General features: G+C 33.8%; 1 protein-coding gene across 1 annotated transcript; it reads left to right on the top strand.

Annotated features, from left to right (window-relative positions):
* The first annotated feature begins 738 nt into the window (after nucleotides 1–738).
* LOC114095811 (disintegrin and metalloproteinase domain-containing protein 18-like) lies at nucleotides 739–32,636 on the top strand. Its single transcript, XM_027939225.2, has 6 exons — nucleotides 739–793; nucleotides 1,334–1,410; nucleotides 28,301–28,356; nucleotides 30,676–30,754; nucleotides 31,394–31,470; nucleotides 32,432–32,636. The coding sequence occupies exons 1-6, from the start codon at nucleotides 739–741 to the stop codon at nucleotides 32,634–32,636; spliced, it is 549 nt and encodes a 182-aa protein (XP_027795026.1).
* Nucleotides 32,637–60,948: the final 28,312 nt, after the last annotated feature.

The following is a 60,948-nucleotide window of genomic DNA, read 5'->3' as shown; positions in this document are numbered from 1 at the left end:
TAATACAGGTGATGCTTCCTTGGCCCCATGTAAACTGTGATCTAGATATATGTAAAAAAAAAAAAATATATATATATATATATATATGTATATATATAATATATGTACATATTATATATAAATAAATAAATAAATATATATATAATATATATATTGTGTTTCTAAAATTATCATTAAGGCGCTTGCATATCTTTTTACTTTATTGTAACACTATTACAAGTAATATTAGCTTGATTTAACTATATATATATAGTTAATATATTACATATATTAACTATATATTATATAATATTATATATATATTTATATATATATCTATTCCTTATTTGTCAAGATAATAAGTTATTAAGTCAACAGCATGTAGAAAATCGCTAGTAATAGTAATTGACATTTCCATCTTGCTCTTCCTCCACAGTAAATAAACCTATCAGAAAAGTGATATGGTGAAAGGAAATGACCAAAAAAAGGAGAATCATGCTTCTTTATCCCTACTGAGGAATTTAAACAATTTAAATTTGTTTACAACAACTGAGTTGCTCACAAATGTGCGTTTTGTTTCCTTTCCCTTCCATATGGAAGCCACAAAACCTCCCACGAACCACAGTCCTCACCCGCAAAGGCCCTGACCGCAAACTGTCCTCCCAAGATGCAGTGAGCCAGGGCCCAGGGCTTGCTCGCGAGGATTGTGTCTGCCCAACGGTCTTCTTCCGCGGCTGTGCTTCCCTGCTCTGACCAGCCATGTTCCTTCTCTTTGCACTCTTTGCTGAGCTTGGAATGCTGCAGGCCAGCCATGGTAAGCCATACCATGCCAGCTGCCCTGTTCCTTCTCCTTTCCTTCAGAGAAATGCCTGGCTCCTCCTGGGGAAAATTTTCCCATAGCTCTGATACCTGTCCACACCACTGTGTAGATTCCCTGCTGGTGCTTTTCTCCATATTACCCCTACCCCACCCCCAACCAGGCCAGGTGAACACAGCACCTTAGCCCTAACTCAGCAGCAGACACCTGCTACTCTTCCAGGGTCAGCTCACCTTGTGATGGAAGATGCAGGTTGAATGTGCACTGCCCTCAGTTTAATCCTCAGAGTCCTGAAGCAAACAACTTTCAACGTGATTCTGAAAAGGAATACGATGATCCTGTATCTAATTGTATCTGAGCCACTTCCAAAGTGTCCTTGAAAATCCGTTGTGAGCTCAGCACAAAAAGCTTGGGCACATAAAATTAGCAGTTTTAGACCTCAGGGTATGCTCTGTTTAAGAACACTTACTTGACTCAGACCATTTCTGATGAAAGGAAAAAAATAAAATACAACAAAAAAGCATGTTCTTACTGCAGATTCTGAAGGAATATTCCTGCACCTCACGGTGCCACAAAAGATAAGCTCAAATGAGAGTGAAGTTTCAGAGAGGAAGGTAAGTGATCAAAAATATTTGTTTTATGTTTAACATTTTAAAGTTAAGTACTCTTTGGTAAAAGAAATTGGAAAAAAAAAAGGTTTCCTTCTATAAAAACAAGCAAACAACAAGAATCAAAATAACAACAACAACAAACAATTAAATTGAAATAGTTAAAATGTTTTATATTACAAACTGGAAGTCACTACAAACACTATAGGAGTTTAGAGTTCCATGTGGTTAGAATTGTGGGGCCAATATACATTAATCCTCTGAAAATGTTTTCAAAGTAAAAAAGTATAGTCCAAAATAAAAGTAAGAAAAATAATTAAAGTTCCATTAACTATTTTGGTAATCAGTATTGGTACTTATTATGATTATCACCTACTAATAAATAATTATAATAAAAATAAGTAAAATATATAAGAAGTTACATTTGAGAAGCACAATAGAATCACTTCTCCTTTAGAGAAGTTATAAAATACTTTCATTTATTAATTTCATTAATGCTCATAATTGCTTCCAGAGTTGAAGATGTAAAAATACATATGTGGAGGTATATATATATATATATATATATATATATATATATATATATTTGTTTTTTAAAAAGAAAACAAGAAAAAGTTGAAGATATCAAAGCTACATGTATCAAGACTTACAGTTCTAATCTTGAATTTCTGCTGAAAAATTTATTACATGTTATTGTCTCCATTTTTTTCTTATTACTCTTGTAAAGAGTCACTGCATTACCACTTTAAACTTCTAATTTCTTCCTATCAAGAAGTATATAACAGCTATGCAGGACATGCAATGATTTTACTAGTACAAGACCTGAAGGTTTCAATACTTGTCCATATTTTTGGTGTATTTTATACAGAACTATTGAAGCCATTTTTACTGTGATAGGGCACATTTTATGTTTGTAAGCTTAATTGAGGTATAATTGATATAAAAATACATATGTCAAAGGTATACATTTCAATGAGTTTGAACAGATACATACATCTGTGATACAATTATAACAATTAATTGTTATTTAAATGTTATTTAATGTTATTTAATTGTTAGCATTTATCACTTCCCAAACTTTCCTTGTGTACCTCTTTGTGTGTGGTAAGAATATGAGCTATACCCTATTAACAAGTGTTTATGTGCAGTGTAGTTTACTATAGACAACTCTTATGTTGTACAGCATCTCTCTAGAACCATTTCATTTTGCATAACTCTAACTTTATAATCATTGAGCAAGAATTCTCTATTTCCCTCTCAAAGTACACCCTGTCAACCATTCGGCTCCCCATTTGTTTGAGTTTGATAATCATAGATAACTCATGTAAGTGGAATCTTGGGTAGTATTTGCAATTCTGTGTCTGCTTATTTCACTTAACATAGTGTCATCCAGGTTTATCTATGTTGTTTAAATATTAGGAAGTTTTCTTTCCTTGATGTGTCTTTGTCTGATTTTGGTATCAGGTTGATACTAGCTTCATAGAATAAATTTGGAAGGGTTCCCTTCTTTTCTATTTCATGGAATAGTTTGAGTAGGATTGGGGTTATTTCTTCTTTGAGAGTTAGGAAGAACTTGGCTGAGAATCCATTGGGTCCTGTGTTTTTCTTTGTTGGTATGCTTTCTATGGTGTCTTTCATTTTATTTGAAATTGATCTGTTTAAATTTTATACTTCCTCCTTGTTCAATTTGGGTAGGAAATATTTCTTTATGAATTTGTCTATGTCTTCAAGATCTTCTATTTTATTGGAGTGCAAATTTTCAAAATAGTTTCTGAGTTTCCTCTGTATTTCAGTAGTGTTCATGGTTATATTCCTTTTTCATCACAAATTTTAGTACTTTAAAGTTTTTTTCCTCTTTAATTTGGTTATTTTAGCTAGGAGTTCATCAATTTTATTTTTTCAAAGAACCAAATTGTTGATTTGTTGTTTTTTGAGTGTTTTTTGTGTGTGTGTGTGTGTATGTGTGTGTGTATGTGTGTATGTTTCAATTTCATTGACTTTGGATCTGAATTTAATTGTTTTCTATTTTATGCTGCTTTTGGTGTTGATTTGTTCTTTCTCTAGGGCCTTAAGATGCAATGTTAGATTATTTGGTGACTTTGTATTTTTTAAATGAATGAGTACAATTCTGTGAACTTTCTTGAGGCACACACCTATAGTCCCTGTGGCTCGGGAAGCTAAGATAGGAGGATCACAAGTTCAAAGCCAGCCTCATCAATGGTGAGGCACTAAGCAACTCAGTGAGGCCCTGTCTCTAAATAAAAAAAGGCCTGGGGATGCGGCCCAGTGGTTGAGTGCTCCTGAGTTCCATCACCAGTCCCCCTCAACTCCCCAAAAAAGAACTGCTTTTTAAAAATTTTTAATTTTAATTTGTTATATATGACAACAGGATGCATTACAATTTGTATTACACAAATAGAACACAATTTTTCATATCTATGGTTGTGCACAAAGTAGAGTCACATCCTTCGTGTCATCATACATGTACTTAGGGTAATGATTACATCACATTCCACCAACTTTCCTACCCCTATGCCTTCTTCCTTCCCCTCTGTCCCTTTTCTTCTTTGCCCTATCTAGAGTTCATTTAATACTCCCATCCCACCACCCCGGCAGCGTATTATGGATCAACATCCTTAGAGAAATCATTTGGCATTTGGTTTTTGGGGATTGGCTAATTTCACAAGCATTATATTCTCCAGCTCCATCCTTTTACCTGCAAATGCCATGACTTATTCTCTTTTAATGATGAATAATATTCTATTGTGTATATAGAACACATTTTCTCTATCCATTCATCTACTAAAGGTCATCTAGGTTGTTCCATAGTTTAGCTATTGTGAACTGTGCTTCAATAAACATTGATGTGGCAGTGTCCCTGTAGTATGCTGTTTTAAAGTCTTTTGGGTATAGACTGAGCAGTGGGATAGCTGGGTCAAATGGTGGGTCCATTTACAGTTTTCCAAGGATTCTCCATATTTCTTTATATATTAACTGCACCAATTTTGAGGGAATCTTATCAGCAACGTATGAATGTGCCTTTTTCTCCATATCCTCGCCAACACTTATTGTTGTTTGTATGCATAATAGCTTCCAATCTGACTGGAGTAAGATGAAATCTTAGAGTATATTTGAGTTGCATTTCTCTAATTGCTAGAGATTTGAACATTGTTTCATGTATTTGTTGATTGATTGTATATCTTCTTCTAAGAAGTATCTGTTCAGTTCCTTGGCCCATTTATTGATTGGGTCATTTGTGTTTTTGGTGTTAAGATTTTTGACTCCTTTATATATTCTAGAGATTAGTGCACTATTAGACATGTGTGGTAAGAATTTGTTCCCAATTATTAGGCCCTCTATTTACCTCACTGATTCTTTTTTTTTATTTCTGAGAAGAAGCTTTATAGTTTGAATCCACTCATTAATTGATTGTTGATATTAATTCTTGTGCTATAGGAGCTAATAAGTTAAAGAAGTTGAGGCCTAATTTGACATGATGGAGATTTTGGCCTACTTTTTATTCTAATAGATGCAGGGTCTCTGGTTTAATTCCTAGGTCCTTGATCCACTTTGAGTTGAGTTTTGTGCATGGTGAGAGATAGGGGTTTAATTTCATTTTGTTACATATGGGTTTCCAATTTTCCCAGCACCATTTGTTGAAGAGGCCATCTTTTCTTCAATGTACATTTTTGATGCCTTTGTCAAATATAAGATAACTGTAATTATGTGGGTTAGTCTCTGTGATGTCTACTCTGTACCATTGGTCTATACCAGTCTATTTTGGTGCAAATACCATGCTGTTTTTGTTACTGTTGCTCTGAGTATAGTTTAAGATCTGGGATAGTGATGCCACCTGCTTCACTCTTCTTGCTAAGGATTTCTTTAGCTATTCTGGGTCTCTTATTTTCCAGATGAATTTCATGACTGCTCTTTCTATTTCTATGAGGAATCATATTAAATATGTATAGTGCTTTTGGTAGTATGGTCATTTTGACAAAATTAATTCTGCCTATCCAAGAGCAAGGTAGATCCTTTCATCTTCTAAGGTCTTCTTTGATTTCTTTCTTTAGGGTTCTATAATTTTTATTATATAGATCTTTCACCTCTTTTGTTAAGTTAATTCCCAAGTATTTTATTTTATTTTATTTTTTGAGGCTATTGAGAATGGGATAGTTTTCCTCATTTCCCTCTCAGAGGATTTTTCACTGATATACAGAAATGCCTTTGATTTACGGGTATTGATTTTATTTTCTGCTACTTTGCTGAATTCATTTACTAGTTTCAGAAGTTTTCTTGTGGAATTTTTTTGGGTCTTCTAGGTATATAATCATATTGTTGACAAATAGTGCTAATTTTAGTTCTTCTTTACCTATCGGCATTTCTTTCAACTGTCTAATTGCTCTCACCAGTATTTAAAGAACTATGTTAAATAGAAGTGGTGAAAGAGGGCATCCCTGTCTTGTTCCAGCTTTTAGAGGGAATGCTTTCAATTTTTCTCCGTTTAGGATGATGTTGGCCTGGGGCTTAGCTTAGATAGCTTTTACAATATTGAGATATGCTCCTGTTATCTCTAGTTTTTCTAGTGTTTTTAACATACAGGGGTGCTGTATTTTGTCAAAAAGTTTTTTTCTGCATCTACTGAAATGATTATATGGTTCTTATCTTTAAAGGCTATTGATGTGATGAATTACATTTATTGATTTCCATATGTTAAAACAACATTGCATCCTTGGGAGAATCCCACTTGATCGTGGTGCACGATCTTTTTTGATCTATTTTTTCCATTGGTTTGGCCAGAATTTTATTGAGAATTTTTTCATCTATATTCATTAGAGATATTGGTCTGCAGTTTTCTTTTTTTGATGTGTCTTTGCCTGGTTTTGGAATCAGAGTGATATTGGCCTCATAATATGAGTTTGGAACTGCTCCCACGTTTTCTATTTTCTGAAATAAATTGAAGAGTATTGGTATTACTTCTTATTCAAAGACCGTGTAGAACTCAGCTGTGTATCCATCCAGTCGTGGGCTTTTCTTGGTTGGTAGGCTTCTGATGGTGTCTTCTATATCATCATTTGAACTTGATCTGTTTAAATTGTGTATATCATCCTGATTCAATTTGGGCAAATCATATGACTCTAGAAATTTGTTGATGCCTCTTATATTTTCTATTTTATTGGAGTATAAGTTTTCAAAATAATTTCTAATTATCTTCTGTATTTCTGTAGTGTCTGTTGTGATATTGACTTTTTCATCACATATGTAAGAAATTTGAGTTTTCTCTCTACTTTTGGTTTGCATGGCTAAGGATCTGTCAATTTTATTTATTTTTTGAAAGAACCAACTTTTTTAAAAAAATTTTTTATTGTTGGTTGTTCAAAAACATTACATAGTTCTTGATATATCATATTTCACACTTTGATTCAAGTGGGTTATGAGCTCCCATTTTTACCCCATATACAGATTGCAGAATCACATCAGTTACACATCCATTGATTTACATATTGCCATACTAGTGTCTGTTGTGTTCTGCTGCCTTTCCTATCCTCTACTATTCCCCCTCCCCTCCCCTCCCCTCCCCTCCCCTCCCCTCCCCTCTTCTCTCTCTCTGCCCCCTCTACTAACATTCATTTGTCCCCCTTGTATTATTTTTCCCTTTCCCCTCACTTCCTCTTGTATGTACTTTTGTATAACTCTGAGGGTCTCCTTCCATTTCCATGCAATTTCCCTTCTCTCTCCCTTTCCCTCCCACCTCTCATCCCTGTTTAATGTTAATCTTCTTCTCATGCTCTTCGACCCTACTCTGTTCTTAGTTACTCTCCTTATATCAAAGAAGACATTTGGCACTTGTTTTTTAGAGATTGGCTAGCTTCACTTAGCATAATCTGCTCTAATGCCATCCATTTCCCTGTAAATTCTATGATTTTGTCATTTTTTGATGCAGAGTAATACTCCATTGTGTATAAATGCCACATTTTTTTTATCCATTCATCTATTGAAGGGCATCTAGGTTGGTTCCACAGTCTTGCTATTGTGAATTGTGCTGCTATGAACATCGATGTAGCAGTGTCCCTGTAGCATGCTCTTTTTAGGTCTTTAGGGAATAGACCGAGAAGGGGAATAGCTGGGTCAAATGGTGGCTCCATTCCCAGCTTTCCAAGAAATCTCCATACTGCTTTCCAAATTGGCTGCACCAATTTGCAGTCCCACCAGCAATGTACAAGTGTACCCTTTTCCCCACATCCTCGCCAGCACTTGTTGTTGTTTGACTTCATAATGGCTGCCAATCTAACTGGAGTGAGATGGTATCTTAGGGTGGTTTTGATTTGCATTTCTCTGACTGCTAGAGATGGTGAGCATTTTTTCATGTACTTGTTGACTGATTGTATGTCCTCCTCTGAGAAGTGTCTGTTCAGGTCCTTGGCCCATTTGTTGATTGGGTTGTTTGAAGAACCAACTTTTTGTTTTGTCAATTTTTTCAATTGTTTCTTTTGTTCAATTTCATTGATTTCAGTTCTGATTTTAATTAGTTCCTGTCTTCTATTGCTTTTGATGTAGATTTGCTCTTCTTTTTCTAGGGCTTTGTGAAGTAATGCTAAGTCATTTATTTGTTGACTTTTTCTTATTTTAAAGAATGAACTCCATGCAATGAACTTGCCTCTTAGCACTGTCTTTATAGTGTCTCAGAGATTTTTATACATTGTATCTGTGTTCTAATTCACCTCTAAAATTTTTTTAATCTACTCCTTGATGTATTCTGCAATCCATTGTTCATTCAGTAGCATATTATTTAGTCTCTAAGTGTTGGAGTATCTTTTATTTCTTATTTTATCAATTATTTCTAATTTCATTCCATTATTATCTGATAGACTTCAGGGTAGTATCTCTACTTTTTAATATTTGCTAAGAGTTGCTTTGTGACATAATATATGGTCTATTTTAGAGAAGAATCCATATGCTCCTGAAAAGAAAGTGTATTCACTTGTTTAAGGATGAAATATTTTTACATATGTCAGTTAAGTCTAAGTTATTGATTGTATTCTTGAATTCTGTAGTTTCTTTGTTCAGCTTTTGTTTGGAAGATCTATCCAGTGGTGAAATAGGTGTGTTAAAGTCACCCAAAAATATTGTGCTGTGATGTTTTTGATTCTTGAACTTGAGAATCATTTGTTTGATGAAGGTAGATGCTGAATTATTTGGTGTATAGTTCTCTTCAGCAGTATGTAGTGTCTGTCATTATCACTTTGATTAACTTTAGCTTGAAGTCTACTTTATTTGATATGAGGATGGAAACCCCTGCTTGCTTCCACAGCCCATGTGAGTGGTATGATTTTTCCCAACTTTTCACCTGCAGTCTGTGGATGTCTTTTCCTATGAGATGAATCTCTGGAAGGCAGCATATTGTTGGATCTTTTTTTTTTTTTATCCAATCTGCTAGCCTATGTCTTTTGATTGGTTAGTTTAGGCCATTAACATTCAGATTTATTATTTAGACATAATTTGTATTCCCAGCTAGTTTTGTTTATTTTTGGTAGTTAATGTGACTTAGTTTCTCCTCTAATTACCTTTTCCTTTTTCATTATAATGTGATTTGGTGTAAATCTGTTGTAATTTTGTACACTTGGTGTCCTTCTTTATGTTTGGGAAGTTTTCTAATATTATTCCTTTGACAAGATTGTGCATTTCTTTGGTTTGAAACTGTGTCTTCATTATCTGATGTTGATGTTGTGTCTTCCAAGTGATCTTTTCTGTTGGTAATGATTCTATTCAGTTGTTTTTTCTTTTTTGGGGGGGGAGGTGTTACTGTTTTCTTCATGTAAAGGATTTCTGTTTTTTTTTTCAGAGTCTATCTCTTTCTTGAAGAAATCTTTTGATACCTGTATTTGCTCTCTTACCTCTTTGTTGGAGTGATCAATTTTTGCCTGTATTTGCTCATTAAGGTCATCCTTTAGTTCACATATCATTTTAATTATTAATCTTCTGAACTCCTTTTCTGATATTTCATCAACTGCACTGTCCATACGTTCTCTTATTATAGTATCCTGGTTTGTTTGGGGCACTTTCCTCTTTTGTTTTTCCATGTTGTCTGTGTGTCTTACTTTCTTGCAGTGTGGATCTGAGATATTACAGTTTCTTCCCTATATTCTTGTAGTACCTGTGCATATTGTCTGTCCCTCACTGTGATGTTGGGCTTCCAGACCCTTCTGGTGTCCCTCAATGTATGCTACTGCAACTAAAAGTGGTGGCGGCAATAGTGGAGTAACTTGAGATAATAGTGGACGTGCCCCAAGATGGATGCCATATTTTACAGAGATGGGGCTAAAAGGGTGGGCCTTATACTCTTTTGGGGATTCCTACTCTGAGAAGCAGCTACTTCTAGCCCCTGTCTGTTGTCAAAAAGGTAGGGGATACTGCGTGGGGAAGGCTACGGCAGTGTCTGCATTGTCCCAAGATAGAAGTGGGTTAAACTTGGGATCCCAGGTGGGGGTGGGAAAACTGAGACCTACCCTGGGCCTGGGTTCCATGTATGTTGGTGTGGGCAGATCTGGGCCAGCCTGAGTTCCCACGGTAGTCTGCTGGTATGAAGAGGCAGTACTGCTGGTGGCAGGATGGACCTGGGCCTACTGTGCAAGAACTGCTTTAATAGTGTTTCAGGGATGTTGGTATGTTGTGTTGTTATTCTCATTTATCTCTAAGAATTTTTTTTATTTCAGTCTGGATTTCTTCTTCTATCCATTTATTATTCAATAGCATATTATTTAGTCTCTAGTGTTTTATCATTGATCCATTCCATTATGATCTGATAGAATGCAAGGTTTTATCTCTTATTTTTTTTGTATTTGCTAAGAGTTGCTTTGTGGCCTAAGATATGGTCTATTTTAGAAAATGATCAGTGTACTGCTGAAAAGAAAGTGTATTCAGTAATTGATGAATAAAATAGTCTGCACATGTCTGTTAAGTTTAAAGTACTAATTGTATTTTTTAGTTCTATAGCTTCTTTAGTTAGTTTTTGTTTAGAAGATCTATCCAGAAATGAGAGAGGCATGTTAAAATCACCCAGTATTATTGTGTTGTGGTCTATTTGATTCTTGAAATTGAGAATTTGTCTGATGTATGTAGATGCTGCATTGTTTCGGGTATAAATATTTATGACTATTATTTATTGTTGTTGTATAATTTCCTTAAGCAATAAAAAAAGCCCTTGTTGGTCCCTTCTGATCATCTTTGTCTTGAAGTCCACTTTATTTGATATCAGGATAGACATGAGTATAGAAACTCCTCCTTGTTTATGAGATCCATGTGAATGATGTGTTTTTCCCCATTCTTTTATCTCCAGTCTGTGGATATCTTTAATTTTGAGGTGACTCTCTTGGAGATAGCATATTTTTGGGTCTTGATTATTAATCCAATCTACTTGTCTATATCTTTGAATTGATGAGTTTAGGCTATTTATACTCAATGTTATTTTTGAGTATGATTTTTATTTCCTGGCATTTTGATTTGTTTCTGGTTTTTAATTTGTATTAGATTATTTTTGATTGACTATTCTAGTATAGTTCCTCTCTTTGATGATTTTAAATTTTATTTTTTTATTTCTTCTCTATGAAATATCTTATTGAGTATATTTTGTAGTGCAGGCTTTATAATTGTGAATTCTTTTAACTTTTGTTTAAAATGGAAAGTTTTTATTTCATCATCAAATCTGAGGGTTAGTTTTGCTGATCATAGTATTCTTGGTTGACATCCATTTTCTATCAGAGCTTAGTATATATTGTTTCAGGACCTCCTAGCTTTTAGGATCTGAGTTGAGAAATCAGCTGAAATACAGAATGGTCTACCTCTAAATGTGACCAGGCATTTTTCACTAGCAGCCTTTAAAATTCTAGCCTTTTTCTCTATGTTAGGCATTTTCATAATAATGTGAATTGGTGTTGGTCTGTTGTAGTTTTATATATTTGGAATCCTATAAACCTCTTGTATTTGATTTTCCATTTTATTCTTAAGGTTTGGGAAATTTTTCTATATTATTTCTTTGAAAAGTTCATGCATTCTTTTGGTTTGTATTTCTGAGCCTTTATGTATCCCAATACTTCTTAAACTTGTTCTTTTCACCTTATCCCATATTTCTTGGAAGTTCTATTCATGGTCCCTCAACATATTTTCTCCATGTTTACCTTTATTTTTAAGATTATATATTTTTTCTTTGTTTCCTGAAGCTCTGTCTGCCAAATTATATAGTATTTGGTGATGCTTTTCATTGAATTTTTAATTTGGTTTATTGATTTCTTCATTTCAAATATTTCTGTTTGATTTTTTTCAGTATCTCTATCTCTTTATTTAAATAATCTTTCACTTCCTGTATTACTTCCTATGTTTTATCTCTGATTTTACTCTTTACATTGTCTTTTACCTTATAGATCAGTTTAACTATTAACTGTACAAATTCCTTCTCTCCCATTTCTTCTACTATGGTGTCTCTGTATTGTTATTGAGGTATTTTGGTTTGTTTGAGATGGTTTGTCCTCTTCTTCTTCTTGTTGTTTGCCTATCCATCTAACAGTATGGATCTGAGGCAGTAGATTTTCTACTCTGTGAACTTTAGTGTCCTTGAAGGTTTCCAGTACATCGTAGTTTAGAGGGAGATAAATAACAACAACCAATATAATGATATATAGCATTAAACCAAATATTCTTGCTATGATATTTACAATGTTAATTGTTACAATAAGCAAACAATGTAATCAGCTATTGTCCATGGTAAAAACAGTAAGTTTGCAAAAAGCATTTGCAATTTCTAAAGGTTAACAGAGAGAGATCAGAAGAGGTGTAGGATGTGATAATTATGGGAAAAGAGGAGAGAAATAGAAGTTACAAAAAAGGCTAAAGGAAGAGCAATAGAACAATAAAGTTTGGCTGTTAGCAGAAGAAAATAGATAAAAAGAATGAAGAGAAATAGCTGAGAAAAAAATATATGAAAGAAAACCGAAATATACTAATTAAACACCTACCTCCTTAAAAGACTGAGCCTTGAAAAATAATTGCCTTCAAAAAATTATAGAAATGAGAAAAAATAGACAAATATGCAAATATGTAAGTGTCCATTAACTAGCTCACAATTAAACAGAAAAAAGTTCTTTTAAAATTAATTTTTATTTGTTTTAATTGGTTATACATGTCAGTAGAATGCACTTGTATACTTTGGTATATCATACATAGATGGAATATAATTTCTCATTTTTCTGAGTATACATATTGTAGAATCATATTGGTCATACAGTCACATATATAAATAAAGTAATTATGTCTGTTTCATTCTACTACCTTTCTTATCCCCACTTCCCCTGCCTTCCCCTCCTTTCACTTCCCTCTACCTAATCTAAGGTATAATGCTATTTTTTTTTCTTTATACATGTATTTTGTTGTTGTTGATGTTGTTGCATTACAATTCTTAATACACATATATACCACAGTTTTTGTATCTCTGATTGTATATAAATTATGTTGACACTCAATTCAGGTCTTCATACATGTACTTTGTATAATGATGTCCATCACATTCCACCATCCTTGATAATCCCCTGACCTCTCCTTTTTCCTCCCACCTCTCTGCCCTATCTAGAATTCATCTATTTCTCCCATGCTCCCCCTCTATACCCCACTATGAGTCAACCTCCTTATTTCAGAGAAGACATTTGGCATTTGTTTTGGGGGGATTGGCTGACTTCACTTAGCATTATCTTCTCCAACTGCATCCATTTACCTGAAAATGCCATGATTTTGTTCTTTTTTAATGCTGAGTAAAATTTCATTGTGTATATATGCCACATTTTTTTCTATCCATTCTTTCACTGAAGGACATCTAGCTTGGCTCCACAGTTTGTCTATAGTGAACTGTGCTGCTATAAACATTGATGTAGCTGTGTCCCTGTAGTATGCTGTTTTTAAGTTCTTTGGGTGTTGTCCGAGGAGAGGAATAGCTGGGTCAAATGGTGGTTCCATTCCCATATTTCCAAGGAATGTCCATACTGCTTTCCAAATTTGCTGCACCAATTTGCAATCTCATCAGCAATGTATGAGTGTACCTTTTTTCCCACATCCTTGCTAACACTTATTGTTGTTTGTCTTCATAATAGCTGCCAATCTGACTGGAGTGAGAGGATATCTTAGAGTGCTTTTGATTTGCATTTCTCTGATTGCTAGAGATGATGAGCATTTTTTCATATATTTGTTGATTGATTGTATATCTTCTTATAAGAAGCATCTGTTCAGGTCCTTAGTCCATTTGTTGATTGGGTTATTTGTTTTTTCAGTGTTTAGCTTTTTGAATTCTTTATATACCCTAGAGATTAGAACTCTATCTGATGTGTGAGGGGTAAAAATTTGCTCCCAGAATGTAGGCTCTCTGTTCACATTACAGATTGTTTCTTTTGCTGAAAAGAAACTTTTTAGTTTGATTTCATCTCATTTATTGATTCTTGGTTTTAATTCTTGCACTACAGGAGTCTTATTAAGGAAGTTGGGGTCTAATCCCACATGATGAAGATTAGGGCCTACTTTTTCTTCTATCAGAAGCAGAGTCTCTTGTTTAATTCCTAGGTCCTTGATCTATTTTGAGTTGAGTTTTGTGCATGGTGAGAGAGAGGGGTATAATTTCATTTTGTTGCATATGGATTTTCAATTTTCCCAGCACCATTTTTTGAAGAGGCTATCTTTTCTCCAGTGCATGTTTTTGGCACCTTTGTCTAATATAAGATAATTGTAATTTTGTGGGTTAGTCTCTGTGTCCTCTCTTCTGTACCATTGGTCTACCAGTCTCTTTTGGTGCCAATACCATGCTGTCTTTGTTACTATTGCTTTGTAGTATAGTTTAAGGTCTATATAGCAATGCCACCTGCTCCACTCTTCTTGCTAAGGATTTCTTTAGCTATTCTGGGTCTCTTATTTTTCTAGATGAAGTTTATGATTGCCTTTTTCTAATTCTATGAGGAATGCCATTGGGATTTTGGTCAGAATTGCATTAAATATGTATAGTACTTTTGAAAGTTTGGTAATTTTGATAATATTAATTCTGCCTATACAAAATCAAAGTAGATCTTTCCATCTTCAAAGGTGTTCTTTGATTTCTTTCTTTAGGGTTCTGTAATTTTCATTATATAGATCTTTCACTAAGTTGATTACCAAAGTGTGTGTGTGTGTGTTTTTTTTGTTTTTTTGGCTCTTGAAAATGGGGTCGTTTTCCTCATTTCCCTTTATAAGGATTTGTCACTGATATACAGACATTCCTTTGCTTTATGGGTATTGATTTTATATCCTGATACTTTGCTGAATTCATTTTCTAGTTCTAGAAGTTTTCTGGTGGAGTTTTTTGGGTCTCCTAGGTATAGAATCATATCGTCAGCAAATAGAGCTAATTTAAATTCTTCTTTTCCTGTACATATCCCTTTAATTTCTTTTATCTGGCTAATTGCTCTGGCCAGTGTTTCAAGAACTATGTTGAATAGAAGTGGTGAGAGAGGGCATCCCTGTCTTGTTCCAAATTTTAGAGGGAATTCCTTCCATATTTCTCTGTTTAGAATGATGTTGGCCTGAGGCTTAGCATAGATAGCCTTTTATGATGTTGAGATATGTTCCTGTTATCCCTAGTTTTTCTAGTGTTTTGAACATAAAGGCGTGCTGTATTTTGTCAAATGCTTTTTCTGTGTCTATCAAGATGGTCATATGATACTTATCTTTAAGTCTATTGATGTGATGAATTACATTTATTGATTTCTGTGTGTTGAACCAACCTTGCATCCTTGGGATGAATCCTACATGATCGTGGTGCACAATCTCTTTGATATGTTTTTGTATTTGATTTGCCAGAATTTTATTGAGAATTTTTGCATCTATGTTTATTAGAGATATTGGTCTGAAGCTTTCTTTCTTTGAAGTATCTTTGTCTGGTTTTGGGATCAGGGTGGTAGTGGCCTCCTTGAATGAGTTTGGAAGTGCTCCCCCTTTTTCTATTTCCTGAAATAAATTGATTAGTTGTTCTTTAAAGTTCTTGTAGAACTCAGCTGTGAATCCATCAGGTCCTGGGCTTTTCTTCGTTGGTAAAATGTTTTGATGGCTTCTTCTATTTCCTCACTTGATATTGGTCTGTTTAAGTTGTGTATATCTTCCTGACTGGGCAGATCATATGACTTAAGAAATTTGTCAATGCTTCAATGTCTTCTATTTTATTGGAGGATAAGTTTTTAGAATAATTTCTAATTATCTTCTGTATTTCTGTAGTGTCTGTTGTGATATTGCCTTTTTCATCATGTGTGTTAGAAGTTTGAGTTTTCTCTCTTCTCTTTGTTAGCATGGCTAAGGGTCTGTCAATTTTATTTATTTTTTCAAAGAACCAACTTTTTGTTTTGTCATTTTTTTCAGTTATTTTCTTTTGTTTCAATTTCATTGATTTCCTCTCTAATTTTAATTATTTCATGCCTTCTGCTGCTTTTGGTGATGATTTGTTCTTCTTTTTCTATGGCTTTGAGATGTACTGTGAGGTTGTTGATTTTTTCTTCTTTTAAGAAATAAACTCCATGCAATGAATTTTCTTCTTAGTTCTGCTTTCATTGTGTCCCAGAGATTTTATTATGTTGTGTCTGTGTTCTCATTTACCTCTACGAATTTTTTAATCTGCTCTTTGATATCTTCTGTAATCCATTGTTAATTCAGTAGCATGTTGTTCAGTCTCCATGTGATTTTTTTTATTTTGTTGTTGCTTTCCAATTTCATTCCATTATGATCTGATACAATCCATGATAGTATCTCTACTTTTTTGTATTTGCTAAGAGTTGCTTTGTGGCATAGTATAAGGTCTATTTTAGAGAAGGATCCATGTGCTGCTGAGACGAAAGTGTATCAGCTTGATGCCAGTTGAAATATTCTATATATATCAGTTAATTCAAAGTTATTAATTGTGTTATTGAGCTCTATAGTTTCTTTATTCAACTTTTGTTTGGAAGATCTATCCAGGGGTGAGAGAAGTGTGTTAAAGTCACCGAAGATTATTGTGTTGTGGTCAATTTGACTCTTGAACTTGAGAAGAGTTTGTTTGATGAACATAGCTGTATCATTGTTTATTGCATATATATTTATGATTGTTATGTCTTTTTGGTGTATGGTTCCCTTGAGCAGTATGTAATGTCCATCTTTATCCCTTTTGTTTAACTTTGGCTTGAAGTCTACTTTATTTGATATGAGTATGGAAACCTCTGCTTCCTTCCGTAGTCCTTGTGAGTGGTATGATTTTTCCTAACTTTTCACCTTCAGTCTGTGTATGTCTTTTCCTAACAGATGAGTCTCCTGTAGGTAACATATTTTTGGATCATTTTTAAAAATCCAGTCTGCTAGCCTATATCTTTTGATTGGTGAGTTTAAGCCATTAACATTTAGGGTTACTATTGAGATGTCATTTGTATTTCCAACCATATTTGTTTATTTTTGTTATTTAACTTGACTTGGTTTCCCTCTTGATTACGTTTTCCTTTAGTGTACTACCTCCTTCTGCTGGTTTTCATTTCCTCTTCATGAAATATTTTGCCAAGGATATTTTTGTAGTGCTGGTTTGGTTTTCTAGCTATAAATTCTTTTAATTTTTGTTTATTGTGGAAGGTTTTTATTTCTCTTCAAATTTGAAGCTTAATTTTGCTGGATACAATATTCTTGGTTGGCACCCATTATCCTGCAGGGCTTGAAATATGTTGTTCCAGGATCTTCTAGCTTTCAGGGTTTGTGTTGAAAAATCTGCCATTATTCTAATTTGTTTACCCCTATATGTAATCTGATTCCTTTCTCTTGTAGCTTTTAAAACTCTCTCCTTATTTTTTATGTTGGGCATTTTCATTATAATGTGTCTTGGTGTGGATCTGTTGTGATTTTACACATTCTGCATCCTGTAGGCTTCTTGAATTTGGATTTCTATTTTATTCTTCATGTCTGAAAATTTTTCTGATATTATTTCATTGCAGTTGCTCATTCCTTTGGTTTGGACCTCTATGCCTTCCTCTATCACAATAACTCTTAAATTTGGTCTTTTTATGCTATCCCATATTTCTTGGATGTTCTGCTTGTGGTTTCTTATCATTTTCACTGTGCTGTCTACGTTATTTTCAAGATGATATACTTTATATTTATTTTCTGATGTCCTATCTTCTAAGTGGTCTACTCTGTTGGTGATGCTCTTGTTTGAGTTTTTAATTTGGTTTGTTATTTCTTTTATTTCAAGGATTTCTGTTTTTTGTTTGTTTGTTTTTTGTATACCTCTATCTCCCTGTTGATATTATCTTTTGCTTCTTGGATTTATTTATATAGCTCATTGTCAAAGTGATGTTTCTCTGCCTGTTTTTGTTCTTTAATGTCTTCTTTGAGTTCCCCAAACATTTTAACCAAGTATATCCTGAAATCTTTCTCTGTCCTTTTTTTTCTGCTGTAGCTGTCAATTCTTCTAATAATGTGTTGTCTTGAATTATTTGTGGTATTTTCTTCCCCTGTCTTTTCATATTGCTCATGTTTCTTTCCTTTCAGCTCTGTGGGGGCTGGTATGTTATTGTTTTTACCCTGTAGATTTTTAGTGCTCTTTATGGTTCCATGATCCCTCCTTTGTGGGGAAGGACAATGTTAACAGATCCTAATATTAACAGTATATCACCTGTGAAAACTATTGTTATTAAGACATTTATAGTTAGTCTCAATGTCCAGAAATGTTGGATTCAATGGTTATTTAAAATATAATCAGTAGTTTCCTAAAAGGTGTACAGTTTCTGGTGGTGGACAGTGAACTTAGGGTCAGGCATAGGATGATACACTAAGGGGAAAATATGTGAGGGTATGGCTTTAATATAACTTAGGAAACTTGAAGGAGAACTCTAATGAAGAGGGTTAGTAGCAGGGGAATAGACAGGTAGTAATTTAGGGTAGACAAGTAAGTGGGAGGACAATAGAGTACATAAAGACAAACACACATATTTATTTAGAAAATTACAAGATGTTAAACTAGTAAAATTTGGAGGGTGAAAGAAGAAGAAAGAGAATCAGGAAAATAAGGAAAGAAAAAGAAAGAAAAGAAAGAAGAAAAAAAGAGAAAGAAAAAAGGGGGGCCTTATGAAATTCTTCTATATTATATTATTCAGGTGACTTAGTTCTCAAAGTTCTGTTTCATGTAAAGTTCTTGGTTTTACATATGTTGGGGTTGTGAGTGCCAGAGGATAGAAGGGTAGAGGAGAAAGAAGAAGGATAAGAAGGAAAAAAAATACTCTTAGAATTCTGTTTTCTTCCTGCCTCTCTTCTCTTCCAGTAGGTGGAGTAGCCTATTTTAAGCTGGAGTCTCTGTCCTCAGGGTGGTGTAGGTAACCAGGGTGAGAAGACTTGAGACCCCCAAGGCTTCCCAATCCTGGTCTCTCTGATTTGCTCCAGGTTTTAGACTCCTCCCCTCTCTTGCTTACCAGCTCCCAAATGCTGGACCTCTTGACCTCAGGCTCTTAAAGATGGGCGGTGCCCTGGTCGCACTGAGCTCTCCTTCAGCTGAGAGCAGTTTTTGTGCTGAGTAATCTCAGCTAGGAAGGTGGGGGGGGGGGGGGGAGGAAATTGGAAACCAGGTACCTGTTCAAACAGAGGTCCAGGTCCGCTCTGATAGCCATGCCCACCAAATATGTTGAGAGAGGTTTTCCAAGACGGAGTGAGTCTGCTTCCAGCGCCAGGGTGTCCAGTGAGGTGGGGGAGCTGGGATGGCTTTGTACTGTGGCTAGATTGCAGCCGAGTGACCTGCATGGGAGTGGAGCACAGCTGATTAGGTGATTCTGCTCCAATGCTTGAGAGCCCTGTGCGCTAGAACTGTGGGCTTTGGGTGCAGAGTTCGGAGTCTTATTGGAACACAGAGGCTCTGATTTCTGCGCAGTGGTTGCAGCTCTGATGGTTTCTGGGAAAATCCGCTGTATAGGGGTCCTGTTGCATTGTATTCCATCAAGATGAGACCTTGTGGAGACGCTGCCTGACTGCTTTTTTGGCTTAATTCCACAAAGCAGCCAGAAACAGTACCTCCTCTATTTCACCTTCTTGGATCCTCCTAAAAAGAAGTTCTTCATGAAAAGTCAAGGAATTTTTTCCTTCAGTGACCAAAATTTCTTAATAGGAATATGTGTTTGTTGTCTCTTCTCAAATGTCTTTCTTTTTATTTCTTCCTGAGGAATGTAGTCAATATGAGAGAATTGGACTACAGGCTGTCAAATCCTTCCTCTTTTTGAGTTGCTTGTCAAATTGTCAGTTTGGAGTTCAAAAATCCTCAGCTCACCTTTTCCACTATGCTAGATAGAGTGAACTGGAGTGTGATGTCTGCTCCTCCCTGAGGGTGGAGTCACTGTCGTGTTCTTTAAGAGGAGTTCTCATAGACAGAGCTCCTGAAGGGGGGATTTAGGTCTATATAGGTTTCCTCGTACTTTCTGGAATGGTGATTGGTCTGAGGTTTTAAAATCAGGAAACTGTCAGGGCCCAGCACCTGCAGCCACCCACTGGGTGACTGCACCCCAGGGATCTCTGCTGGGTTCCACTCATATGGTGGAGGAGCCAGTCCTTTCGCCCCCTCTTTCACCATACCCTCCCCACCTTTCCTGGACTCTTAAGTTCAGTCCCCAAACTGTCACTTCTGCCCCCACCCTTTCCAATTTCTGGCCAGACTCCGACTTTCCAACTGCAGGAATGAAGGGAAAGTGGGGATCTGGGTGGTTTTCCAGAACTGTATTTCCCTGTAAAACCCTCTCCAAGTCTGATTTCCTCCTGGCCTCCTGGGCACTTTCTATGACATGGGTTTGTCAGGCCTGTTTTTCGGACTCAGTTCAGGTTTGCCAGGATTGGGCCCCCACAGCGGCTGCCACTGCAGAGTGGCTGCAAGACAGATTCTTCATCTGTTCTCCACAGGCTGTCCGGAGAGTCTTGGCTTCTTTCCTGCCAAAGAGTATTATGCAGCACACCTTCTGGGTCAATCTGCAGTGTCTTAGATTTCTGATCTTTCCATACCAAGACCCAGCGAAGGCCTCCTAAAAATACTGGTTCCCTTTAAACCACGATTCCTCCACTTTGCCCTTGAAGGTACTGCTCTGGCAAGCATTGGCAATGCTGGCAGCAGAGTGGGGGATTTCTTCCTTATCTATTTATATCCATTCTCTTGAGTCCTCAATATGGTTGAATTTCCAGTATTGGTCCCAGTAAAGTTCCCCACTCTTTTTCCCCCCACCACCTTACTGAGAAGCTGCTTACCTGCTTTCTTGGTTTCACACCACAGAATTAGCCTCCTCTATTCTGCTATCTTGAGTATCCTCCAATTATCATACATTTTGTATATCAACTCTTTAACATACATGTGATTTGCAAGTATAAACTATTTCACAAAACATTACCTTGAATTTTAGTATATTATAGGAATCATATAAATGCTTTAAAGGCTTCTAGTGCTTATCTAAAGTACATATGTGGAAACTATATTCCATTATTTATAATTCTAAGAAGAAACTCCCTACCAGTGAATAGATGGTTTCAGGATAAATTTATTTCCTTCTTCCAGTTCCTTCTTGCCAAAGACCATTGTGAACACATTTGTTGTTGAACAAGATGGTGTATTACTCATTGCACCAAGACACAATACTTACTACAGTAAACCATGGTTCATTTCAGTAAAAAAGATGTTAGATGGGACTAATAAAATTTTGACTTGTGTTAGGGAATTTGGGGGAGCATTTAAGAAGTAGACCTTTGTTGTAATTTAGATGTGGTCAGGAGGTATACATAATCCACTTTTATGATGTATCTAAAGTAATGTAATTCATGGAAACAGAAAGCAGAATGATGGTTTTCAGAGATTCAGAGACATGGTAAAGGAGAGTTCTTGCTTAATGGAAAAAGTTTGTTTTCAAGATGAAGAAATTCTGGAAAGCTTCTGTACCAAATTGTTAAGATTTTTTTTTAAATCAAGAAAGATATTGATCTGAGCTTGGTGACACTTGCCTGTGATCCCAGCTACTTGGCAGTTTGAAGCAGGAGGATTGATTACAAGTTTGAAGCCAATCTCAGCAGCTTTTTGAGACCCTGTCTCAAAATAAAGTTAAAAAAAAAAACAGCGTTAGAGGATATAATTCAGAGGTAAAGTGCCTCTACTACCCACCCCCTGCCCCCCCCAAAAAAAGAGAAAGAGAAAGTTGAAATTTGTCAGGTGCATTTTCTGCATCATTTGAGATTAATCATGTGGTTTTTATCTTTCTCTCTTTAATGTCATGTGTCATGTGGGCTGATTCATGTATGTTAAACTAGCCATCTTTGCCAAGAATAGACCCCACTTGATCATGACGTATAGTATTTTAGTGTGTTACTGAATTTGGCTTGCTAAGATTTAATTGAGGACTTTGACATCAATGTTCATGAGAGATGTTGGCCTGTAGGTTTTTGTTGTCTTGTTTTGCTTTGTTTTTATTGTTATTTTGTATTTTCCCCTTGAGGCATTTTTGTTTGGCCTAGTTATCAAGATAATTTTGTCCTTGTATTACCTCTTGCTCAGTTATTTTGAAGAGTTTAAGAAGAATTGGTAATAATTATTCTTTGAGTGTATGGGAGAATTCAGAATTTTTCTTTTCTGGAAGGTAATTGACTTGTGCTTCATCCTGTCTCCTTCTCTTTCTCTCCTGATTTCCCTTTCTTTTCAAGCTTTTTCTTTCTTTTGATTTAATCTTGAGAAGGTTATTTTTTTCTAGGAATTCATCCGTTTCCTCTAAGTTATGCTATATGTTGGCCTAATGTTGTTCATAATAATCTTTTATGATCATTTTATTTGTAAGATATCTTTGCAATATCTCCACTTTCATTCTTTTATTTTATATTAGAGTCTTCTCCTTTTCTCTTATTCTAGCTAGTGGTTTGTAGATCTCATTTATTTTTTGAAAGGATCAATTTTTGGTTTTATTGATTTGTTCTGTGCTTTTGCCTCTTGTTATGGAAGTTTTGATATAAAGTCTATTTTATCTAATTACAACCACCTTTCCTCTTTTTGGTTATTCTCTGTGTGGAATATCTTTTTCCATCCTCTCATATAGATATGCTCTGCATGTAGTGTAGTCAGGACATAATTGGCTCTTTTTTTTTCACCTACTCAGCCACTCTCTCTTTGGGTTACAGAGTTTAATTCATTTATAATTAAGGTTATTACTGATAGGGACTTAATTTTGCCATTTCGTCAATTGTTTTCTGGTTGTTTTGTACAGTTCTTTTTCTTCTGTTATTTTTAACTAATAAAGACATAAGAATTTTAAATATTAATAGGATACCATATTAGGTTTTAATACCTATATGTGTTGTGTAATATTTAAGCTAGATGCTTCTTGCACCACATTTTTTATTTCTTTAAAAAAAGTTGACTTCAAAGTCCTTTCTTATATCTTTTTTGAAATGCATATCACATTATTGCTAGAAGAAAAAAAAAACACAAATATCTTGCTTTTAAAATGGGCAGTCTAAATTGACTTTCTCAAAACAAAGCATACTAATTGCTCACAGGTATATGAAAAAAATGTTCAAAATCATTGATTAGGGAAACTCAAATTGAAGTCGTAGTGAGATATTACCTCATCCTAGCAAGACTGGCTTTTATCAAAAAGACGAAGGGGCCCAGGGCACTCAATGGGACTCTGGAGTTCACTGGTTAGCAATGTCTCATGTCTTTTTTCCTCACATTCTGGTGCAACACTCTTTTACTGGGAGACTTGTGGATCAAGCTGCTCTCTGGAAGGCACAAATCCTAAGTATTGATGACATTCATATCGGGCTAACTCTGTAGGTTAGCCCGATATGAATGTTGTGGAGGCATGGCATTTTCCACCTAGATTTCAAAAAATGCCTCAGAGAGCCTCAGGGCCCAAAGATTTGACTTTTAGGAATGGTATCTCTTCAGGATCCCCATTAGGGTAATGCAGGTGGAGTCCTGATAGTAGTGCCCCCTCTGAGATTTCAGAACTACAAAGCCATCAGTGTGTGAAATTCCACCCTGGAAGAGCCACTGGCATCTGACTCTCTCCATCTAAAGCTGCTGGGTGTGCTGTGTCCAGCAAAACCACCAGGGCAAACTATTTACGGCGTTGGGTGTCCAGTCTCTACCTTAGCATGTTGCACATGGAGTCAGAGGTTATTTTCAAGCCTTAAGACTTCATGTTTGCCCTTGAGACATGTTACTCCTTTTCCTTGACTCTTTCTCTGTCTTGGAATTAGATTTCTATCTTATAGCTGGCCTGCAATTTTATTTTGGAAGCGTATCACTTGTCTGATTTCATGAGTTCATGATTAGAGGGCAGTTTATCTCAGAATGAAACAAACCTTTGAATCTTACCCACAGCTTACTTAAATGATACATGATTCTCTGAATTTTAGACGTGGAGTTATTTCTAGAACAAGTCACTGGAGCTATTGGGATGGAAACAATGTGATTTTGTGTATGAGGAGAACATGAATTCTGAGGCATCGGGGTAGAATACTACTTTTTTTTTTTCCTTCTGAAATTCATGTTGAAAATGAATTCCCAAAGCAACAGTATTAAGCGTTAGAAGGTATGAACCCTGCTATGTAATTGTGACTGACTTATTTAGATTCTGCCCTCATGAATGGGTTTAAGTGCTCTTATAAAAGGGCTCTCTCAGTCAAGCCCTTCTGTTCCCTTTCATCCCTTCCTCCATATGAGGATACAGCAGGGATTCCCAGAGAATGTAGCAACAAGGTGTCATCCTGGAAGCAGAGATGTCTTGCTATGACAGCAGGAGTGAATGGTGATAGATGATCCTGTAGTTTTTATTCTTCATTCTGTTAGTGTGATGTATGACACTGATTGATTTTCATATGTTGAACTATTCTTACTTTCCAGGAATAAATTCATCTTATTATTCTATAATATTTTTAAAGTGCTCTTGAATTTGATTTGCTAGTATTTTGTTGAGGATTTTTATGTCAATTTTCATTAGAGATAATAGTCTTGTCAATTTCTTTTTGCATTGAATCTCTCTTTGGTTTTGGTGTCACTGCCTCCTAGATTCAGTTGGGAGTGTTTCTTTTTCTTTTGTTGTTTGGAAGAATTTGAAGATGTTTGGTTTAATTCTTTTTACATTTTTGGTGGAAATTTATGATTTAGCCACCTAGTCTTGGGAATTTTTTATTTTTGGGGAGAGATTTTTTTTTAAAATTATGTCTTCAATTCTCTTATTAAATTTGGGGCTGTTCACATTTTTAAAAACTTTCATGAAGTATTCATGATAGTTTCAATGTTTCTATCCAATTTTCCATTTGTCCTTTGTTATTCTATTTTTAAAAATATGATTATTCGTAATATTTTTGTATAATCCTTTTGATTTCTGTGGTATCGGTTGTAGTGTTCCCTTTCTTATTCCTGTCTTCATTTTAATAGTCTGGTTTGTTTTGTAGTTTTCTTTCAAGCAAAGAATTTATCAATTTTATTGATATTTAGAAAATATCTCTTGATTTTTAAAATTTTTTGTTTTGATTTTCTTTTGGATTTTCTTGAGTTGTAAAGTTGGGTTTTTTAATGTAAACATTTCCTGCTATAAAATTCCCTTTTATTACTGCTTTCATTCTGTCTTATACATGTTGGTATGTTGTATTTTTCTTTTCATTTATCTGCAGATATTTTCTAAATTCTTGCTTGTTTTATCTGATCCATTAGTTGTTTAAGAAATAAATTGTTTAAGAGAATGTCACTTTTATGTATAGAAGACAGGAAGTTTAATAGAGTTGAAGAAGGAAAATGATGGAGGGAAGAGAAGAAGAAAGAGCTTGAAATCAAAATCCTTGTATATATGATTTTGTTAAAAGGAATCCAATTACTTTGTATAATTATGATACTCCATTAAAATAAAATTAAAAATAATTTGTTGAATTTTCATAGTTATATATTTTCTTACTTTCTGCTGGATTGATATTAATTTCAATCCATAAGGAAGGGAAAACTGTGTTATATGATTTCAATATTCTTGTAATTTTTTAAAGATAGTTTTCTGGTCTATTTGTTTTTACTCTGTCTTGGATGTTCCATGAGTTCTTTGTGTGTGAGAGAGAGAGTGTGTGTGTGTGTGTGTGTGTGTGTGTGTGTGTGTGTGTGTGTTCGTGCAGGGATTGAACTCAGGGATTGAATTTACCCACTGAGCCACATCTCCAGCCCTATTTATTTATTTATTTATTTTTATTTTGAGACAGGATCTTGGTAAGTTGCTTAGGGCCTTGCTAAGTTGCTGAGGCTGGCTTTGAACTTTCCCTCCTCCTGCCTCAACCTTCTCAGACTCTGGGATTACAAGAGTGCTCCACCAAACCTGGCTCCATGTGTTCTTGAAAAGATAGTATTCTATTTTTATAGGGTGGAGAACTCTGTATGAATCTGTAAGTTAAATTGGTTTATATTGCTCTTCAATATCTCTGTTCCCTTATTGATCTTTCTGGGTGTTTATCCATACCTGAAAGTTAAGTATATCTTTAACTACTGTAGTGTCGTTATTCATCTTTTAGTTGTCAGTTTTCTTCAGATATTAGGAAGCTGTACTGTTTGTCAAACTTATAATTATTATGTCTTCCTGGTAAATTGTTCTTTTTGTGTTATATACTGCCCTTCTTTGTCTCTTGTGACAGTTTTTGATCTAAAGTCAAAGTGTGAACACTCCTGTATCTTTAGAAGTCTTCAAGAACTCCTGTTATCTTTAAGTTCCCATATTTATGGGATATCTTTTTTCAGACTTTCATTTTTAGCCTATGAATGTCACTAGATCTAAAATGAATCTCTTGTAGATAGTATATAGTTTTTTTTTTAAATTTATCTAGTCCACCAATGTCTTTTAATTGGGGAGTAATTCATTTATATTTTACATAACTTTGTATTTAATTTCCAGAAACTTTCTTAGCTTTGATAGTCAGTATCATTAATTTATTCCTAAAATATATCCAGTCTATTATTTAGGATAATATTTTACTTAAAAATTAAAAACACTGTTTTTGTTCTTTTGATCTGTAGTTGGTTCATTTCCATAATTGTCTGTTCTTCACTCAGTAAGACTGTCTGGTATTCTTCATAAGCTAGCAGTGAAATACAGTGGTCAAGCACATGGTCTATCAAGTCCTAATAATCAGATGTGTCATCTTCCGAGAGTTACTTATCTATATCTCTGAGGGTGAAAATTATGGGGGTTTTGAGGATAAAACGTTTTAAAAATATCTATAGTTATTGGGATGATACTATAAATATGACAAGCACTCATTAAATGTTAGAAAGTTTTAGAAATAAAATTGCATTACATCTTATCACTCCTATTCTTTGAATGTAATACTCACTCTTACTTTTTAACTATTCTTTGAATGTAATAATCTTAATTTTTAAAGAATATTAGATAGTATTAGCTATACTTACACCAAGATCATATTTTGCTGTTTTTCAGGAGTTATTTCTTCAATTTGTTAGATTTGCTTTTTTTTTTCTTGGTGTATACATTCTTCAGAGGTTAAACAGTTGTGTGTTTTTCTTTCTTTTTTTTTTAGTGTGTGTGTGTGCGTGTGTGTGTGTGTGTGTGTGTATACTTGCCATTGGCATTGTACTCAATACAGCATCACATTCTGTGTTTTGCATTCAGTTTGGAATTATGCATTAGATCTGCTATGATAGCTTACTGCAAAGGTTAGATTTGTAATAACCCCTAAAGGCCCATGTGTTAAACTGTTGGTTCCCAGCCTTTGACTCTATTAGGAAGTGTTGGAACCTTTAAACCTTTAACTAGGTGGGGCCTAAGTTAGGTCATTAGGTATGTGTCCTTGGAGGGGATATTGGAAAGGGGTATTTCCTGTTTTTCAATTTACTTCCTGGCTGCCTTGGGTGAGCAACATCCTTTACCTCACACATGATGTTCTTCCTTGACACAACCCTAAAAGCAATGAGCCAACCTACCATAAACTGAAATCTCTAAAACTGTGAGTCAAAATAAACCTTTTCTTTCCTTAAACTGATCATCTCAGGTGTTTGTTGCAGTAATTAAAACTTGACAAAGACACTTATATTACTTCTAGGGAAGTGATGGGATAAGATTTGTCTCAGGTATGGGTTATTTATAGCTTAGTTCAAGTGCTCCTACTTCCAAGGTGTTTCCTGTTATAAGCTGCATTGTCCAGTTTTTTTTTTTTTTTACCAAGTTTACAGACTGTTCCAGCTTCACATTGAAGATTTCTTTTGAAAACTGCAGCATTTCTAGGAAAGATGTCTGTCTGCATTTGTGGAAATGGTCCAGTTAGTCAAATTCCATAGTTACTTCTGTTCCTGAATACTAATGCATCCCTTTAGGATGATGAAGATTGCTATTACTCAATTTCTAGTAGTTTAGGACTCTTATCCCTGGAGCTGTGCCATTCTTCACTGGCTTCTTGTTCGCACAGTCTCTCAGGTCTTCTTTCCTCATAGATTTTTGTTTTAAGAGTTGCTAAATGTTTCTGAGTATACATGTCTTACTGGTTCACCGTATTTGATGTGTAATGTAAGCCTGCAGTCCTGTTTCATTTATCTTAACTTAAAATGCATATATTTCTAGATATAAGCAATTTCTATAATATCAATCATGCTAAAATTTTATATTTTTCTGAAATGCAATCCATTTTGTTTTCCAAAAGTCATCTCTACACTTTAATCACAATGTTCCTTAATTTATTGCTACCAAATTCTGACTAGTTAATATAATAAATTCTAAGAAATATGTTAATTTTAAATCTGTTGAATCAGTCATTTTGATTGACTGATAAAAAATACTTTTTTATTTTATGTACTTCTGATTTACTAAATTATCTTTATTGATTTGATTTATTCTAGGTGACTTATATCCTTTCAATTGATGGAAAACCTTACACTCTGCACCTTAGAAAACAGTAAGATCCAGTTTTCCCTTTAAAGGAAAGAGAATTTTGTACTTAGATTTTACTTTCCTAAAATTTTTTGCACATTATTTAAATTCAGAAATACAATATAATATAAACTTATTTGTTGAACTACTCTTAAAATTAGGATTCATTATTAGCTTTTGGATATTAGCTCTATGAGGGCCATGTATTTTATTTTTCCAGTTTTGTATTTTCAAATTAAGAAATAAGCTACATACCTATAAATTTTTAATTAAGTATAAGCCATTGAATCCAAGAATGTTAAGTAAAGTATATTAAGTATATAAGAAATGAAAACAGACATTGTTAACTTGTCCATTGGTTGTTGGAAATTCAAGTAGTAACATCCTTTTTATGATGTGTTAATCCGATATATGTTTATATATATATATAACTTTATTTTATTTATTTATTTTTATGTGGTGCTGAGGATCGAACACAGGGCCTTGCACATGTGAGGCGAGCGCTCTACTGCTGAGCCATAACCCCAGCCCCTATATTTCTTTTTTATCAATCTTATTGAATATATTTTTATAAAATTCTCCAAACAATACAGTAATTCAATACTTTTAAAATTGTTATGCAGTGTTGCAGTCATAAGCTCTATATAAGTTTACGGATATTTCTTTCCCCTTGTAAAACCCCTCATGTCAATTTAGTTAATCTCCAGTCCCACTGATAACTCCATGAAATTATCTACTTTCTGTATCATGATTTATATTTTCTCAATAGCTCATATAAATAGAGTCAAACAGCCACTACTCTGTTTGTACTTTTTAAATATTTATATTTTGTTATAAATATATTTATTATTATTGTCTTATATAAATACTTGATAAGATTATCAGTGTTGTTGATGAGTTTTGATAGTTGTTAGTCTTCATTTTTCTCAACCAGTTGACAGCTTTTGGAATAGCTGGTTAGTGTTTTTTTCATAAAATACTTTCCTTACTCATCTTGCAAATAACCACAAACTTTTGGTACTTGTTTGGCTCCTACTATGATTATTATTCCTTCTATTTGTCTCTATCTATCTCTCTCCTTTGTAGATTCCTCCTCATCTGTTTAATCTTAGAATACTTCAAGGTGAAGTATTCTTTTTTAAAAAATCTATATTTAACCATCTAATTATTTAGTTCAGTCTTGTGACTTTAAATGCCACCTATGTGTTAGATATTCCCAGATTTATATTCTTAACTTATTCTTCTCCTGTGAACACCATAGTCATTTATTTGACTATTTGATAATGAATGTTTATTAGGATTCACATCAGTAATATATTGAAAATGAATTTATTTTCCTCTTCCCAAATTTATATTTCTCATAATCATCTCAGTGAATGGCAACTCATCTCTTTCATTTTCTCAGAAAAAAAGAAAGAAATATGAAGGAAGAATTAAAAAAAAAAAACACCACATTGGAGTCAACCATGGATATCTTTTTTCTTTTATTTTCCCTTGGGTTCAGTGGACTATTTAACCACAGGTGATCTCAAAATATATCCAGCATCGAACCTCCACCACTACTACTGTCCTTGTTCAAGCCACCATCATGTCTGGCCAAGATAGCAGTAGTTGCCTTGAAGCTGGTCTCTCTGCTTCTGTGTATGTGCCATGTAAATTATTCCCAACACAGCACTGTTTCCATTACAATGTTGCTCTGCTACTATCTTCCTCTGCCCAAATCCTCCAAAGCTTTCTCAACTCTGTGATACTACATCATCTTAATATCTCTTCTTTCCACACTCTATTCCAGATGCATTGCCCATATTTGTTCTTTGTTTACATAAGCATATCTGTGCCTCTAGGTCCTTGCGTTTGATCTTAACTCTATCTGGAATAACATTTTTATGAAAATCCACATAGCTTGTTCTTCACATAGGTAACCATCTTTTCAGCAGGCCTTTCCATGCCAATCTTTTAATCCCTACACAACACCAAGGCCGTATTTATTGTCATATAACATGCTAGAAGTATGTGTCTCTGACCGTCATAAAGACCAGAGACTTGGTTGCACAAGAGGGCCTGTCATACAGCAGGTACAGTAATAAATATCTGTTGAATTAAAATATATTCTGACACAAATGAAAATGTCTTAAATAGAGGAGTCACAGTCTACATCACTGTTCAGAAAGCCTGACTTCTCTGATTCACCAGTTCTCTGAATTTCAACTATGGTGCTACACTAAAATTACTCTAATCAAATTTTGTTATTGTTTGAAAAGTGTACACTCAATATTTATGTTTTCTAATGTGTATATTTGTACTGAATTCATGACTTAAACTTTATTTGTTGATTTGCTTTTAGTTCATTCCTGTCCCAGAATATTTTGGTTTATACATATAGTGAAACGGGATCTTTGCAATCTGAGTCTTCATATGTTATGGTAAGAGTCAGATGTCTTAGACTTTTATTATCATATGTTTCTGTTGAAATGAACATATCATTACCTTTAGGATATTCTGTTCTGTGCTGACAGGTTTTTTTCCCCTCCCTGGTGCTAGAACTGAACCCAGGGCCATCCATGGACCTGCTAGAAAGCCACTCTACCCCTGAGCCAGATACCCAGCCCCATATTGACAGTTTGATACAAATGTTTTTTTTTTTATTTTTTTTAGTTGTAGATAGACACAATATCTTTATTTGTATATCTTTATGTGGTGCTGAGGATTGAACCCAGTGCCTCACATGTGCTAGGCAAGCACTCTACCACTGAGCCACAACCCCAGCCCTCAAATGTTTTATTCTGTATAACTCTGACCTGTTATAGGGTTTACAGTTGTACATGGAAATGTCATGTGATAAAGATAAAACCCAGGTACAAAGGAATACTCATGGATATGCATATGGTATGAAGATAGTTGTCAAATGTCTTTTTACCTAAGCATTTACATTAATAATTCTGTATAATTTATGCTCTAATTATTAAAAATGTTTTAATATCTTTAGTCTTCTGAAATGTTTGATAGTACCTTATTTTATTCAGAAAGAATTCATGTATTTAACTGTTTAAATTGTTTTTCAGATGCATTGCCATTACCAAGGATATGTTGCAGAATCTCCACATTCTGTTGTGACACTCAGTGTCTGCTCTGGCCTCAGGTTAGAGCATCTTAGAGAATATTTGTATAGCAAGGAAGTAGGATTCACTTTAAAATGAAACTCAGTGGCTAGTGGACACAAATCAGGAAGAATATGAAACTTTCTTTTAACATGGTCTTTCTTTGATTTGTCTTAATGTTAATATCTAAGTGTTTCAATCAAATGCATTCAGTCCAGGGAGCCCTGAACGGAGACATTTCCAGGACACTGGGCAGAAATGTATACTTTTCAAAAAAGAAAACTTTACAATATCCCTCTAAATATTGTTGTTGTGGTCTCTATCATTATATCAGATTTTAAAAATATCCTTAGTTATTTAAATATAATAGGCACATACAATATGACCTCAGTTTATTAACAGACATAAGTTAACAAGAAGATACTTAATAGGCAAAACGTACAAATAGGTTATTTTCATCACTGATGCTGGAAAACTTACTTATAGATTTATCAGAGGAAGAAAGGTCTAGAGTAGAGAAAAAAAACCTTCTTTTTCATGTTATCCACCTGATTTCCAGTATTTACTCACGTCAGTGTGAAAAACTGGCGCTGTCTGAACATGATTTTCATAGAAATGCATCTCTTTAGATTTCCATTCTGTGTATCTGCTATCCATTACTTTCACCTCTGTAAGAACAAGATTTTTTTTTCTTGAAATTCTCAGTGAATATCTTGATTCCTGGCAGGATTTGACCCTAGTTAATATATCTTGAATGAATGCAGTTGTTATTCAGAAATTATAAAATATTCTTCACTCATTTACTTCTTTAAACTCTGAGAAAAATCAAAGCAGATTTGGTATCTGTTAACTAGTGGTAGATTTCAAAAACCAAAGAGGAAAAGAAAGTCTGTTTAAAACATGTGCTTTACTATGATTTTTTAAAAATTTCTCACAACATCTCAGATATAGCTTTGATGGGATCATTTTTAAAAAAAAAATATAATTATTGCTTTTATTCAGAGGATTTCTGCAGTTTGAAAATATCAGCTATGGAATTGAACCACTGGAATCTTCAGCAAGATTTGAGCATATAATTTACCAAGTGAAAAATGGCAATCCAGATGTACTGACCTTCGCTGATAATTACAGCCATATTAGGCAGAAAGACCAGCTCTACAAATTTCATTTAAGCTCACAGGTAACTGTGGTGGTTCTGATGTTATAAAATACTAGGAAATTACTTCTATAGAATATTTTCAATACTGAAAAGAAACTACTTAGCTGCTGAATAGAAATATTACATTTTATTTATGCTTTCTATACCTAGAAATAAAATATACAGAATTCATATAGAATATTTGGAAAAGTTATATTGTATCATTTCTTGATATATTATGCAAGGTTTCTTTATTTTCTATTTTTTCAAAGAAAATATTTATTATTGAAATAAATTTAGCATTAAGGAAGAACAGAGTCACTATCACTACCAAAAGCCTCATAAAATTACCTTTAGAATTCTGACACATAGCTGTACATGCTACCTAATCAAATATTTCTAAAATAGGCAATCATTATTCAACTCTCTTAATTTTTTTATAGAATTTTTGGTTGACAGTTTCTTTCAACACAATGCATTTGGCCCATCACCTTTTGACCTTAATGATCTCTGATGAAAAATGAGTTATTAATCTTATTGAGGCTTCCTTGTGTAGGATGATACCTCTTCCTGTTTTTTTTCCAAGATTTTTTTTATGACTGTTTGCTTATCATGTGTCTGAGTGTATTTCTTTATGTTTATATTACTTGGAGTTCATAGAGCTTCCTGAATGTGTGAATTCATATTTGTTGGTTTGTTTATCAAATTTGGAAAGTTTAGGGTTATTAATTCTTCAAATATTTTCCTGCCCCTTTAACTCCATTGATTCCTTCTGGTATTCTCATTATGTATTTGTGTAATATACATTGATAGTGTCTCCCAGGTTTCTGAAGCTCTGTTCATTTTTCTTAATTCTTTTTTTTCTTTCTCTTCCTCATATCATCTCAACTGATATGTTTCCAAGTCCACTGATCTTTCTTCTGTCTGCTCAAATCCTTTCTTGTGCCTCTCCAATGAATATTTAATTTCAGTTAGCATATTTTTCAAATCCATAATTTATGTCTTTTTGTCATTTCTATACTTTAATTGATATATTTTCTCTCAGGAGATATCATTACAATACTTTCCATTAGTTATTTATACATGATTTCCTTTTGCTGTTTGAAATTACTTAAAATAGCTAACATATTTTTCTAGTATGTTCAAGATCAACATTTAGCCATCCACATAGATAGGTGCATTGATTATTTTTTTCTTGTGTCTAGGCCACAGTGGTTTGATTCTTTGCATACACCCCATCCAAAATCAGAAACTGGATGGTCAAAATAATAGTAGTTCTGGAAATACAGTTTTCCCTCCTATCCCACTTTTTTTTTTTTTTTGGCTATGTGTTTTAATTATTTGCCTTGGAAATTTTTGAACTTGTTCTCTGTCTTTGTTCTTTATTGTGTGCAGTTTCCTATTCTGTTATCTCAGTAATGGGTCTTAAATCCCACAAAGTTACTGCTTTTATCCAGGTCAATCCATTTCTTGAAGGAAAAAAAAAAACAAAAAGAAAGAAAGCCCACTTTCTAGAATTCTATAAGCAGTGGTTAATTTATACAGTTCTGAAAATTTTGAGTTTAACAATTATTGTCGGTTCTCTTGATTTTATATTAGAATTTATAGTTCCTTACACATTTTAACTGATTTCACCATTTCATGAATTCTATGTGGCATGTAATTATAATGTTTTATTATAATGTGTTTTATAATTCCTCCATTAACCCATAGAACATTTAGAAGTATACGTATTTTGGAATTTTTCTAGATAGACTTTTGATTTTGATTTTCAATTGAAAATTGAAAATCAAATTCATCATGTCTGACAGTGATTTTAGTGGGTGTGTTTTTCTCTGTATTATACAGTTGTATAGTGTAGGGTTCCACAGATGTTTAGTAGTTCTATTTGTTTGTGTTCTCCAAAACTTGTATTCCACATCTTTTGTTCTTACATGGATTTATAGTTTATATCCATTAACACACCATTCAATTTTCCTTGTGAGTCATTTTTAAGCTTTGTTGTAAGTTATATATTAGTTGTAATTGTTGGTAAACTTCCACTGTTTGCTTTCAGATTCTCAGGAGTTTTGTCTAGAAGTTTCTGAGAAAATTTTAAATAACATAAGATTCAGAAGGAAGCACAGAGAACCCCTTTTATTTTCTAGTTCCTTTCTAATTGTAAGGTAAACAACTCTTTATAAAAACAAAATGTAAAGTTCTTATTGAGAAAGTACAATTTGTAGACACATGAGGATAGCCACCGACAACCTCTTTCTATATTGGGTGGTTATGCTGGAAGTATTATTAACAGAGATTTGCATGATTTTCTTGGCTTTTGTGTCCTTGCAGGAGATGATTTCAAGTAAGACATGCCACGTAGTAAAACTGTAGCAAAATTTATTAAGAAAGAAGGCACACAAGTCACCCCCAAGGGACAGGGTAGATCATCTTGAAGTGGAGAGCAATGATTTTTATCCTTTGTTCTTTAGTTTTATTGGGGTTTTTAGGGGAAGTTTTCAGAGGGTACTGTGAGTATTACCTCTCAGTTCTGGATTTCCAAACTTTTACTACATGTTCTGTAGCTCATAGGTATTTAAAAGAAACCCATAAGGAGGGAGAGAAAAACTATAACTTACTGTGATATCATAAAACTAATATCATATGTGAATAATCTAAGGGCAACTCTTGGTCATCCTGATCCAGATGAGAGGTTATAACTAGAATTTGTTTTATAGAATTTATGCTTAGTGAGCTCTGGTCAGAATCATTCTCCTTTCCCAAGTTGGGAATCTCTGGTCTATGATGTTTGAGCAGGTCTCATTTAGATGTTTAAGCAATTAGGTCCTTTTGAGTGAGTATACCCATCCCCTTTGGTTCTTACCTCATGCATTTATCTATCTTCCTCCTGTTGTAAGAAAAATGATTTATGAGATCAGGAAAGGGTATTTAAATAGTTATCTTATTATACCTTGTGGTGCCACTGAGGCAGGGCCGTTGATTAACTAATTGGCTTAGTATTAAGTATTTTCTTAAACCCCTGACCCCACTACTCATGACAAACTGCTACCTAACAGTATTTGGTATTGAATTTGAGTATCTGATCTTGCATATTGTATAGGCTTTTCTACTAGACCATTTAAAATATTAATTTAAATTGTTTTAAATCCCGTTTCTGATAGGTTCAACATCTGTATAATTATCAGTTTGGTTTTTATGATTACTGAATCTTTCAGATTGTGCTTTTTCTTGCTTATCTGTAATCATCCTTATTTTTTTCTTTTAACATTTAGACATACTGCATAAGAAAGCAATATTTTTTTGGACCAGAGATGAGTATACTTTCTTTCTCGCCTAGGTCTTTAGTTTGAAAGTATTGTTATCTAGTAAGACGATTGAGTATATTTGATCTTTGTTGTTGTTGTAGCTTCTCCATTGTACCACAGGTTTCTTCACATTTCTCTAGTGATATCTTGCTTACATTGAGCAACAGTTTGCTATAGAGATGCCTGTTTCTTGCTTATCTTTGGGTTTCTCTACTTGGCTTTGTTTTGTTTTGTTGCAGACAAAATCTGAGTCTTCTAGAGAATTCAGCTATCTTTACTGTTTTTTTTTTTCCTTTATATATTTGAGCATAGAACACAGGTTTGAAATGAGGCAGAGAACACAGGCAGTGTTTTGTGTTATGATTGAGATTCGGTGTTAAGCAGGCACTGTGAATTTTGATTTTGGGGATATAATCCACAAATATCCCTACCCTTCTTCTTCTCAGCTATAATGCTGGATCTAGAAAGTATTCCTTCCCTCCCAGCCAAGGTAAAACATTTTTCCACCCCCAGTAATGGGTTTCACCAGTATCTTCAGATTACAAACATCTTAGCCCTTTCCCCTGGTGATTAATCCTTTTCTATTATAGGGAACTGTTGTATATGGAGGAAATAGATTTTGGAAATAGATTTTGATGTTCTCTCTTTCCAGCCAGCACCAGATGACATCTGTTATGATTGAGATGTGGTGTCCCCTTAAAGCTCACATGTCAGACAATGAAAGAAGGTTCGTAGGAGAAATGATTGGGTTGTGAGAGTCTTAACCATATCAATGAATTAATCCCTATCAGGATTAATGCCCTAAGCCTCCATTGATACCACCAAGCTAGAAGGGGGCTTATGACTGTTTCTACTACACATGGCCTTCAATAATACTTCTTGGGAGTGAGGCTTGTTACCAACTAAGAGGTGCCAAAAATCAGTGTTCCTACTCAGCTTTCTGACATACCTCAGAGTAGGGAATGGAAGTCTATGTTCCCTATATGGTTTCCAGTGACACTACAGAGAAAGGGGCACTACTACCATCAAGCAGAATCAAAGTATAGCACTGTACCTGACAGGTATTAACTGAGTGGTAACTGAAGTGGTAAGATGTGGCTGGAGGAAGTGGGAATTAGGTCGTGGCTTTGGGATACATATATATTTGTATCTGGCAAATAGAGGACTCTCTCTGCTTCTTGATCACCATGATGTGAGCTGCTTCCCTCTGCTGTACACTCCACCGTGATGTTCGGCCACGTCTTGAGCCCCAAGAAATGGAACCAGCCTTCTATGGACTAGAACCTCTGAGACCTTGAGCCCTCAAATAAACTTTTCCTCCTGTACAGTTGTTCTGATTGGGTCCTTTAGTCATAGCAGCAAAAAAACTGAGGAAAACAACATCTTTTTCATTATTTTTTAAAAAATATTGTTTTAGTTCTAGATGGACACAATACCTTTATTTATTTTTATGTGTTACCGAGGATCAAACCCAGTGCCTCACAGCACAAGTCTTTAGCTCTACCATTGAGCCACAACCCAAGCCCTCATTTTTTCCATTCTTTATTGTTAGTAGCTTATGGAATTCCTAGAGGAAAAAAAATCTGTAAGTAACTAAGAAACCAACTATCTTCATAGTTCATAGACTTTTAGGTTTGTAGAAGCTTGAGCTTTAGAAATTCAGTCCCAAATTCTACCTGATATATTTATCGACTTACATGGCACTTGGTGTCCTCAGCAGCAGGTATGTAAATGTCTGATTCCTGTTACACTCTGCAGGGGCATTTCTCTCTTCACATTAGGTTAATATCTTAAACTGCAATTTCAGCTCTTAAAAGATTGAATAAAAATCACTAATATGGCTGGCCCTGTAATTTCAGCTACTAGAGAGCCTGAGGCAAGAAGATCATAAGTTCAAGGCCAGCCTCAACAACAATTAAACAAACAAACAAAAACCAAAATAAGAGGACTAGGGATATAGCTTAGTAGTAGAGAACCCGGGTTAAATTCCAGGTATTGAAAAAAATCTCTAAAATGTAGTTTCTCCAGGTTTTGCTCTGTTGTATATGTGAAAGCAATGCTTTTTCCAGTTTTTTTATATCCCTGATCTGAAATTAAAAATCTAAAAGGAATATGTTTTTTGCATTAGTGAGCTTAAAATCAAAATGAAAGCAAAATGCCTAGTATAATTCTGTTTCTCAAGAAATTTGATGATAGCTGTGCAACTTGTATGTGTGTGTCAGCACTTAACTCTCCATCATGGAAGCCAGAATGTTCTACTTGACAATGTGAAGGTCACAAAGCAAAACTATGCTAAAGTAGCATATGCATATACTTAATGTTAGAATTTTTTGAATACTTTGCCTAAAAATTATTCTAGAATTTATAGAATACTAGAAGATTCTTTTTCATATCACTAATTTAGTCAAGACTTCTTATGTATATCAATTACATTTCAAACACTTTACTCATTGTTCAATTCAGTCTTGAGTGGAAAACAACTGAAGGTACAGTTCCAAATGCATTATGACTGTTAGCTGAGAAAGAAAACGACAGTTAATGAATATCAGTTTTATGTCAGTATTATCAGATACTTAAAATTCAAAATTAATTTCTATAATCATTAAGACTTGTCATTAAATAATCTAAAATCTTTAAGGACTACGGATATTGACAAGATAGATACACTATCTCTAATTTTCCCTATACCTTAAAAATCCTAGACATTATTATGCCATACAAACCTAAGAACTCTAAAGCTGAATACTAGGAAGCAGACAAGCTGGGCACCTCTATACACAAGAAACAGTATGACAGTGGTGAGCTCTCTGCTTTTGTTTTTACTTTTTTTTCCCTCTTACCTTGAATGCGGGAGAAGCCCACAGCTTGCAAATGTAGGTAAACGCAAACAAAAATTATGAAGAAAAATTTGCTCTTTGTTAAAAGTACCAGAAAAATTTCAACATGGCAAAAGCAAAGCTTCCAAAGAAAAACCATCCTACTCCATAGAATGCTGAAAAAAAAAAAATTGTGCCTCTCTCCACTTCATTTCTTTCAGTAATGGCCAAGTGGGGAAACTTTCATTCTCACCTTCAGGCAAAGATGTCTACTTGTGTATACACAAATAATATCACAGCAGGTTAGGCACAGTGCTGTACTTTGATTCTGCTTCTTGATGGTAGTAGAGCCCCTTTCTCTGTGGTGTCACTGGAAACTGTATAGGGAGCATAGACTTCCATTCCCTACTCTGAGGTATGTCCGAGAGCTAAGTAAGAACCACTGGTTTCTGCCACCTCTTATAGCATTAAATGCTTACATTAGAAAAGGACTGGGAGTGTACCTCAGTTGGTAACAAGCCTCACTCCCAAGAAGTATTATTGAAGGCCACATGTGTAGTAGAAATAGTCATAAGCCCCCTTCTAGCTAGGTGGTATCCATGGAGGCTTAGGGCATCCATGGAGGCTGAGTTAGCGGCAGTAATGAGGCAGCAAATGCTGTCTTCACCAATGCAGCATCAGAGAAGTTATGCCAAGCCATTTAAATAAGTCCAGAGACTCATTATATACTAACTGCACCCAGGAAACAATAGAAAAATATTTTTATACCATAAATTGAGAAAAAATTTTACTTGAATGAGAGAAGATAATCAGCAAATGCCAAGAATGGAATGATGTAAAATTTGGAATATCTGACAGGTGTTGACAGAAAGTTCAAACAAGAAATTATGAACATACTTTGAAATGGTTAAAAATATGGGGCTGGGAGTGTACCTCAGTGGTAGCGTATTTGCATAACATGCAATAGTCCCCGGGTTCCATCCTTAGCAACACAACGCACACATACACACATACACACACACACACACACACACACACACACACACACACACACAAGTCTTGGCAGAGAAACAGAAAATAGAAAATGTTAGAAAATAATTAGAAGTTATAAAGATGCTGGAAGTAAAAATGATAGCATTGTTTGATGTGTTTTCAGAGTACCTAGCAGATATATTTAAGACACCTACATTATAAAGAGAAGGTAAAATATCTCAAAGAGGAGGAGTAAGTTTTCTATATTTTACTCAAACTAATAAACTGTCAATTCCAGTAGAAATATCATATTACATGATCCAATCACTACAGCCGTCTCCCTGAGAAAAGTCCATACACAAACATATTCTTAAAAACAACTATAGATAAATAAAAATCAGTTATCAACATTTTAAACTAACCCACAGTAGCAAAAAAAAAAAAGAGAATACTAAAACTGAAAAAAAAAGACTGAGCAAATAAATAGTAACAGGGTAAGCTAATTAAGCCCCAACATCAAAAATAACTTTAAGTATGAATGGTCTAAATACACCAATGTAAAAGCTAAGATTGGCAAAGTTTATGTAAAAGTAATGACTATTTATAATATAATATAAAGGTATTTACAATATAATATAAAAGTAATGACAAATTTTCTTAAATGTAAGAAATAGGCAGGTTAAAGAGAAAAGGACATGAAAGATATTTCATGCAAAACAAAACCCTTATAAGTAATAGGTTGGTCAAAAAGGAAGTTTTGAAAGAAAGTAAAAATATGTACTGAAATAAGCAAAAAATAAAAGAGCTCAAAAATTGTGTGGCACAAAACAGTAGTAAGAAGAAATTTTATAGCATTAAATGATTACATTAGAAAAGGAGAAAAATGTGAAGTGCTAACATGTGTATAAATGGATGATATAGAGATGACTGTCTTGAAACCATCAAGAATATTGCGTCATGGTCAAGCACAGTGTGGTACACTCACAATCCCACTGACCTGGGAGGCTGAGGCAGGAAGTTCACAATTTTGAGGCCAACCTCAGCAATTTAGCAAGACACGGTATCAAAATATAAACAATAAAAAGGACTTGGGGGATGTGACTTAGTGCTAGAGTGCCCTGGGTACAATCCCAAGTATTGAGGGAGGGGGAATATATATATATGGAGATGGTAGGAGAAAGGGGGGTGGATGGGGAGGACACATCCTATCAAGTGAGCCACACTTGGCCTATGTTCTGCAATGATTGAATAATTTCTGACATTTTGCACTGTGTTCTTTTCTATGTACCCAGATGATTAATAGGCAAACCATATTATTCACCTGAATTTCTGTGTAGACCATACGTTCTCAAGTGTTGGAAGATTGTAGAAGAAATAATTTCCTATACTTTCCTACTGAATAAATGAAAGCTTCTCAGTGAGCCATAGTTGATGTTACCATAGTCTTTAGGAGGATAGTCAATGAAGAATTCTCAAGTGTGACCTGGCAGTGTAGACAGGTCTTCAGATGAAGACAAAGAACTGATGTCTTCACAAACTCTCTTTTTCATGCAGTCCCTAAGAGATACTCTACATTACTCTAGCAGGATTAATGTAAATATTTTATGCCTGGAATATTTTGAAGTGAAATTTTATACTTCACTATTAATTTTTATGTCTAAAATTTGTGTCCTCTTTATATCCCACCTTTTGCTGTTAACAAATTTGATACATACCACATTTGATAATGCATTTGTTTGTTGTTGTTTTTTCAGGAAAAATTTATTTCAAAACTATTACCCCAATATTTAGAAATGCACATCGTAGTGGAAAAAGCTTTGGTAAGTCATGTTTTCCTTCTTTTCTTTTGCTTTCTTTTTCCTCACCCTTCCTTCCTTCCTCTGAATTAAAATTTAATGGTAATTTTAAAGATATCATGGATTTTTTCAGTATCTCCAAATAAAGTCACTTTACGTTATGAATGTTAGATAAACAACTTGTGGTCTTTACATCCCATTATGAGTAAAAGCTCAAACTATCCTAGAATGCCCTACACACCTGCCTCTCCTAACCCCAGCTCCGGCTGTATCTTTTTGACCTCACTTGTAACAATTTTTCCCTTCTGTTCACCTACTCTAGCCTTTATGGCCATATTGTTTTCTTTGAGCACACATGGTTTTTGTCAACTATTTGGTAAGCACACAGTCATTAGAAATTCTGCCTTAAAGAACTCACTTTTTTTCTTTCTTTGTGTGTGTGTGTGTGTGTGTGTGTGTGTGTGCAGCCCAGGCCTGGTACTAGGGATTGAACCCAAGGGAAAACTACCCTGAGCTGCACCCCGCAGCCCTTTTTACTTTGGGACAGGGTCTCACTGAATTGCCTAGGCTGGCCTTGAACTTGTAGTTCTCCTTCTTCAGCCTCCCAAGTAGTTGGGATTACTGGCTTGCACCTCGCTTCCTTCTTTTATTTGTGTGTGTGTGTGTGTGTGTGTGTGTGTGTGATGCTGGGGATGAACCCAGAATGTTGTGTCCACCATGCAAATGCTCTACCACTAAACTATATCCGCAGATGAAGAGTGCACCTGTTAATGGAAGGTACATATATGGAACAAGAGAATTACACTATGAAACATTGTGTACATCCATGGAAATGTATATCAGATAAAACTATAGAATAGGTAGATATGTAGTACTTGTTGAGAAAAAATTTTATGGAAAAGATATTTAGAGAAACAGCTAGGTTTTATCAGCTTGTTAAAGTTGTGTGATTCAGGCCTAGAAGTCTAAAGGACAACTGCTGTCATTACAAAATGATGAGAGTTTGATCTCACTGAATTTCTTCTTTTAATTGTCTCAATTTTTCTCAACATATTTTGATGATAGGTAACATTTTCTACTGATTGAGCACTGTTGTGTTTCTCTTACATATTGACAAACAGTTACGAACTTTTGGACCTCACAATACCACTTGAGTTGTTATGACATCTAATGTAGAAAACTATTTATCTACTATTTGAGAAGGTTAAGTATTTACAGATTTTCACAAATTAGTATTTTTCTCATTTGTATGTTTTTCATCTTCTACCATCTACCAGATGCAATATCTTTTGTATAACAGAGAAAATATTTTACATAGAGTATATTTAATTTTAAAGTCAGCAATGGAAATACATGGTTAATTTAACATTACTGTTTTTATCAACCTCTGTAAGAAGTAGACCTAGTTCATTAACTATTCTAATGGTGAATCAACATCCAGGAATATATACACCTATACTTTGGTAGAAATCCTTGTTTTCAACTTGTAAGATAGGTGATTTTGACAGAGGTATTAAATATTTTGATGAAAAAATGAAATGATGAAGGTTATTCATTAAGCCCCAGATATGAAACTTTATCTTCTCCAGAATTTGCAAAAAATAAAGGGCACTATCTTCCAAGTGTCCTTTTGTATTTTCTTCTCTTTGTTCTCTGTAAACCTTATTGAGTGACTCGTTCATTACACATCTTGGTGACTTCTGTCTTTCTTGCTATAGATAGGTTTTTGAATTTCAATTAATATTTCTGTTTCTTTGTTTATTTACTCTTCTTAATTTCCCAAGCATGTAGTGAGGCATACTTTGATTCCCTCTGTTTCATAGAAAATGCCTGACTCAAGAACTTCCTTTATGGTAGGGAGAAGTCTGCAGAATTGTTTTAGTATTTTTTTTAACCACTTGAGAGTATCTTTTTAAAATTATTTTTCCATGTTTGCAGAAAATACATATGTAGAATAAGTATACCTTGTTCCAATTAGGATCCCATTATTGTGGTTGTACTTGATATGGATTTACATTGGTCATGAAGTGTCACTACCATATCAAACAGGAATCCATTTTAAATGCCCATGTATGCTTTTTTTTGTTGTTTTATATAATTATAAACTTATTATCTTTCTGGTAGCATGTTTTAAAATGTGTGAAACAAACAATTGTTTTCCTGCCTGGTATCATCAAGATAGGTTCACCAACTAAAAAATTGCTATCTTTGTATTTTTTAAAAATCTTAAAAACTGAAACTTGTTTTTCAGTATGATTATATGGGATCTGAAATAATGGCTGTAACACAGAAAATTGTCCAGATTATTGGGCTTGTCAACACTGTAAGTTTTAAACTTTTCATTATTTACAGTTTTATGAAAAAAATAATTGAAAATACTTTTCATTTTATTCTGGCCAATTAATGACTTGAATACCTATTATTAACTTAATACACAAAATACTCAAATAAACTTTTTATATTTTATGCACTCTTTTAATGTAATGATTATGTGCTTGAAAAATATATCCTGAATCTTATTTTTAGATGTTTATCCAGTTCAAATTGACTATTATGCTGTCTTCCTTGGAATTGTGGTCACATAAAAACCAAATTTCTACCAGTGGGGATGCTGATGACGTATTACAAAGATTTTTAGCATGGAAACGGAACTATCTTATCCTACAGCCCCATGACATAGCTCATTTACTTATGTAAGCACAATGTTCTACATTATTAAAGACATGCATAATAATTTCATTAAATTAATAAATTGGTAAATATATTGTGTTCTTTAATTTTCTGTAAAAGCTTTTAAAAATGTTTATATATGTGTGTTATATATAAGCACATATATATGTGTGTTTGTGCATGTGTATATATATATATGTGTTTTAACACATATATATATACACATATGTGTGTGTGTGTGTGTGTGTGTGTGTGTGGGTAAACACACACACACATATGTATATGTATATAACTTTTGCCAGGGAGGTGATGATGTAGTTGGAAATATCATTAAAATAAAAGTAATAGCAGTCAATTTTCTATCAGTATATTTTAAAGTAAAATTAATATGAAAATAATCTGCATTTCATGAACTTTTATGATATCACCATTATTTGTAATTTATTAAGGATGTAAAAAGGACACTGTTCAGTTAAATTACCCATCTTGGTGACTTCATTTATGTTAATGTATTTCATGTCTAGTTTTCGACTAACAAGGATTTGTGGGACCTGGTATGTGGGGTATATGTATAATCCCAGAGACTCAAGAGGCTGATGCAGATGCGGGAGGATCACAAGTTCATGGGCAGCTTTGACAACGTAGAGAAACCCTGTCTTAACATTTAAAAATACATAAATAAATAAAGGACTAGGGGGTGTATCTCAGTGGTCAAGTAACCCTGTGTTCAACCCCCAGTATCAAAAATCCCCCAAACCAAAACAAACTAATGGATTTGGTGTGTGTGTGTGTGTGTGTATGTGTGTGTGTGTGTGTGAAATGTATAATGATTTAATTTTAAATAAAAGCTTCTCTTTAGGAGAGGTAAGTTTGTTTCTTCCTCAAGTTAAAAATTATCTTCTTTTTAACATTTAGAGATCAAAACAGTAAATGTATAATAAATGTAAGTAAGTTGAATTTGAGATAATAAAATACATCAAGTCTAGGATTTAGGTGAGGAAAGTTGGTATTTAAATGAGATAGTTTTCAATAATTTGAGCATTTTGTATAATGTATTGGGTATTATCCAGATTGGAACTTGGTATGTTTACAAAGTCATTTTCCAAATTTTATGAGACATTTAACTTAATATGTAAGATTATAATGTTCTGAATAGCAAACTTAATAAAAAGGCAATACTATAATGGTGTAGTTACAGGAAACATCCTAAATATATGGGAGCAACATTTCCTGGAACAATATGCAATAAAAATTATGATGCAGGTGTTGCTATGGTATGTAAATTTTATCCTTCTTTATATATTACTACTTTTAAGCCTTAGACTACATTTTATGAATATTAATGAAAGTAGTTGGTTTACAACAACTTTCTTTTTCTGTTTTTGTATATTTTTTGTTGTTTTGTCAGAACAAAATATTAGAATATTAAAAAAATGTTTATAAGTTTCAAGCAGAAGAAGTATAAGACAAATAGTATACCCATTCACCAACTGGTCATAATATTCATGAAAACTGCTTCAGATTTTTAAGTAAATACTTAGAGCAAATGTAAAGACTCCTGTATGCTTCCTTCAAGATCAAGAAATTGAAAAAATCATGACTTGATGATTACCTTTTTATATATACTTTATGCTATTTTTACAAATATAAATATTTTTCTATTTTTACTTCTTTTATATTACATCTTAGCACTATTTGCAATAATTTCTTAAACTATATATGCATGTTGAAGCATGCAACCCTAGAGTAAAACTTTATCTCTTGAACTTTTTATAATTATCAAGTAATGCATATATTCTTATAAATGCAATATTTACACAAATTACTAATACAAACTGTATTACAATATTAATACTGAAAAAACTTGATAGATCAGTCACATTAATAATCTACATCCCTCAAATCCTCTTCTTCAATTCTTAAAAAGTTTCTTGCTGTTGTACTCCTTGTTCATTTTGTTTTAAGGGATTGAACCCAGGGGCACTTAACCACTGAGCCACATCCCCAGCCCTGTTTAAATATTTTTATTTAGACACAGTGTCTCGCTGTTGCTTAGGGTCTCACTAAGTTGCTGAGGCTGGCTTTGAATTTTTGATCTTCCTGCCTCAGCCTCCTGAGCCCCTGGGATTGCAGGTGTGAGCCCCTGCACCCAGCTTAAAAATTTCTTTATAAAGTACAATATATAAAGAAAATTATGTAAGTCATAATTAATTTTAAAAATCAATACATAGTTATATGCATCACAAAGATCACAAAATAAGACATTAATAGTACTGGAAAAGACCCCTCTGATCATGCCTCTTCCCACTTACTATGCATAACAATGGAAATCCAATTCTAACACCCATAGCTCTTGATTAGTTTCACAGTTTTAAAAAATTTTATGTTAGTTCTACGGTGTGTATTTTGTGTCTGTAAAGATCCTCCTTATTTACATCTGTAGGAATAGTTTGTTATACCATATTTTTAAAGAATGTGCCCATAAATTTTCTTGAGTATACAAATCTAGGATTATCTGTCAACTTCCTCTCATTGAAGTTCATGCTACTAGCTAATCACATCTGCATTCTGCCTCTTCCATTCTTCCTCTGTAACTTCATAATGTATTGGAATTATTCTGTTCTCTCCTGAGCCAAATAATGAACTAAGGTCAAATTACCTGTAATGTTTGGTTTTTGCAGAATTTAATAATTGTATCATATTGATTTTGTCAAAATTCTGTAATAAAATTACAAATTGTCTCTACTTTTCTACATGTTTCAGAATTTCTGTTCCTACAGAAATTGGCTTTACTGCTCATCACCTCATGAAAATTTCTGAGGCAGGTGGCAGAAAAATAAGTCTATTCACAGCCTGATTTGAGGAAGATAGAGGAGAAATTTCTGTCTCAGATGTCCTCTTGGGAGCAGGAAAGGCCAGCTCAGGAGAGTGGGAAAGTTTTTATAAAAGACAGGAGGCAAAAAAGGGCAAAAGTCAAGATATATATATATATATATATATATATATATATATACACACATATATATACACACATACATGCAAACTTTTTTTTTTTTTTAGCCAGAGAACTTGTCTGCCTGAATTTCCGTGGTGTCTGTCCTCAGCATAAGCAGTTTTTTATTCTCAGTGTAAGGAAGTTTAGCTGTTTCACATCCTCTTTTCTACTCTGGGGACATTCTGGAGAACTTTCCTTTTTTACCAGTTTCTATTAGACAGTCTACACAGCTATGTTTTGAGAATATTTAGTCTTGTCTCTTTTGTGTCTTCCTCTTTTGTGGTTTGCTCACTCATCTTGATAGAATACATTTGTATATAATCAACATATATTTACTGAGAAACAGTTATGGGATGCAAACTGCATAAGAACTGCATGAGAGAAAATGTAAAGTATATATAGGTACCAGGGATTGAACCCCGGGGGTGCTTAACCATGGAGTCACATCCCCAGCCCTTTTTTATATTTTATTAGAGACAGGGTCTTGCTGAATTGCTTAAGTCCTTGCTAAATTGCTGAGGCTGAGTTTGAACTCATGATACTCCTGCCTCAGCTTCCCGAGTCATTGGGATTACAGGCATTTTCCATCATGCCTGGCTGTAATAAATATTTTTAAAAGCTTGCTGAATTTCAAATTTTTAAAACATATGGCTTGAACTTTTGAAGTCCTCTCTGTTGTCTTTTACCTCTCTTCAGAAATTACAGGGAATTTTTATTCTCATTCACTAGTATGTGCCTTACTTGTTTTCTTTGTAGAGATATCCAAGAGATTTTTATCCTTACATGGTATCTTAAGTCATCCAGTGTTCTGGTTATATTGAAGCCCTTTCTATGTGGAAATTAATTAATTTCTGACCTGAGAAATTATACTATATTTTTTGTTAATTTTTTTGTTTCTATTTTCTCTTTAGAATTTTTAATTATGTATTAGATCATTTTGATTCATCATCTACTTTCTTTTCTCATATTTATTTTTGATTGTTTTATTTTGTGTTCCTTAGTATTTATATTTTGAGTCGATCACTCACCTAAGTGTTCTCAGGAGCCCCTGTTCTGCCTTGTCTCACAGAGAACTAGATTTCCTATGCTTGGCTTTTGTGTATGTTTATCAAGTATGGGTAATTGGAGAGTAGAGGGGAAAACTTGTGGTATAATTTTATCCTGTCCCTGTTTGGAGTGATGTTTCAGAAATATTGCCCCATGCCCTTTGAAGCAGCTCCTTCATCTGTGGGTTTAGGTCCTCCTGACCAGCACTTGTTTGTGTTTCTAATCATAATTCCTCCCTCATACTTTAATCTCTCTTCTTGTCTTAGAAGCACATTCTGCTTTTCTGATCTCAGAGTTGCCTCCTCAACCTGTCTTGCTTTGTCAACGATTGGTTAACTGTTAATCAGTTTCTTTTTTTTAAATTTTTTTTATTATTAGTTGTTCAAAACATTACAAAGCTCTTGACATATCATATTTCATACATTTGATTAATCAGTTTCTTTTATTAAATTCTTTCTCTTTGGATCCTGTGTGTCCTTAAAATAATTGCTTTTGTTTTGTAACCACTAGACACATATACCTAAGAATTGTGCCCCTAAATGTGTTGTTTATTAAATATTTTTTTACTAATTTATTTATTTTAATTAAGTAAATATGACAGCAGAATGCATTTTGATTCATCGTACACAGTTGCAGCACAACTTTCATTTTTCTGGTTGTACATGATGTAGCTTTGCACCATATGTGCAATCATCCATGTACCTAGGGTAATGATGTCCATCTCATTCCACCATCTATCTGTTCATTAATTCTTGCAAAATTATAAATGGAAGGTGGTGTACAGCTGCACTAAATCTGTCATTTTATGGTAGGAGATTAATTGGGAAGGACTGAATCCTAAAATTTGAGATGTAACATTGCATGAACAAAGAAGCCTAAAATTTCTCTACAATTTTTTGAACATCTGAAATAACTTGGAATATTATTCATCAATAAAAGAGATTGGAATATTATTCATCAATAAAATTATAACATTTTCAGGTAAATGGATGGAGTTGAAGAATATCAATTTTTAAACATTTGAAATAAATTATCCTTATATGTCTGGTAAGGTGAGCTTTCTCATTTCTCTTGCATAAATATCCTGTGATTATCACATTTGTATTATATATATATATATATATGTATATATATGTATATATTTGTTATATATATATATATATATATATATATATATATATATATGCCTTTGTCTAGTATGAGATAACTGTATTTATGTGGGTTTGTCTTTGTGTCTTCTATTCTGTAGCATTGGTCTACATGTCTGTTTTGGTGCCAATACCATGCCACTTTTGTTATTATTGCTCTGTAGTATAGTTTAACAACTGGTATAATGATGCCATCTGCTTCACTCTTCTTGCTAAGGATTGTATTGCTTATTCTGGGTCTCTTATTTTTCCAAATGAATTTCATGATTGCTTTTTTCTATTTCTATGCTGTATAATGTTGGGATTTTAATTGGTATCATATTGAATGTGTATAGTGCTTTTGGTAGTATGGCCAGTTTGACAACATTAATTCTGCCTATCCAAGAGCATGGGAGATCTTTACATCTTCTAAGGTCTTTTTTTTCAATTTCTTTCTTTAGTGTTATGTAGTTTTCCTTGTAAAGGTCTTTCACCTCTTTGTCAAATTGATTCCCAAGTATTTTATTTTGTTTTATTTTTTAGGATATTGTGAATGGGGTAGTTTTCCTAATTTCTCATTCAGAGGATTCATCAGTGATGTATAGAAATGGATTTGATATATGGGTATTGATTTTAAATCCTGCTACTTTGTTGAATTTATTTACTACTTCTAAAAGTTTTCTGGTGGACTTTTTTTGGATCCTCTAAATGTAGAATCATGTCATCAGCATACAATGATAGTTTGAGTTTTTCTTTTCCTATTCATATCCCTCTAATTTCTTTTGTCTTTCTAATTGCTCTGGCTAGAGTTTCAAGGACTATGTTAAATAGAAGTGGTGAAAGAGGGCATTTCTATCTTGTTCCAGTGTTTAGAGGAAATGCTTTCAATTTTTCTCCATTTAGAATCAGATTGGCCTTGGGTTTAGTATATATAGCATTTACAATGTTGAGGTATGTTCCTGCTATCCCAGTTTTTCTAGTGTTTTGAACATGAAAGGATGCTGTATTTTGTCAAATGCTTTCTCTGCATCTATTGATATAATCATATGATTCTTATTTTTGAGTCTATGGGTGTGGTGAATTATGTTTATTGATTTCCATATGTTGAACCAACCTTGCATTTCTGGCATGAATCCCACTTCATCATGGTGTACTAACTTTTCAATATGTTTTTGTATGTGATTTTCCAGAATTTTATTGACAATTTTTGCATTTACGTGTTATCAGAGATATTGGTCTGAAGTTTTTTTTTTTTCCTTTATGAATCTTCATCTGGTGTTGGTGTTAGGGTGATACTAGCTTTGTAGAATGGGTTTGTAAGAGTTCTCTCCTTTTCCACTTCATGAAATAATTTGAGGAGTATTGGTTATTGGTATTAATTCTTCTCTGATGATCTTGTAGAACTCAGCTGAGAAACCATCTGGCCCCAGGCCTTTCTTGGTTGGTAGGCTTTTGATGGCATCTTTTATTTCCTTTCTTGAATTGATCTGTTTAAATTGTGTATGTCCTCCTGATTCAGTTTGGGCAGATCATATGCCTCTAGAAATTTGTTGGTGTTTTTGGGATTTTCTATTTTACTGGAGTATAAATTTTCAAAATAGTTTCTAATTACCTTTTGTATTTCTGTCGTGTCTGTCGTGATCTTTCCTTTTTCATCAAGAATTTTAGTAATTTGTGTTTTCTGTCTTCTTCTTTTCACTAGGATAGCAATGGGTTTTTCAATTCTAATTATTTTTTCAAAGAATTAGCTTTTTGTTTTGCCATTCTTTTTCAATTGTTCCATTTGTTTCAATTTCATTGATTTCAGCTTTGATTTTAATTATTTCCTGTCTTCTACTGCTTTTGGTGTTGATTTGTTCTTTTTTTCCTAGGGCTTTGAGATGCAATATCAAGTCATTTATTTGTTGACTTTTTCTTCTTTTAATGAAAGAACTTAATGCTATGAACTTTCCTCTTAGCACTGCCTTCACAGTGTCCCAGATATTTTGATATGTTGTATCTGAGTCCTCATTTACCTATAAGAATTTTTCTTATGTCCTCCTTGATGTCTTCTATTATTCATGGATCATTCAGTAGTGTCTTATTTAGTCTTGGAGTATTGGACTTGCTTCTATTTTTTATCTTATCATTGATTTTTAATTTCATTCCATTATGGACAGATACAATGCAGAGTACTATCTCTATTTGTGTGTGTGTGTGTGTGTGTGTGTGTGTGTGTGTGTGTGTGTGTGTTTTCTTAGACTTGCTTTGTGGCAGAACATAAGGTCTATTTTAGAGAAGGATTCATGTGCTGCTGAGAAAAAAGTGTATTCACTATTTGATTAATGGAATACTTTATATATGTTGGTTAAGTCTAAATTATTGAGTTATTATTGAGATCTATAGGGGTTTTTTTTAGTTTTTGTTTAGAAGATGAAACTAGCAGTGAGAGAGGTGTGTTAAAGTCACTCAGTATTGTGTTGAGGTCTATTTAATTCTTGAAATTTAGAAGGTTTTATTTGATATACAAAGATGCTCCATTGTTTGGAGTATAAATATTTACGATTGTTATGTCTTATTGATGTATGATTCCTTTAAGCAGTATGAAATGTCTTTCTTTATCCCTTCTGACTGACTTTGATTTGAAGTCCACTTTATCTGATATGAGGATGGAAACCCCTGTTTGTTTATGTGGGACCAGTGCTGGGCCTACCTGGGCTTGCCTGGGCCTGAGGCTTCTGGTGCAGGTTCTGGGTTGGTGACTACTAGATTTTACCGTTGTAATGCAAGCCAACTATGTTGCAACAAAATTTTATGAATCTTGAAACTTGAATTTCATATAGTTTTCATGTGTCACAAAAATATCGTCTTGAGTTTTTCCTTTAGATCATTGAATAGTCCATTATGATCTTTTTTGGTTTACATGTTTAAAAATATAAAGATCATTCTTTGTTGTAAACAATAGAAAAAGAACTGGCAGGCTTTTGAGCCATACATTACCAACCCAGCTTTATTCCCATCAGCTGTTATGCTCAGACTAATAAAAGTTGTAAAGGTTTCTCAGGAGCATGACAGTTCATAAAACAAAAGAGCCTCGAATATCGTGCTAATTCACATTGGTATGTATGTACCAGGGAAAATGTGGAGAGAAGGATACTAATGCTTCTAGAACAAAAAGAACAAAATAATTGTTGGTTCATACTAAATTAATATAGTTTACTAGAACTTCATTGAGGACTTTTCCATCTGTGCTCATCATAGATCCCTCTATATCTATCTTTTGGAAATTTTTAAAAAGGAATGATATTAATTCTTCGAGTATTTTGTAGAATTCAGTTGTGAAATCTTCCAGTCCTGGGCTGGTCTTTGTTGCAAGTTTGTTCAAGTAAGAAGAAATCACTTTATGTGTAATAGATTGATTTGGATTTCCTATTTCTTCATGATTCAGTTTTTGTAGGTTTTATGTTTCTTGAGACTTGACAATTTCCTTCAGATCATCTAATGTGTTGGCACATAATTGTGTGTAAAAATCCATTATGATCTTTTTTGTTTATGTGACATCTCTTTTAAAAAGTCTCCCTTTCATTACTCTTTCCTTCTTTGTTAATGTAGCTAAGGTTTTCTAAATTCTATTTTTTTAAAGAGCCAACACTTAGGTTGCTTTTTTCAATTTTTTTTATGTTCTATAATTTATTTCTTTCTGTTCTGATTGTTGTTATTGCCTTCCTCTAGTGTTAGATTTATCTTGTTCCTCTTTTTTTCTGATTCCTTGAGTTGTAAAGTTAGATCACTTAGTTGATATCATTTTTTTAAAAAAATATATAGAATTTTATTGTTAAATTCCCCTCTTAGTACTACTTGTGCTGCATCCCATGGTGTGGTCATGTTTAGTTTTCATTTTCATTTGTGTTGAGATATTTTTTATTGGTACTTTTTAGTTATAGTTGACAATATGATGCATTTGTACTTAATTATAAAAGCATGGAATTTAATTTGTTCTAGGTTAGTCCTCTTCCTATCCCTTTCTCCTTCTCCATGTTCCCTTCTTTGAACTCTACTGATCTTTTCTGCTACTTACTTATAGTTCATTCATTCATTTATTTATTCATTAGTGTCTTGTGGATGGACATGATGGTGAGATTCACTGTGGTGTGTTCGTAAATGAACATAGAAATGTTTGATCAAATTTATTCCATTGTCCTTCCTGATCCCATTCCTCCTCCTCCCTTCCTTCCATTCCCCTTTGTCTACTCCACTGATATTTCTTCTATTTTTTAAAAGTTATACTTTCCCCATCCCCATGTTTTGGATTAGCTTCCACATATCAGAAAATATTTGACCTTTGGATTTGGGGGACTGGCTTATTTCACTTAGCTTGATAGTCTCCAGATCCATTCATTTGCCAAGAAATGCCATAAAATCATTTTTATTTATGGCTGAGTAATACTCCATCATGTAAATATATCACATTTTCTTTTTGCACTCATCTGTTGAAGGCCACCTAGGTAGGCTCTGCAGATTCACTATTGTGATTTTTACTTCTATAAACATTAATGTGACTGTGTCTCTGTAGTATGCTGATTATAAATTCTATGGATTCAAGCTGAGGATAGCTAGGTCATATGGTGGTTCCATTCCTAGTTTTTGAGGAATCTCCATATTACTTGCTAGGGTGGTTGTACCAATTTGCAGTTCCACAAAGAAATATATGAGAATACCCTTTTCCGCACATCCTCACCTACATTTACAGTTACTTATATTCTTAATTATTGCCATTCTGACTGGAGTGACATGGGATCTCAGTGTAGTTCTGGTTTGCATTTTCCTGATTGCTATAGATGTTGAACACTTTTCCATATACTTGTTGACCTTTTGTATTTCTTCTTTTGAGAAGCCTCTGTTTAGTTCCTTTGCCCATTTATTGATTGTGTTATTTATTTTGGTGTTGATTTTTCTCAACACCTTTGTATATCCTGGACATTAATGCCCTCTCTGAGAAGCAGGTGGCAAAGCTTTTCTCCCATTCTGTTAGCTTTGTTCATGCTCTTCATTTTAATGTGAAGAAGCTTTTTAATTTGATGTCATCCCATTTATTGATTTTTTATTTTACTTCTTGTACTTTAGGAATCTTGTTAAGGAAGTCAGTGCCTGAGCTGATACGTTGTATTGTGGGACCTACATTTTCTTCTAGTATGTGCAAGGTTTATGGAATAACTTCCAGGTTTTTGAAACCCTTTGAATTGATTTTTGTGCAGGGTGAGAGATAGGGGTTTAATTTCATTCAACAACAGATGGATTTCCAGTTTTCAAGCACCATGTATTAAAAGGCTATCTTTTCTCCAGTGTATGTTTGTGGCTCCTTTGTCCAGTAGGAGATAACTATATTCATGTGTATTTGTCTCTATGTTTTCTATTCTATTCCATGGATCATCATGTCTGTTTGGGTGCCAGTACTATGCCGTTTTTGTTTTTATAGCTCTGTAGTATATTTGAGGATCTGTTATTTTCATGCCTTCTGCTTTGCTTTCCTTGATAAGGACTGCTTTGACTTTTCTGTGTCTCTTGTTTATTCAAATGAATTTCTTAACTGCCCTATTTCTATGAAGAATGTCATTGGAGTTTTGATGGGAATTGCATTGAATCTGCATAGTGCATTTGATAGTATGACCATTTTGACAATATTAATTGTCTATCCAAGAACATGGGAGATCTTTCCATCATCTAAAATCTTCTTCAATTTCTTTTTTAGTGTTCTATAGTTTTCATTATAGAGGTCCTTCCCTCATTTGTTTGATTGGTTCCTAAGTATTAAATTTTTTGATGCTATTGTGAATAGGATAGTTTTTCTAATTTATTTTTTAGCAGATTCATCATTGGACCACAGGATGCAATTGATTTATGGCTGTGGATTTTGTATCCTGCTACTTTATTGCATTTATTTATTAGGTCTAGAATTCTACTGGGGGATTTGGGGTGTCTTAATATAGGATCATGTCATTGGCAAACAGAGATAGTTGGAGCTCTTCTTTTCCTATTTATATCCATTTATTTCCCTTTTCTTGCCTAATTGCTCTGGCTAGAATTTCAAGGACTATGATGAATAGAAGTAGTGAAAATGTGATGAAAAATTCTGCTGTACATGGGTAATAATGAATGTAATGCATTCTATTATTGTCATGTATTTTTTTTTTTAAAAGAAATAGTGAAAATGGGCATCCTTCTCTTGTTCCTGTTTTTGGAGGAAATGCTTTCAATTTGACTTTCTTCTGAATAATATTGGCCTTGGGATTGTCAAATATAGCCCTTACAATGTTGAGGTAAGTTCCTTTTAACCCTAGTTTTTCTAGTGTTTTAAATATGAATGGATGCTGTACTTTGTCAAAAGCATTTTCTTTATTGATGAGCTAGTTACATGATTTTTTTTGTCTTTAAGTCTATTTATGTGATGAATTACATTTATTGATATGTATATTGAAGGAAACTTGCATACAAAAACAGATTAAAAAGATAGGATACCATGATCAAGTGATTGAATGAAACTCACTTGATCATGGTATCCTATCTTTTTAATCTGTTTTGTATGCAATTTGCCAGTATTTTGTTTTGAATATTTGTATCTGTGTTCATCAAGGATATTGGTTTAAAGTTTTCTTTCTTTGATATCTTTGCCTGGTTTTGGTATCATGATGATACTAACTTTATAGAATCAGTTTGGAAGAATTCCACTTTTTCTATTTCATGGAATAATTTGCAGATTGATATTAGTTCCTCTGTAGAGGTGTGGTAGAACTTGGCTGAGATTCTTTCTGGTCCTGGGTTTTTCTTTGATGGAAGTATTTTGATTATTGCTTCAATTGTATTACATGAAATTGATCTGGTTAAGTTTTCTATATCCCCTGGTTCAATTTGGGTTAGCCATGTGTCTCTAGAAATTTGTCCATATCTTCAGATTTTCTAGCTTATTGAGTATACATTTTTAAAATTGTTTCTAATGATCCTCTGGATTTCAATAGTATCTATGGTGTTATTTACTTTTTTTATCTCGTATTTTGATGATTTGAGAACTTTTCCTCTTTCTTTTGGTTAGTTTGGCTAAGGGTTTATGAATTTTGTTTATCTTTTCAAAAATCTAACTTTTTGTTTTGTTGATCCTTTGTCTTGCTTTTTAAGTCTCAATTTTATTGGTTTGGCTCTGATTTTAATTATTTCTTGTCTTCTACTGAATTTGCTGTTGGTTTGTTCTTTCTCTAGGGCCTTGGGGTGTAACATAAAATTATTTATTTGGTTTCTGTTTATTCTTTTAATGTAAGATTTCAATGCTATGAATTTTCTTCTCATCGGTAGTACATTATTGTTCATTGTGCCATTAAGCACGTTACAGAGTTAGCAACATTATGCAGTTTATCCCTCAGTTATATATTAGAGTTGCAATGTGTAATATTAGGAGCTTTGGGTAGGTCTCAAGGAAGTGCCTTCCTTCTGTCATAGAAATTTTGATATGTTGTATCACTATTCTCATTTATTTCTAAATAGTTTTTTTGTTTTATTTCTTCTGCTATCCATTTATCATTCAAATATGTATTATTTACTCTCTAAGAGTTAGTGTGGTTTCTGTTTTTTAATCGTATTCATTCCATTATAATCTGATAGAATGCAATGTATTATCTTTTTTCTTTTTGTATTTGCCAATATTTTCTTTGTGATCTAAAATATGGCCCATTTTAGAAAATATTCCATGTAGTGATAAGAAGAAAATACATTCAGTTATTGATGGATGCAATATTCTACAGATATTTGTTAAGTCCATATTATAATTTGTATTTTTCAGTTCTATAGACTCTTTAATTAGTTTTTGTTTGGATGATCTATCCAATGGTGACAGAAGCATGTTAAATTCACCCAGTATAATTGTGTTGTTGTCTTAGATTATTGATATCAATAAAATCTGATATATGTAAATGCTCTGTCATTTGGAGCATAAATATTTATGATTGCTTTGTCTTATTGATACCCTTAAGTGGTATGAAATGATCTTCTTTGTCACTTGTGATTAATTTTGGCTCAAAATCTACTTTATATGTTATGAGAATAGTTATCCCTGCTTGTTTAAGAGATCCACATGAATGATCTGTATTTTTTCACCTTTCACCTTCAGTTTGCTGTTGTCTTTGTTTTTGAGGTGAATTTCTAACAAACAGCATATTGTTAGGTCATGTTTTTTAATCTGATCTGCCAATTGATTTCTTTTGTTTGAATAGTTTAGACTGTTTATATTCAGTGTTACTATTGAGAGATGTTTTTTTTTTTTTAATTTCCTGCCATTTTGATTTCTTTCTAGTGTTTAAATTGAACTTGATTTTCCTTTAATTGATTATTATTCTGGTGTAATTCCTTCCTATGCTGGTTTTCATTTTTATTTCTTCTTCTTGAAATACTTTATTGAGTATGTTTTGTAGTCCAGGCTTTCTAGTTACAAATTCTTTTTACTTTTATTAATCATGGAAAGTTTTTATTTTCTCTTCAAATCTGAAGTTAGTTTTGCTGGGAATAGTGCTCTTGGTTGGCACCCATTTTAATTCATAGCTTGGTATATATTACTAAGCCCTCTGGCCTTCAGGTTCTGGGATAACAAATCAGTTGAAATCTGGCTTCATTTATTTCTAAATTTGACCAGCCATTTTTCTCTTGCAGCTTTTAAGATTATACCCTTATTCTGTATGTTGGCCATTTTTTTTAATGCCCAGACTGGAACTTCATTTTTTAAAATTTTTAATCAATTAATTAATTTATTTCATACATGACAATAGTGGAATGCATTACATTCATAATTATCCATTCACAGCACAATTTTTCATAACTCTGTATGTTCATGGCAAATTATGCCATTATACATGAGCTCTCTTAATAATGTGTCTTGGATTGGATCTATTGTGATTTTGTATATTTGGAGTCCTATATGCTTCCTGTATTTTAATTTCCATTTCATTCTTAAGGTCTGAGAAATTTTCTGATATTATTTTATTGAAAATATCATTCATTCTGTTAGTTTGTATTTCATAGCCTTCATCTATCCCAATGAGTCCTAAATTTGGCCTTTTAATGTTATCCCAGACTTCTTGAATATTCTGTTCATGGTCTCTTAGCCTTTTCTATGCTCAACTTTAATTTCAAGATTATATACTTTATCTTCAAGGCCTGAAAATCTATCTTCAAAGTGGTATAATATATTGTTGATTATTTGAATTTTTAATTTGATTTATTGGTTCCTTCATTTCAAGGATTTCTGGGTTTTTTTTCATAATCTCTATTTATTCAAGTGATGTTCACTTCCTGTTTTTTTTTTTTTCCTCTGATTTCATTCCTTATGACTTTCTGTAGCTCTCAAACAGTTTTACAATGAACTTTCTAAAGTCTTTTTCTGGCATTTACTCCACTGTGGTATCAGTGGAGTCTGTTGTTGAAGCATTATGTGCTATTTGGGATGGTTTGATCCTTTGTTTTTGTATATTGATTTTATGTCTACCCATCAGTTGGTATAGTTCTGGCTTCTTTTAAGTGAAGGACTACCATGTGAGATTCTTTTTCTTAAAAGCCCTGGGTTGGTAGAATATCCCAGATAATAGTATTATAATTCAATATATGACCTCTGGCTCATCCCAATATTAGCACCACTTTAATAGGGCTATTTACTATAATCACTTCTGAGCCAAGCTCCATGCTATTCAAACTGATAAGTAACAAAAACTTGTTGCAATTGTTCTCTGTGGTTTCTAAAATTCAGGTATAAACCTATAATAAAGTTCTGGAATAAGCCAAAAAAAATAGTTGGTAAACTTAGTAAACTTATTATTTCCTTATTAAGTGGGATAAAAGCAGGAGAAGAAGAAAGATTGGGCAAATTGGTGAGAGGAAAATTGGGGGTGTAGCTATAAAAGGATAATTTACACCAAGATAGAAAGGATAGATATATGAATAATGGTATTTGAGGTAATAGACAATATTGCAAGAGAACAAATAGGAGGTAAGAGAAGAGGTATAAACTAGAGCTATGGTAACAAAGATAGGAAGATTGATTCCAATTAATGATTTAAAGCATTAAATGAAGTACATATAGATGTGTTGGAGGTACAATGTTGACTATTGGGTTAACAATTCCCACTCTACTTAAGGAATTATTTATCTGATCAAAGTTGACATTAAAGTTGTTTATAGTATACCATGTCAAAGTAAAGAAAATTCTTGTTGAATCATGGTTTGGATTTCACTGGAGTTTGGACATTTAGCAGATGTCCATCAGTTTTGCCCTGTAGATCTCTCCTGAGTTGCAGTGGCACAGAAGCCAATTCCCTAGTTGCTATGAACCTCCTACCAGAAGATTCTGGTTTGTCAGCTCAGGGAACTGCAGCTGACTGCTCAGAGGATGGAGTGTTGTGAGCTTGGCTGTTTCTATTGTGCAGAAGTTCAGGATGCAGGCTCTGAGGTGCCCAATGTTTGCTGTGGTTCATTGTGTATCTGTTCCTGGCTACTGGATGCTGCTCAGAGCTTAGAGGGTCTAAGTGCACTTTACAGCACAGATTCCCAACACTTGTTAGATCCCTTTGTTTGTAGCAAGGGGGAGGGAGAGAAGTTTTTAGTGATTTTTGGCTAGTAGTGATCCTTCTAGATATTTCTGGGCAGATTCTTTAGAGGTCCCACTACAGTTACCTGGGAGTGGGATGATGCCATGATGACTTAAGGGGGTGACTGGCTGGCTGAGGGCTCCACAAGATGGCTGCAGATGCCGGACTCAATTTTCTTTCCACAATTTGTTTTTAAGTTGGTTGTGCTGTTTTAAGGACCCTTATGTTGCCATCATGCTTTAGATTTTGCCTTTCCAACAGTTTTTAAGTAGGTGAGCTAAAGAGAATATACACTCCCCACCCCTTTCTCTGTTGCCTGTCCCCCTTCTCACCCACAGGTTTGGATTCTGGGTTAGGGCACTTTTGAGTTTGTTTTCTCTGAGTTTGTATCCTATCTTTCAGTCTCTCCAGGTCTCAGACTGTGCACTATTGAGTCTTAGGGTATTTTTTTTTCATCTCTCAATTCTGCTTTTCCTTTGCTGCCTCTTTTCTGTGTTGTGAAGATATTAGGAGTTACTACCTAGACCAATTCTGTCATCTTCCAAATCATGTTGAGATATTTTAAAAATTCCTTTTAGGACTCAATGTTTCTTTCAGATTGTGTTATTTAGTTTTCTTGTATTCATAAATTTTTCTCATTCTCCCCTCTTCTTTGCCTCTGGTTTTATTTCATTACATTTAGAACAGATACTTGGAATTATATTGATCTCAAATTTGTAAATAGAGATGCTCCTTTACTTATGATGGGATTCTATCATGATGAAGTCATTGCCAGTTAGAATACTGGAAATGGCAAATGCTTTTATTACACGTAAGCTATGAAATATAACTTAAGAGCACAGTACACTCTAGAATATTAGTATTTTACCCTTGTGGTCACATGGCTCACTGGGATATGTAACTCACTGCTTCTACTCAGAAGAATATAATAATGAGGAAATCCACTTTCACCACTCTTATTTAATATAGTGCTGGAAGTCTTAGCCAGAGCACTTATGAAGACAAAGAAAGAAAAGTCATCTAGATTGGACAGGATAAAATTCAGTTATTCATAT

Source organism: Marmota flaviventris, chromosome 3, assembly GCF_047511675.1.
Source record: "Marmota flaviventris isolate mMarFla1 chromosome 3, mMarFla1.hap1, whole genome shotgun sequence".
NCBI classification, from domain to species: Eukaryota; Metazoa; Chordata; class Mammalia; order Rodentia; family Sciuridae; genus Marmota; species Marmota flaviventris.
This window is presented reverse-complemented; position numbering and strand designations above follow the sequence as displayed.

What these genes read in the sequence shown, in the direction of transcription:
- LOC114095811 (XM_027939225.2), top strand. Translation starts at nt 739, where the DNA reads ATGTTCCTTCTCTTTGCACTCTTTGCTGAGCTTGGAATGCTGCAGGCC. An exon ending in AATGCTGCAGGCCAGCCATG is followed by an intron (nt 794 to 1,333) that starts GTAAGCCATACC and finishes TTCTTACTGCAG; the next exon opens with ATTCTGAAGGAATATTCCTG. An exon ending in ACTCTGCACCTTAGAAAACA is followed by an intron (nt 28,357 to 30,675) that starts GTAAGATCCAGT and finishes ATTTGCTTTTAG; the next exon opens with TTCATTCCTGTCCCAGAATA.